The following is a 72,089-nucleotide window of genomic DNA, read 5'->3' as shown; positions in this document are numbered from 1 at the left end:
TTGACTAACTATACTAACATTTCTTAATTAACCACTATAGACTTTAAAGTTAAATCAAACTTAGAATTATGTCTCTTTTTCCTGATTCCTCCTTCTCTTCTTGGGCATCCCTCAAAGTTTAATCTCTCAAAGTGTTTTTCTCTCTTTTTCCCCCAGGATCTCTCATTTGCTTCCACAATTTTGATTACCAGTATACAGGGATAATTTCATGTCTGCATGTCTGATACTGACTATTCCTTGAGATCCAATCCTCCCTGTCTAACTGTTGGTTGAACATCCCATTGTGGGTTCTTTTACCATCCCAGCCTCACTATATCTAAAATGAAACTCATCATTTCTCCCCTTCTGATTTTTATATTTCCATTCTCTCAAGCACAGGGTTTGAAACCCAAGTCATTTGTATCCCTTTCCATTGCTTATGATATCTAATCCATCATCAAGATTTTTTCAGTTCTTTTTTCATTATTATTGCCATTATACTCATCAATGCCATCACCAAAAACATATTGACTGTCTACAATTCAATGTAAAACATAGTGCTGCCTTTGAGGAGTATTATAAGGTAGTAAGTGATATAGAACACATCATAAAGAACAATAATGATATTAGGAGATAAAGGCTGATGTGATTCAGGCTCTTAGATTCAGTCTTTCATTTTCATTCTGACAACTTCTGTGATAGTTTAGTTCCCTGATGGCATATGAGATCTTCTCCAATTCCAGCTGCTCTGGAATCCTAAATATCCCTGTCATCATTATATTTAAGACTAGAAAGACCTGGCATATCAATTGACACAGAATGCCTCCTTCGAAGAATTCTTAAATTCCAATTCTTCTTTAATCACTTCAGGTATAGGCTACTATAGTGTTCTCTCACCAGTCACTTTCTCCTCTGGCTCCTTTTGTACATCATTACTAAGGAATCTTTTAAAAAGAATTTCATTGTTTTCCCAAAACTTTCACTAGCTATCCATTACCTGCAGAATAATGCCCTTATCCCCAGTCCTCATACTTAAAAATCTTTCAAGACTACTTAAGGTGATCCAGTCCTAACCACTTTTGGTAAACTCTGATGAGTTAACATTGGTATTCTAGGTAAATCTGTTCTAAACAAGTCCATTTCTGACCCCTTGAAAATGTCTTAAATTGTATGCCCATCACTTCTTTCTGCATACTCTTCCCAATGTCTGGGCACCCCTTTGAGATCTATCTCCCCCTTCAAATCTTACTTATCCTTCATAGGTCCCTTCATTAATCTCTTCCCAACTACCCTAGTCACAAAGATTTTTATGTCCTAGACCATTCATTTGTCACTAATTTCCTTCCTGGTTCCTGATTCCAAGAAGATCTATTCTTTGTGCCATCTAACTGCTTCTGTATTTACTTCTATGTCATGTCTCTTTCTCCTTGAGAGAAGAGCCTATGTTTTATGCTTTGCATAATTCCCTGCATCCAATAGAGCACCTCATTCCAAATAAGGCTTAATAAATAAATATTTGGTTGTTTTAAATTACCCACATTTTGTTATTGTTGTTTGCTTTTTTTTTTTTTTTTAAAGAAATAAAGAGTAGTTTCTCCATGAAAACAACAAAAACAGACTGACAGAGGCTTTAATCATGGACTTGAAAGTGTTACAGGCACATACCCAAATGGTAATGGAGGTACTTTAATGAAGGAAGTTAGTGAATTTGAATTGTGTTAGCTTTTTTGGAGAGAAAAGTTGAGTAGACAGGCTTGAAGGAAGAAAAGAACATTGTGGAAGAGCTGGAGGAAAACACATTTACTGCTTTCACTATAAGAACAAAATAAAAGTCAGATATGTGGAACACCTAGGTATCATGATTTGAAAGGCCGTAGAAGTTAAATTAAATTTAGTAAACATTTATTAAGTCCCTATTATGAGTGATAGGGCCTAGGAAAATTACACAGTTTAGATAAAATGTGCTCCTTGCTTTCTTGGAGAGTATGGGCTAGTAGGAAACATAAGAGATACACAAATAACCACAAAACAGAATTAAACATGATAAAAACAGAAGAAAGATGTAAAGTAGCATGTAATCATTCACAATATTTCTGTAAGTCCTTGGCTGAAATAGCATTTTGCATAGGCTTCTTCATGGCAACTAAAATGCCGCCATTATAGCCAAAGCTCTTTGAATCAAGGCCCTATTCTCCAGTTATCTTTACTAAATTTAATTTTCATTCAATCATTCTTTAAGCATTTACTGAGTATATTTTAAAAGGATTAATATGAAAAGGAAGAAAAGAAATGAAGGGAGGAAAAAAGACAAAAGGGAGTTGTGAAAGAAAGAAAGAAAAAAGAAGAGAGAAAAGATGTGGAAAGGAGAAAAAAAAGAGGTAGAAAAGAAGGAAAGAAAGACAAGATACATAGCATTATTTCAGATGTTAGGATGTTGATATGGAAATATGAATTGCTCTCCAGGAACTTGTCTAGTTGGGCCTTGGGATAATGAAAACTCTATATATGAAATCTTAAAATGTTAAAATCAGAGAGGATTTAGAGATCACCTACTCCAACTCTGTAATTAAAAATGATTTGTTCAAGATTATATAACTCACTAATAGCAAAGCCATAGCTTCTTCCTAAGGATGGACAACATGTAGTTGTCTGAACTGGGAAAACTTGAAATTGGGAAGAGGACTCCTAACAAAGGAAGTAGAGAAACTCTTTCTATGTTACTTATCCTTAATAAAATTTCTTGAATGCTATGAATTCTCATCGATAATAACATTTATTTCATCTCAGTGTTTGCAATCTTCTAATTCAATGGTATTGTGTATTGTCTTACAGCTGGAAGGACCATAATTATGTGGCACAACTCCATGGCTCCACTATCATACAGTGTTGTTTTTTGGACTGTATATTTGAGTCTTCTCCAACAGCTTCCCCTGACTTTGCTGTTGTATAGATTAGACAAGATGGAACTGAGATAACCATGAAGCCCTTGTCTATTTTTAGTGTCAGATCACCACTGCAAAAGCTCTGAGGGTTTTAACCTCCCTAAGGATAAGACTGATTCTCTTGTGAAGACAAACTAGATCATCTTTTGCCTCAATTTTTACCTAGCTTTTAACCATTGAATGGGTGTTGCTTCAAACAAACTGAGACCTGGGAAAGACCTTAGCTTAAAAGGTCATCATCAGTCTTCCCAACCTGTGTCTTGTCATTGAACAGCATCCAATGATGCTGGAGGAGAGAATGAAGCTGATGACCTTGCACAACCCTGACTCACTTAAATCAAGTTTTCTTGCAAATTAGGAAATCACTCTCCTGATATCATTGGTCCCCTTTGAGAACAAAGGTTGAACAACAAGTAGAGGTCACCACTGATAATGTGACTGAACATAACAACTGAATCTGGCAGAGTGAGATATATCTAGAAGAGACATGTCTTGAAGAAGATGAGAAGTAATTTGACTTTCTCTTATACTTTAGCTTGACCAGTCCCTTATTAGCATACTAGGATCTATTCTGATCACCATATTTTCGAACAGATACAGAGAAATAGCAGTGTCCAGAGAAATATAAGAAAGGTGATCAGAGAGACAGAAAAGTTAAAGCAATCAATGTGAAGTGGCCTAGAGATGAAAAAAGGAAAGAAAAACTAAGAGCAGCAAAGATATTGCATTGCTTATCAAATTCTCCCAAGCCCACGCAGGATTGAATACAAAAGAGCTGGCTTAAATGAGAAGAGTTGAGATTTCAGTTAGAACTTTCAGACCACTGTGGTGACAAAATTCTCAACTGGACACCAAAGGAACAAATAGGTCATGATTCATTCTGAATGATACAGAAGTTCCCACCCTGAGTGTCACAAACCCCTATGGCAGCTTAATGAAGCCTGTGAACTCATTTTCTGAATAGTATTTTAAAATAATTGGAGGAAATGCTACATTTCAGTTAGAGGTCAGTGAAAATAAAGATGTAATTTTATTTTTCTATACAAGTTCACAGACCCTTTGAAATCTACCCATGGAGTAGATTGGGGTCAGGGGAGTCCAGGTTAAGAAGTTCTGACTTCTATATTCATCTGAATGAAAAGTGGAGTTTGAATCAGATGGTTTCTTGTGACCCTTTTGGCACTGTTTTATGTGTGTGTGTGTGTGTGTGTGTGTGTGTGTGTGTGTGTGAGAGAGAGAGAGAGAGAGAGAGAGAGAGAGAGAGAGAGAGAGAGAGAGGATGAAAGAATGCTAGATCTAGAAGGAATCCTAGAGTCATCCAACCCTATCATTTCATAGTGGAGAAACTAAGTCCCAGGGGGTGGAATGGTTTAGTTTCAGAGAATTTGAGAGTTGACTTATATCTTAAAAAACCATGGACTCCAATGCTGACTTCTCTGCAAATCTGGGTAATTATTTACTAATCCTTTATTGTGATTTAATTTCTTGCTAACCTTTTCCCTACCTCAAAGCAGGGTTATGAACAAATTTACCATAAATTCAGAAGGTTGTCCTGAAGAGATTATATCATAGATTATTAGAAGCAGCCACGTGTGCACACACATGAGTGTGAGCGCACATACACATGCACAGATAGATTTTTTAGCAATTCTGCACAGATGCCTTTTGCAATGAGCATTGGTCTGTACTATATATCTTCAAAGGAAGTGGTTTTGAGAGTAATTTTAGCGAAAATGACTCTTCTGCCCTTAATAATCACCAACATTTTCTGCCAGCAGAAAATGGAAACTAGAAATATTTATGTATTCATCTTTTGGTATCCATATCAGTTTCTTAGCAGGATGAAGCATATCAAATTTCCAGGATGGAATTTAATATCTTAGGAAACATGATTTGTCTGTGTTTAACTTAAAGGTCAATCCTCCTCCCCCTACTCCACACCTTTCAAAAGAGCCTCCATTTATGATAGCATAAAAATATTAACAGGCAAAGCTTATTTTGTAGGGATAGCTCCTAAAATATACCATCCCCATCCATTTCAATTTTAGTTAATGGTTAATCTGCATTTTTTATCCATTGCTACTAAGGAAAATGATATTTTGCTTGATAAACTATTTGCAATAGCTTATTAACTTTATCACATGGATTGGGAAAACAATAATAGAATCTGCAGCTTTAGAAAAACAATTCTTGACCACGCCCACCATGGCTAATTATTGGTTTGTGTTATTTTTGGTTAGCATCCCATTTCCTGTCCCCCCCCCCCATTAATTTTTGCCTCCTCCCCTCTTTTTTTTTTTTTTTTCCTTGCAAGAGACTATTAAACAGCAACAGAAGCTGAGATTCTGATTGCGGTTTTTTTTTTTTTTTTTCTGGCACTCACATTTTAAACATTTTTGGTTTCTATTAGGGATTTGTAGTAGGGGTTGTGGGGTAAGGCAGTGAAGGGAGGAAATCAAGACAAAAGAACTCTGATGAATACTCAGACCAGGTAGAATTTACTGGGCTGTGAGTAGGACTAGTACTGCAAATATCAATAAATTAAGTCAAAAGTTTTGATTTAAAAATAGGTGGCACAGTGAATAGAGAGCTGAAGTCAGGCTTGGATTCAGGAAAACCTGAATTCCAACACAGCCTCAGACACCTACTATGTAATCTTGGGCAAGGCATTTAACTTTTGTTTGCTTCAGTTCCCTCAACTATAAAAGAAGGATAACAACAGCACTGACCCTAACAAGATTGTTGTGAGAATCTGATGAGATAATAATTGCCTAGCATATAGTACCTAGCATATAGTAAGCTTACATAAATGGTAGCTGTTGTTGATAGATTAAAGGAGATGTATATGTGTGTGTATGTGGTGTGTATCTTTAACATGCTGTGATCATAATTTTTTTTTAAATTTTAACTTTTTTTAAAGTTTTGAGTTCCAAATTCTATCCCTCCCTCTCACCCTCATTTGGACCCTACTTTATTCCAATCAGTATTAATCAATTTTATATGATTCTTTAACAAAGAGTGATTATACATTTTGTATATTACTCCCCAGAGCTGTGAACTGCAGATTATAAATTCACTTGCTTAATCATAGGAAGGTAACTGGAGAGCCCTTCACCCTTGTTTTTCCGTGTAATGATGATCAAGCTCAATATGGAAATGACTCAACTACATGGAACGTTCTACAATTTATTTTTGTAGCCTCGGACCATTCTCTCTTGTCCAACATGAGTGGGTGACTATTTTATGACCACTTAATAGGTGCAAATATCCCATGTTTCACCCAACCTATGATCCTCGGCTGATATATCATTTTGGCCTTCAAGAGCAAGGTCTATCAACCAATGAGATTCTGTATTTTACCATGCTTCTTTTGCATATTTGGGTATCAAACTTTTACAAATAAAGACCCTGGAAGAACAAGGCATCTAAGATCATGATGGAAATCTGAGGTCCACTTCATTAGAGGGACCATGGATCCTTTAATAAAATGCCATAGGCTCAGAGCTCTGCCTCAGTTCTTTGATTCTAGGTTGGACAATTTCAATTCCCACAATTCTCTGACATATAGAAGTAAAGAAGTCTGGCTTTTTGGAGATAAACTAAAGGAAAAAATATTATTAGATAAGCTTTTCCCCCTCTTGTTCTGTGGTCAGGCCATCATTCTGCACTGTTGCTGTTTTAATGAGTGATTTGCTCTTTAGGAGCAGAAACATTTTGACCTGCTTGTAGTAAACTAAGTTCTGTGAATAGTGCCTTGGGCTGATGACTTTAATATGATTTGGAAAAGAAAGCATTAGTAATTCTAAGTTTCACTTGTCAAGGTTGACCCAGGCCAATCATATATAGTAATCCCAATTTTAGCCAAGGAGACTACATTCCAAGATCCCCAGGATGCTTGAAATCATAGCTAGAACTGAACTCTATTACAGTCAATTCTCACTTTCTATAAATTCACATTGCAATTTACATAAGGAATTCTGAAAGAAATCCACATTCCAAAAAAACAAAAAATACCCATGTGAACTTTACCATACAGTAATAGGCTTTTCCTCTCTGTTCCTGCCTCTGGACTTGATGCTTCTTGGCTGCCCTCCTAACTTCTAAAAAACAAAAATAAAAAACCAACCCACTAAAAAATTTCCCTTCAGAGACCACCATTACAGAAGAGGGGGCTTGGCTTGAGACTTTTGACTTGGAAAGAAGAGACCTTTGCTTTGTTTCAATATCCAATCTGACCTGTGTGTCCACCCTGTTTCTCAGTCTTCTATCCATCTACTCTTAATATCCTGTTTCTGTCTTCAGTCCTTGAACCAGTTACTGACCCTTTCCCTGAATCAAGCAATCCCCTTCCTTCCTCCCTCATTCCCGTGGAACTTGAAATTGACTACCAGCAACTAAATGCCCAGTAAGTGAAACCTTGGATAAGAGGGACATTACTATAAATGAACACATTTCTTATAACCCTGTTCTGTGATGTTAATATATTTTCTCTTCCTCTTCGACTCCACTTATGGAATAAAACCAACTTCCCTTAAAGATGAGTTTTGTCAAGGGTAAAATTTAACCAAATCAAGTGTAGTATTCATGAGGCAGTCTAATTATTTTGGAATTATAAAATTTTGTTACAGTATTATATGATTAATACAGTACTAGAAATCATATTAACTCTCCCCTGAATACATAAATATGGAGCTGAAAGCCAATTGTAAGCTTTAGAGAACAATCAAGGAAAAAGGACTTTTTTTGGACCTACTAGAGAAAAGAAGGAAGCTATGTCCAAACTATATCAGTTTTTTCTTTCTCTTATGTGCTGGCTATTTTTGAACACTTTTGTTTGTAAATTAGATTTTCTTGGTCATAGTGGTTGTGATTTTGAGGTAAGGAAAAATAAGGAAAGGTGTAAGATAATTATTACTTAATAATATAACTAAACATTTTTACATAAGACTTTCCTTATTGGTGGAGAATGATTACTTCATGCTTCTTTGAGGAAAACAGAGTTGGCAAGAGCTTATAAGAGGAGAGAGTCATGTTTTTTGTTGTTGTTGTTATACATACATGTTGACTTCTTTCCAGAATCTTTCCCTTCAGGGCCTTCTGTCAGAACGGGACCAGGAATCCCATTTGTCTTATCTCAAAATTGGAAGCCAGAAGAACAAGAATATCTCCTCTTCCAAGATCTCACCAACACTGCCCCTCTTTTAAGCACAGAACATTAAGTAAATATCTTCTACAGATGATAACAGTTATGCAAATAGTTTGTTACCTGGGTTACAATAACAATAGTAGCAACAATAACAACTAGCCAGCTTTAAGGCTTTCAAAGCATTTTTACAGATATCTCATTTTACCCTCATAGCAAACTGAGGAGGTAGGTGCTAGTGATATCCCCATTTTGCAGATGAGAACACCAAAAAAAGGATCAAATGACTTTCCCAGAATCACACAGCTAGTATGTGTGAATGTCTTTGCACACTTGTGTATACATACACTTACATGCATATATGTATATATGGATAGCTAGCTAGCTAGCTAAATGGATAGAATAATAGATGTTGCCTGATTTAATCTCAAGTCTTCTTGACTTCAGGTCTAATGTATCCATTTCACAACCTAGCTGCTTCTTTAAGACATAAAAATTCAGAGTTAAATTAGAGGTGAGTTAAACAAACAAAACACACACACACACACCCTTCTCTTTTCTATGGATAACATAAAAAGTAGACAAGAGGCAGGTGAGTTTAATGAAAGAAGGGATTATCTGATTACAAGTGCTGATATATATGTATGTGTATGTGTGTGTGTGTATGTGTGTATGCATGTATACACATTAGCTGTGACTTGGGCAGCTCTCTAAATAGTGCAGGTTCATAGTATGTTTTTAATAAATGTTTATTGATTGCTTGTAGAGAAGATATCTTCATTGGTAGAGGGACTTTCTTCACTGGAGGTTCCTTTCACAATTAAATCACAAGTTCAGTAAAAAAAAAAATGATCTAGTCTCCAAGCCCAGGTTTTACCAGCTGGGATGTGGGTACCAGAGACTCTGTACATCATGATGACGCATCAGTGGGAAAGGATATGGTGCCATAAAAAGTCAAAGCTTTCACATTAGCTAAGCAACCATTCATAGCTACTTCTTTGCATTCCATTACTCATGCTGTGAACTCCTCCCTGGCTTGAAGTCATGGTTCTGGTGCCATGTTTTATCTTAAACCCTTGCATTTTTACATTCCTGAAAAACCATCGATTTTGGTCTACATTTATTTGGATCCTTGGTTGGATTTTAGCCCTCTTCCCTTGGCACAGATTTTTTCTCCCTAGAGTCAACTCTAGTAACCAGCATTCTCAAGTTCCCTTTGGTAGGTATGGCAATGCCTCTTATCTGAAGTTTCCTAAATAACTTATGACAATGGTGAAATCACTTTGGGGAGTAGGACAAGAAAAGCTTGTCAAGGGGGTATGCAAAATACTTTGATTTGATTTTTAAAATTGATTTCCAATCAACAAAGTGACAATTCTTTTAAAACTGATTTATACAGCTCAGTGCTCCTCTGAGTGCTTAAAAAGGAATCCAATTAATCTATTTTATTTCCTATGTGCCTATCCATTTTAAACTTGAGGATTTATTTCTATTTCTATTGAATAGGAGGAGAGGAAGGTTTATGTGGGAGATTCAGAATGGAAGAAGATTGAGACACACTGTGGTAGAGTTATTTGTTAAATTAGAAAGCTACTTATCACCCTCCCTCAGGGAGCAAATGTCTAAGGAATAGGCTGTACACTAAGGAATAATCTGCACTTTGCAGGAAACAGAAGTCTAGGATTCTAGCAATGGTTGAATCTTGGAGAAGCACATATTTTGTCCATAGACATCTATCTATTAATTTTCCAAGGGATGGGTCAAGGTGGATTTCATTGTCTTTTTCATCTATCTACTATCAAGAAGGTTGGACAATTGTTTCACAAGATAGGAAGACAGCAGCTATTGCCCATAACCCTGACAAGGGCACGCTCATTTCTTCCCTTCTGCAGCTGACTCTAATCAACCTATAAAAGCAAAAGTAGCCTGGGCTTAAGGAATATTATTAATAGATCCAATTTCATACCACACTGACAGATGTAGTTAAGAGGAGAGAGAAAGAAAGAGACAGAGAGAGAATGAGAGAGACAAAGACAGAGACAGAAAAACACAGAGAGATAGAGAGATAAGCAAGAGACAGAGAGACCAAGACAGAGACAGAGACAGAAAGATTGAGAGAGACTTACTTATGGTTGAACAGTGCAGCTTTGGGTAGTTTATTTGAATTGCCCTGGGATCTATGGTTTTCTCTGGGGAAAGCTTGGTGCAGGGGACAAGGTGATAGATTCTTCAAGGCATAACAAATATGCAAGAGTTGAGTAGTTATACTACTGTGTCACAAGATCAATGTTCTCTTGAATTTTTAAAGTTCATATTGGAGATTGTTAGACATTGGCTACCAAATAACATGAAGCCTATCAAATGACCTAAGATACCAAACTCAGGATACCTCCTATTACACAATGTGGAGGACTTTCTTCTGAAGTTCAAGGAGATTTCTGATTACCATCTATCCCTCTTCCTCCTCTTTTTACTGATTGCTAGAAGCCTGTTGTACGAATGAGGTGGAGGGGTTAAAAAGAGAAGCAAGATGTGTATAATGGAAATCCATAACTTCATGTATACCTCATTTTTTTTTTGTTCTGTGTGGGCTTGTATAAATATAAATAAATACCCATTTATATGGAAATGTCTTTTTTGGTGCTTGTTAAGTTTTGAATAAATATAAAGTAAAAGGATCAAATAGGATTGGGAAGGAGCTGCTGGAATTTAGGAAGATCCATATCTGATCTTCCCTCACCTCCTATGTATGTACATAGAGAATCAATATATGTAGAGATACACAGAAGTAGAAAACTACCCATGATCCAACTTGTCTATTGCTGTTGTTCAGTCATTTTTTAGTCATGTTTGACAATTCATGACCTCCTTTTGCAGTTTTCTTGGCAAAAATACTACAGTATCACATTTTATAGATGAGGAAATGGCAAACAGGGTTAAGTGACTTGCCTAGAGTCACAAGATAATATGTATCTAATGTCAGATTTGGATTCAATTCTGCCTTACCTCAGGCCCAGAAATCTATCCACTGTGATACCTAATTGCCCAATCTGTTTAATCTTATAGACAAATTAAAAAAAAAAATTTCCTTGCCTCCCATTTTCACTCATTCACAGGAGAATTATTTCTCATTATCCATTTTCACCTATATATGACACCTGCAATGAAACTTCCCATATCCTAAATATCAAATATTTCAAATAATATGGACTCAGAGGGTCTTTGAGAAATTCTGAGAACTTTGACACTAGCTTATAAAATAAGAAAGGTCTGGAAATTCCTTGCTACCTTGATGGTAATATCTTAGTTTCCCCATATACTTACACTGTGCATTGCTGTTCTGTCAGTTATTGGATTGGAGGCCAACTGAAATTGATTGATTGGTTAATTGAGGAGTCAAAGAACATGATGGTTGCTGTAATATATATGAAAACAAAAAGTTCAGGAAAAGACCAGGTTGAGAAGAGCTTTAAAGGCTACACAGGAGTTTATATTTGGTCCTATGGATAATGAGGGGATTATTGAGGGGAAAGGTTAAATGAGGAGAACTTTATTAGAATCACATTGAAGATAATAGATTGAAATGGAGAGATCCTTGAATCAGGGAGATCAATTAATAGTCTATTGCTATAGTCCAAGCCAGAGAGGGTAAACTTGAAATAGGGTAGTGCTTGTCAGAATGGAAGAGAATAAATGTGAAAGACATGGATCTAGAAATGACAAGATTTAGCAATTGAGCAGTTATGGGGATGAATGAGAATAGAAAGTTGAGGATGGCACTGAGGTTGTGAATCTGGGTGACCTCAAGGATGCTGACAGTAATAGGAAAGTTCAAAAGAGAGGTGCTTTGTGGGATAATAATGAGTTTTGTTTGATCCATGTTGACTTTAAGATACCCATATGACATCTAGTTCAAAATGTATAATGGTAGTCAGTGCTGTGGCATGGTAGTTCAGAAGGATGGATTTGTAGATCTGGGTATCTTCTTCACAGAGATGATAATAAAACCCCTCCGATGTGATAAAATCACCAAGCAGAAGAGTGTAGAGAGTAAAGAGAAGAGAGATCAGGTCAAAGCCTGGGGAGGTACTCACAGTTACACTTCCAGCCATTGCCTGGAGAAGGAACTCACCATTTCCAACAATTGCCTCCCAAGGGCAGGTAAGCTAGTTTAGTGGGAACAGCAAGACATTGCAAAGGATAGACAAGAGGCAGCATATGTTATTAGGCAAGTCGAGCCAACTTGACACTATCCCCCCTAAGACTTGATAGAGGCAACCCAGAACCCTGAATGTTAGAGCCTTGCAAAGATAGTGATTCCCAGCATGTAGAGCCATCTTCTGGGAAGGAGTCCCTTTGGAGATGCATCTTGGCAACTACTAAAGGTACTACAGCCAGAGCTACAGAAAACCCAAAGAAAAGAGCCTTGTTTCCAAATTCTGTAACACCATCAAAAAGGTTCCATGTCAGCAAGTGATACTATTTTATTAGTGCAGATGACATTTTAAAAAAAGCATTACCATCTGCTTTCTTTGCTGCTGTACCCTAAGAATTGTTCCCTTTGGTTTACAACTGATATTTTAAATGTGTGTTATCTCTCCATTAAAATGTGAATTCCTTGAAAGTAGAGACTGTCTTATTTTTCTATTTGTATCCCTAATATAGCCCTTTACATATAGTAAGTGCATAATAAATGCTTCATTCATTTATCTAAGCTTTTTGATGACAAGAATCATTTTCCATATTCTTTCTATTCCCAGCATTTAGTACAATCCCCACTATATTTATTATGAAGATAGTTATATTCATTGTTTTTATATTAAGTATTTAATAAATGTTTGTTGAATTAAATGGCCTAAAACTCAAACTGCACCTTTTGAATCCTTTTCCATTACTGTTAATTGGAGGTAGTGAGGGAAAATAATTATTCAAAATTTCCTTGACTTAAATTGAGGGCAGAGCTGCCTCTAAAACCTGGTGAATGATCAGGGATATACTTATAAGAATGCAAGCATGGCACATCTTACTGAATTATTGATTTTAAGTTTAGCAGCATATTTTAGGGGGGAAAATGGCAATTGATCCAATGGCCTTACTGCTGTTGATGAATCAAGAGTGGGCATTTTTACCAGAAACATAGCTGATGTATACATTAGCACACAGCAAAAGTGAAGGCAAACTGCTGGCATAGCTTTGGGAGGTAGCTAGTGTTTGACAATGCTGATCCTTCCAGTAGTTTGCTTCTTGATCCTGGGCAGACCTTTTAGGATTGATATCTCCATTCTATTCTCTGGATTCCTTCCTCCATTTCTTAGATTTTGGTGAGAGGCCAGGAGATATAGTGATTTAGAAGATCTGGATTCAAATACTATTTCTGATATGTCCTGACTTTTTATATGGTCAAGCCATGTCACTTTTTGATGCCCCCAATAAGGCTCTAAGACAGTCTCCTGAAATCTGGTTTTCATCCAAGGTCTTCAGTTATTTCTCTCATTGCTTTTTGTTTGCTTTATTTGTCTCATTTTGATCTGGATTATAACCTTGTTTTTATTCTTTTCCCATCCAGAAAGGCTATGTGATATACAAGCTAAGGCATAAGACCTGTATTCAGGAAGACCTGAGTTGAAAAACTGACTTTGAGAGAAGGGATTGTTTCATTCTTTCTTTGTCTATCTTTAGCACTTGGTACATAGTAAATTCTTAATTAAAGCCTGTGACTTACTAGCTGTATAACTCTGGGAAAGTCATTTAACATTTCTGAGTGCCCAATTCCCTGCTTTATAAAATAAAAAGATTTGACTTGAAATTACTTCAATTCATTATTATTATTATATCCACACATGTCACATATGTGGATATATTTGGTGTGCATTTATACACACATGTATGAATGTATATATAAACACATACTCACACATACATAACTTCTTTGGTCAGAAGAAGCAAGGCAAGTCAGAGTAGATATTGAAGACTTTGTGTACAAAGCATGTTTGCTTGCATATTATCTCCCTTATTAGAATGTAGGCTCCCTGAAACAGAGAACACATATTTTCCTCTCTTTACATGTAAACACATGATAAGTATTTGATGAAAATTATGAAAGGAACCTTTAAAATAGTAATAGCCCAACTCTAGTATTTTTGAGCTTTCTGCCTCCTACACCAATAAGTGGAACTCACAATATCTTCTCTGCCTTGTCTATCCTGCCCCCACTGGACCTTAGCTATCAAATACCAACATTGGACTTGACGTCCAACTTGACAAAATATAAACTTGGTCAAGTAGAAGACCACTTTTATTCTTTACCTTGATTTCAGACTTCTCTATTAGCATTGTTATAATTAGGGATGAAGGGTAGAGGGTTGCAGCAGGTCATAGGGATATGGTAATGTAGGAACCTTGACAGTGATTAGCGTCAGCTGCAAGTAATTTCACTTTATGTAGGTGGAAACTGGAGGGTATGTAATGAGAATCTGAAAACAAAAGCTTTCTAGCTATGAAAATTATTTTATTTTCTCATATAACAATACAAGAGTGCTGATTGGAGGAAGTTGAATGTGGGAAACATAAGAAAATGTAATCTTTTACACCACATAGAACCAGTCACATACATGTCTTTGGAGTCTGGCTTCTCCTATCCTCGTGTGAGTATTTTTTGTGTCTCCCTATCTGGTAGGATCCAGCTGATTTAATTCTTCTCTCCAAGTGGTGTGCTTGTATTCTATGTGAATTGTGGCAACAAGGGGTTTGCCATTGTCATAGCTACCATGCAGTGGTTAGCTCAGTGATTAAGGGGATTCTGTCTGTAATCAAAGATTTAGAGCTGGGAGGGATCTCAGAAGTATCTGGTTCATTGATTTACAGATGAGAAAATTGAGACAAAATTAAATGATTTGTCTAAGATTAAACACAAAAAATGAGAACCAAGATTTGAACTTGTCCAAATCAAGTGTGCTTCCTATTCCTCTCTCTGTCCCTCTCCTTATTCCTTTCCCTGTCCCTTTAACTTTCCGCTGTGCTTCCCCCTTTCCCGCCTCTTTCCCCTTATTGCTTTCTAATATTACTCATGCTCATGCACTTTGATATTTGCTGCTTCTGATCGAGGTATTTCTTTCCCCTAACCCAATGGTTGGCTTTAGGCATTTTCCAGTGTCTTTGACTAGAAAGATACTGGTAACAAGAAGCAATAGTGAATGACCTAAATTCTTATTCCCTTTAACCTCTTCTACCTCACCTTTACAAGTGGTGAAAGAATTAGACTGCAGTGATATTAGTAAATGAAAAATCATATTTGGTACTCTCTCATTGTATTTAAAAGTCCTATGGGAGGAGAATGACTAAACTCATCAATTTGGCAAAGATGATAAAGGGCAAGAGGGATTTTGCAAAACAGGAACACCAATACATCATTGGTGGAATTGTGAATTGGCCCAATCGTTTTTGCAAACAATTCAGAACTATGTAAGTGTAGTTCCTAAACTGTTCTACTCAATGACCTAATGATTCATCATTAGGACACATACCCCAAGATCACTGGTATAAAAAAATAGTCCTATATGTAACAAGATAGTCTTATTAAAAAAAAAATTAAAAACCTGAAAACATTCTCATTGAAGGTTGAATTTAATAGATTTATGGCTGATAAATTGATATATATAAATGTAATAGAATATTAATAACACAAAAAAGCAAATATGAGGAAAAACATGTTAATGCATGAGTGAAGGGATATGGAATATAAAGAGAGACCCATCACTGAAGAGCAGCTGAACTCAGAGTAATTGCAATTTGCAATTTTGGTTCCAGAGAACAGATGCCATAACATACATGACTCCTCTTGGTAAACAGGTGGAATATTGTAAGTGTTGGAATATTATGCACATTTTTAGACTGTTGTTTTGTCAGTTATTCTGTTTTCTTTGTTTAGACCATTCAGTGTGGGGGGGGCGAGGTGTAAATATATTGGCAAAGACTGATTTAAAAGTGGCACCCATTTTGTAGAAAATGGGGAGAAAGATGGATTAATCCTTTAAAAGACAGATATTTCAATTTGTCATAGTTAGGGATGTTCTTAGAATGGTTACTGTACACATTGAGTCACTACAGAGCTTCCCAATGAGAATGTATTTCTGCACAATAAAAATATACGAAGGAGAAGATATCTTCAAAAGTAGACTATTATAGCCATGTTGTCTTGCCTCTCTGAGGGTAGCTAATATTTATTTATATAGAACTTTAAGGTTTTTAAAGTGCTTTAAAAATCTTAATCTCATTTATTCTTACAACAACTTTGAGAAGTAGTAGGTGCTATTAGTTTTCAAAGTTTATTGATGTGGAAATTGAGACAGAAAGTAATTAAGTGACTTGCCCAGGGTCACACAGCTACTATGTATCTGAGGCTAGATTTAAATTTGGGTCTCTCTTCTTTTATAATAACTATACTTGCTACCTTCTTTCTTTCCTTGCTGGAGTTAATGGAGAGAGAAGAAAAATAAATCTTTAGGATAATAGGAAGTGATTATATATCAAAAGTACACATTAAAATTTTATTGAAGATTCAGATCTACAGGACTTTATTTAGAAGAAATGTGGTGGACAAGTCATTAGAAAATCATCAGGAATATGACCAGGGGAATGCAAGCTATCATGGGAAGAGATCCATTCGAGGTACCCTGTGCAAAATTTTACCATTCTGCTTCTCTATATGGGAGCCTTCTAAGAGCCACAGCATCAAGATAGATGTAGACTATAGGGATAATATTGAAATAGACACAGGATGAGCATTGGCGAGCCTAATAAAATGTAATAAATTATATTATTTCATTCTCATTTTTAAAAAATAATTTTTTTTAGTATCTGTACTTGACAAGTAACAAATAGCACTAACTTTTCCATGTACAAAGAGTAGAAGCTTGTGTATAAAACTCACAAATCTCTATTTACAATGTTTTAAAAATACATATAAAAATTCAACAAGTGAATTTAAAACTGTCCTATTTATCATGAAATTTTTGTTCAATATATCTGTCTCATCTACTTCACCTCATATTCTTTTAAATATTTTTCTTTATTCACTTAATGAGCATCTATGCCATCATTGTAATCTACAAAGGAGATCAGAAAAGATCTTCCTCATCATTCCTCATTATATTTTTCAAAATCTGGACAGTATAGGGCAGTGAAAAGGATGTTGAATTAGAATCACAGAACTGGAGTTTTATTCTAGAACTTGGCAAACTACCTGAGACCAAGTAGGTATTTAGTAAATATTTATTGATCAATTCTCTGATCTCTTAACTCTTTGTGAATTCTTAAGCAAGTGACAACTTCACAGGGCCTCAGTTTACTAATATGAAAAATTAAGGACCTTGGACTACATGATCTTTCATGTTCTTTTCATTTCTAGATCAATGATCTCTGAACTAAAAAAAAAGCATGATGTTAATATTTTCCATCTCTAAACAGCCCTAGAAAATCTGTATCGTCAAATCTGCTAAAAAGTTGATTATTGGACTCCTTCCTAAATTCAAAAGATTCCCTTGAAATGAATTGAAGGGCATATAACATCTGCCCTTGGTCATGGGAATTGATAATAAAAATATACTCCTTGTAGCACATGACATGCCTCAACGCTATCCTGTTATTTGAGAAGAGAAGGAAAAAAAGAACCCTGCGAGATGAAAAGAGTGCCTAAAGGAACAGCAAGAACTGGTGTGACATCTGTAGTTCATGCTGTGATTCCAGGAGTAAATTGTTCTCAAATTAGAAAAGCTGGTCAGAAGCCTTTTCAGTCAATGCCTAATTCGACTTACAGGTTTATTGTCTGCTGCTACCTTAATTACTACCTTAATGAATAATTTTGATGATAAATTTCTTTTATTTTGGTCATAAAAAAGGTCATTAAATTAAGGTCCTATGTGTAAGGGGAGAAAGGCCACAAGATAGTTTCAAATGAATTCATTGGATGAGCTTATAGAGGTTTCAAATTGAAGGTAACCTTGTCTCTTTTCTAGAACCCAGAAATACAGCAGCTATGTGACTGCACTGTGAGAGATGCTCTAGAATGTTGGGCAAACACACCAAATGGGTTATAATTTCACCAGTGTATGAAACTCCTTTCAATGAAGATTGCAAACCATCAGTGACATACTAGGTAAATTCTATAGATTTGTCTGAGGTTTATAGAAGATCAGAAGCATCCTCCATTGAATCTGCATGACACTCATGTATATTTTTTATATGTTATGAGGATGAATTGGCCAATAGGATTCAGAGAATGAATTAGTGTAATTCAGACCCCTTTATACTTGGCTTTGAAAAGAAATAGTGGCTACTATTCTCGAGATATCATACATCATTGAGAATGATTACAAGTGTTCTTTTAAAGCACAAGTCAATTTGATCTGCATGTTTTTGCTAATAACATGTGTTTTCAAGAAAAAGTAAGTATTAAGGCCACGGATTTAGATGGGGTGAACTGACTTCCTCAATGTCATATAGTTAGCACAGTCTTGGAACCTGGGCCCTTCTGCCTCTGCCTCGCATCTGCTATGCACACTGACTCATCAGGTAACTTATTCCAACAACTATTCATTTGGGTCATCCCAAATGAGATATATCCCATTATGATGCCTCGCGTGGTTTTTGTTGGCAGTGGCAATTCCACTTGGATGGGATTGGAACATTTCTGGTTTTGAGGTTGCATCAGTCCACTGGAGTAAATGAAGATAATCATATCTCTGTTCTGTGGTAATAGAGTTTATATTCATTTTTGTGTATAATTGATGTTGTTTTGCTGCTTGTCAGAGGTCAAGGCCAGATGCCTGAACTTATTTTATTTTCAGTCTTATTTCACTGGGACTCTGTTGACACCATGTCCATTTTCCCTCTGCCTTGGAAGATTTTTGTTCAATCCATAGGGTTGCTTTTGCATCCTACTCTGTGTTCATTTGAATTTCTACTTGATTTCTTTGCTCTGATAACTTCAAAGGGAGTTGCATTTTTTATTCAACTCCTCGGAGAATGTGACAAGATTGAAAAAGGCTCTTTGGTTCTAAGTAGAAGATTTTTTTTTTAATGTTGACTATAAATGTGATTTGTCAAAGAAAAAGTTTTTAGCAAATTATTCTGAGTGGGTTTGCCTTAAACCCACTATATAAATGGATCAAGGTAGAAAGTGGAAGTTAATCAAAATATATAGCTTTTAATAAGTTTAGGGTTAGAGAAGAGTCTTAGCAGTTATTTTGTCTTATACCCTCATTTTACAGATAGGAGATGGATGCTTGAGGAAGTCAAGTGACATATGTATGCAAAGTTTCATAAATAATATGTGTCAGGGACAAGATTTGAATCCAGGTTCTCTGACTGCAAATCAAGGCCGTATTCTAAAAGAAGTTAGGAACAAAAAGGCAAAAGGATATTGCCCGAGGGACTGAAAATATTTGGTTGTGCCTTTGCTTTGATTTAAATCTAGTGAATAGGTTCAACCTAACTTTTCTTTCTGGGTCAGTAGTAACACATCCTCTTTCACCCAAAACTCCATAGAAGTAGAATCTTTTGTCTTCTCTTAGACACTTCCTATCTTTTTCTCACTATTGCCCAAGAATTTCTCTCTATTGCTCAGAGTAATGGTGGTTCTTTTCAAAACTGATTTATCCACCACTATCCAATTTTACAGACTTTTCCTTAGTAAAACTTTCTCTTGTGGGGGAAGAGGTGGAGAAATCTAGTAGGCTCCTTCACATATGCTTCTCAAAGCTTAACGAGTCTAAGAAATGAAAATGTATTAAAGGGTGTTAATGTGTTCATGGATCCTTACCTCCCAAGTAGTGTTTGTATTTTTAAAATGGCATTTTAGAGGCAATGTTTTATTTCAAATGACCTTAATTGCAAGAGAATTTCATAAATTTCTGACAACTCATGTCTTCCTTTTTTATGCTTTGTTTATTGTTAATAATTTGAGAGTCCTCAAACAAGGTCATCTCTATTATAATTTTCAGATAAATAGAAATAAGTATAGAATACACGCACACACACACACACACCCCTATTTGTTTCCATTAGTGGCCACCTCTAGGGTGGGGAAGAAAAAAATTTACATGATGGTTTTGTTGTATATTTGAAAGGAAAAGCAAATTGTGGATGGTAGACTTGCAGTTTCATATGCAATCATCTTTTTTTTCCCCTAATGTATTATGGAAAAGCTTGCTTTATTCTATAAATTAAAAATAAAATAAAATGTAATGAATAGATCACCTCATTGGAAGAGAACCCTTTAAGAAGTACTTTGATCAACTGAATCAAATGATATTTTATAGTCAGCTAGGAAGCACAGAAGGATTTTGTATTTTTTATGTTTTAGTTGTGCGATTCTAAATATAAAATCTGATGGAATATTGCTTTCAAAAGTTGTTTTTTCTCTTCAAATATCATTAATGAAAATGCCCTCAAAGCATTTGTAAATTATATTCAAAAAACTATATAAATGGAAAAGTAGATTTATAGGTTAGTGATTATGCTTTTTAATTTTTCCCCATATATGCGTAAGTTAAAAATAAGATTCAAGATTTCATCCTTGCACATAATTGCTATCTTTGACTTTTTAGAGAACTCATCCTTTATTGCTTCATCTTAGGCAAGGATCTTCTTGATATACGCTTGATTTTGTCTTTACCTTTATCTCTTTTAGCAGGTCTTTTAACCTTCTAGAGAAGCACTGTCTCTGCCCTGAGGTTACTGACTGTTTAATGGGACACAGAACCATATATATTCAAAGGTGTATGGGGTATTCAAGGAAGACTAGCTTATCTGGTGTGATGGCTTGCTGATCCTTTTTCAGGGCTGCTTATCCACTTTTGGTGTTCATCTTTATCCATCTCTCATCTGTGGCTCCAAGAAATTTTATAATATGTACAATGGCTACATCTGGGTAAAACCATCTTGGCAGAGGGCTGAACCAGGCTGAGGTTAACAGAGGGATCTTAAACCTTTCTGTGAGTTAGGGAGATGTCTATTCTAAGCATGTGAAAACTTCCAGTAGAATTTGTGGATGAAAATGATTTGTTCTAATGACCATGAAGGAAGCTTAAAAAGGTGCTGTGGCGCATTTAGAGCTTGGTCAGATGTTGAAGACCCCGAGATTATCCAGGATATCCTGAGTCATCACCAATCATCTTGTCTTTTGTTTTGTTTTGTCTTGTCTTCCAGACTTGGTAAGAGGAAGTAAGGCTGATGACTTTGTGCAACCCTGCCTTACTCAAACCCAATTCATACATGACTCAAGACATCGCCTGTGATGTCATGGATCCTCTTCAAAACAAAGAATAAACAACCATGCACACATAAGAGTAGGGCACCCCCCCATTAATTTAATAAAAAAAAAATCCAGACAATTCAATTGAATTAATCAAACTGAATGAAGACAGATGTCAGAACACAAAAAATGGTTATTCCTTGCAAGAACATCCCATAGTTCTGGATTTTTCTGTGTTTAGTTCAGCAAGCTGATTTGATGTTTTACATTTCCCAACTGACCAGGAAAGTGGTGACCAAAAGGGGTGTAGGATGTATTCAGGAAAAAAAGTTTCTCTGGGTGGACGGCTGCTAAGTCTTTTTAAAAGCTGCTTTTGGTGTTTTGCTCTGGTACCCATGTGATCCATCTAACTCTCACTTGTGACTCCAAGAAGCTATAGCACTCGCAGTTACCACACAATGGTAAACCATTCAGTTGGGCTAAACCAGATTGAGGGTAACCAAAGGGTCTCAAACCTACAGTGAATTGGGGTGTGTGTATCCCAAGCATGTAAATACTTCCCCTGGTGGGATAGGTAGATGAGAACAATTTGTTCCAACAGCCATGAAGGCAGATAAAGCAGTTTTGTGGAGGGGTTAGAGCTTAGTTAGACACCAAAGACACCAAGGTTATCCACTGCATCTTGAGTCATTCTTGGTCATCTTAACTTTGACCTGCCAGTGGACAGTGGTGGCTCTGGAGGAGTGAGGTCAATGATTGTGCAATCCTGCCTCTTATTTAAATTTACAGAGTAATCAAATCAAAAGGTTGTAAAAAAAGAATGATGAAAAACTTTTTAGCTGGAATTGCTCTAGGGAGAGAGGAAGGGAAGAGTAGAAATTCATTCTCTCTCTCTCCTTCTCTTTGTATGTTTGTATCTCTATCTTTATGTTACTCTCTGCCTTTGTCTCTCTCTGTTTCTCTTTCCCTCCTAACTCAACAAGATCATGACCATACAAACTTCACTAAGTTGGAAGACATAAACATCACAAGATTATTGCTTCAGAATCTCTGGAGCAACAATAGTTACCGGCAACAACAACATCTGGAACCAAAAACAACAATGAGCCCAAAGCAGATATGCCAAGAAAAGGGAGCATTAGGACTTTATAAGGTAAAATGACCCTTGGAGCTTAGATAAGAACTACAATGAAGAGAAACTTCATGAGGATTATACAAAGAGATGGTGAGTAACTGAGTGCTATGAGTTTACCCTTTGGTCACTCTTTGTATGACCTCGCTCCCCAAAGGACCTTGTGTATATGTGTAAGTAAAGAGTGTGTCTCTAGTTTAGGGGATGTTTCTGTAACATCTGTCTTTGCTCTACCTGCTTTTAGGAAATATTCTTTCTACAGTTTAATTAATTCTGGCTGATAATGAGAAAGCATACTGGTGATTTCTTATGAGTGACAGTCCAAAAGACTCTAGCCCCTTAGAGTTAGTTAGCCTTAGAAACCAGAGGGGTGCTACTCTTTGGGGACCACTCCTAAAGACAGTTAGCACAGTAGATAGACAGTGATGGGTCCAGAGTTAAAGAAACCCTAAGTTCAAATCAAGCCTCAAATTTATATCACTTTGTTAGGATTCTTACAAGGTGCTAATTAAGTGGAATTGAGGAGACAGTGATTAAATCTAGTTTAGCATTGATTTAATCCTACAACAAATAATGGTTTCCTAGTGATATATTGATTGTACTCAGTGTGGGATATATAAGGAAGAGCTGTCAGGGCCAGAAAGGACAAGCCCACTAGACCTGAAGCCCACTAAAAGCTCTTGGAGGAGGAGACAGATTCATTCCATCTTCCATCTTTGTGCTGGCTGGAGGCTGAAGTACAAACCTTTGGATTCAGAGACATTCAGAGTGAGGTAGAGGCAGAAGCTGGCAGAGGCAAAGGAGTAGCAGCAGGAGCTCTCAGAACCAAGGAGAGGGATAGGCCTCTATTAAAGCTAATTGGGCCCCAGGAAAAGAGACAAGACTTTGAAGGAAACAATAAAGAATTTGGATGTTAATACTCCGCTGCATTTGGGGTGATTACTCTGAAGTGAAACAAAGGCTGACTCAATAAGCCCCCCAAGAACCCTGCTCCCAGAAAACATTATATTTTAGAGAAGATCATTACATTATGGCACCCAACGTGGGACCAAGAACCTTCATTTGTGACCCAGAAATTAGGGTGAATACAATAAGGAAATTTTGTTAAAGGGCTAAAATAGTATGGGACAGATATTTAGAAAATAGCCTTCTTTTCCTCTTCAAGGAAAATGTGTTGAAAACTTGGTCAGATTGATAAAAAATCAAGGTTTAATTGTAACTTGGGAGCAGGTCATTGATCTTTTAAAAACTGTACAATACACATCACCTTGGTTCTCTAAGGAGAAAGAATTGGATCCAAATGAGTGGAAATTAGTAGGAGAGCAACTATGTCAATTCTACAATGAAAATGGACCTGACTCAATTTCCAAGGACACACTTAATACATATAATTTAATACAACTGGCTTTAAGAAATTATATGTGTTAGAATAAGAAAAAATAAGATAAAGCAGGAGGGGAAGGATCTAAATAAACTAGGTGAAAAGAATGAATAATCAGATAAGAATGGAGTTAAGTACAATTTTGAGTGTGATACTTCACAGCAGGAGAAATTAGGGTCATTCCACATCCCTTGACCTACTTCTCTGAATTAATCTTTCATGGGTGGAGGGAGGAGGAAGGGGAGAGGGAGTGACACAAACAAAACCACCTATTAAGCAGCCTATGACAAGATTACAAAAAGCATTGGTTAAGGCAAAATATGAAGGACAGGATATATCTGATTTAAAAATAAATGCATACCCTGTGATTGAAGAGCTTGACTCTTCAGGTCAAAAAAGGAGAAGATATACTCCTTTTGATTTGGAAAAAAATCAAAGATTTGAAAAAAGGTTGTACTCTTTATGGGGCTACATCATCTTATGTTAAGATGTTACTAGATAATTTGGCTTATGAAATCCTAACCCCTAGTGATTGGAAATCCATAGCAAGGACATGTTTAGAACTGGGACAAGACTTGTTGTGGCTTTCAGAGTATCATGAATTATGTAGGATTCAAGTCCAATGAAATAGGCAAACAAGAGTTAATGTACAAATCACTTTTGACCAACTAGCAGGTGAAGGTCAGTATGGAGAGAATTCAGCACAGATTAATTATCCCATAACAGTATATGAGCAAATTGCTACTGCTGCAATAAAAGCCTGGGGTTCCCTCCCAGGGAAAGATGAAGGTAAAGCCTTCATAAAAATAGAGCAAGGTCCCAACGAACCCTTTGTGGATTTTATGGAACATTTGCAAACAGCTGTCACAAGAACCATTGGAGAAAATGCAGTTGCAAGAATAACGATCAGACAACTGGCTAAAATTGCCAATGAGGTTTGCAGAAGAATTATATGGGGACTAGACAAAGATGCTCCTTTAGAGGAGATCATAAGATGCTGTGCCACAGTCGGCACAAATGTTTATTATACTTAGACTATGATGAACATGGGAAGACAGAGTCCCTTTTGGCAAGGGACTTCTAGGAAAGCTTGTCGATGCTTTCAGTGTGGAAGAGTTGGATATCTAAGAGCTCAGTGTAGGCAAAGAGATAGAGTGAGAGGATAGTTTGAGAGAATAAAACCCAAAACCCCATGTCCAAAATGCCACAAGGGCTTCCACTGGGCCTCAGAATGTAGATTGACCCAGGGAAGTGAGAGGCAGGGCCCAGCTCCAAGACAGCAAACAAAAAACAGTTGGAGCATGATGGCAGCTGAGTTTACACCCAGAGAGTCTTTAGAAGGTCAGGACTCTGATGTGATCTATCAGCCAAAAAGCAATCACATGGCAGAAAGGGATTATATGATCAGCCAAAAAGCAATCAGATGGGAGAAAGGGATTACAATTGGGGAGAATACAGGTTTTTTAACCCAACAGAAGGTTGTGTCCAGTGGGAGCAGCTCCAATGTAATGAGCAGCTTCAATGTAATTGCCAGGTGATGTGGAGAGATCTAGAAAGTGGTGAATGGAAGGGACCAGATAGGTTAACTGCTTGGGAGAAAGGGTTTGCTTGTATTTATACAGATGGAGAAAGAATCAGATGGGTGCCAATGAGCTGTATTTGCCTTGTCCATCAGAAAGAAATAGAAAAAGAGAAAAACCTTGAAATGAAGGAGAAAACCTAACAACAAAATCTGCAGAAATCATTCGATTCCCTAACACAAGATAAGACTGTTGCAGGACTTGAAAACCAGCAGGAATCATTGGATTCCCTAACACAAGATGAGACTATTGCAAGACTTCAAAACTTGCAGGAATTGTTGGGTTCCTGGCGCATGAACTAATGGACAATAGATTGGTTTTGGACTATTTCTAGGACTTATGGACATGTATAAAGCCTCATTTTGATTCATATTATTTGTTACATCACTACTAGCCTGTGTTACTATGTGCTTATGTAATTTATATAATTATGTGTAATACCTCTCATATTGATGGATTTATGTATACCTGTTTTAAGAGTGAGCCCTTTCAGAAACCCCCTAATCTGATTTGATTTCCCATTTCTTTTGGTGTTTTCATCTCCTTTCCTGAGAAGTCAGGGAGAGTGTGACTACCTCCTTTTTTATGGTGTTTTCACTCCTTTTTTGAGCAGTCAGGGAAGGTGTGATCACCTCTTTTGGGGAGTTCTCACCTCTTTGAGAAGTCAGGGAGGTCATGACCACCTATGTTCTAAATCAAAAGAAATCAAGATCACTTAATTGCTGTTTGCTTCAGTTTCCTCAACTCTAAAATAGAAATAATAATAGCACCTACTTCCAAAGTAGTTCCTACTTTGAGGATCAAATTAGATAGCTGTAAAACACTTAATGCAATGCATAACACACAATAGCCACTTAAGAATTGAAGTTCCTTTCTCTTCTTTTCCATGAAAACTTCAAAAGCTATACACATTAAAAAAAAAAAAACATATATAACAATTACCAAAAGAACAGGTAAAATTGCTTTTGATCCTAGAGACAGTAGGGAGTTGCTGAAGCTGTTTAAGTTGGGGAACAACACAGTCACATGGATACTTTTAGAATATCAAAACAGTAAGTACAATAGAAGCCCAAAAGAATAAAAGAAAGATCAGTTATTGAATGACCAAGGTTAGAAAAAGCTTCACAAAGAAGGTGTTTGTTCGTTTGTTTTGGGGGGGGGTGTAGTAAAACGTGTATTAAAATTTAAAAAACCAAACCAAATCAAAGCATTTTGCAATATATTTTTAATATTTTCACATTTTCAGCCAACTTTAAAACATAGCAGTAGATCTTATTCTTATAAAATGTATGAGGCAGTTGTTTTGTAATTTCTCTTTTGTAGAATTCATTTCAATAAGCATATGTTAAGTACCCACTTATGTTAAATCATGTGTAAGATGATAGGCATTTAAGAACTAAAATAAAACTCACTGCCCTCAAAGAATGTATATTCTTCTGGAATGAAACAATATTCACATACTTAAATATATATGTATGTATGTATATATATATATATGTGTGTGTGTGTGTATATATGATGACATGTACAGATAAGTAAAAACCACATACAAAACATTTACTGTTAATAAATGGGGAAATCAGAAAAGGCCTCTTTTAGAAATTGGTGACTGAGGAAGGACAAAGAGAGCTAGAATTCCAATAGATGGTTTCAATACAATGAACATTTATTAAGTGCCTACTATATACCAGGCACTATGCTAAGCACTGAGAATACAAAAAATAATCAAGAAAAAACAGTTCCTGCTCTCAAGGAATTTATAATCTAATGAGGAGATTCTATACAAAAAAGTAAGCAAGAAAGGGGTGGACCAGGAAGTACCTGGTATGGGGGCATTTTATTTCAGAAAGCTGAAATCAGGAAAAGCAGCTGATAAAAATTCAGGTTTTGCCCTCTATAAAGGAAGGTATTGGGGAGAAGTTTTTTACTTTACTCTCTAGCCCTCCATTCTGAGGAAGAAGAGGATGAGAGAAGTGCTATCAGACAAGGCTGTGTTAGCAGTTTAGTGATGAGATTAGAAATGATGTGCTTAATCTGGGAGGTGCATTTTTTTTTTCCATTAAGATGAAAACAGGCAGAACAGAGCATTCTAGTATGGCAGAAGCAAGTAGTCCAATTAGACTAGAAAGGAGAGGTCATGAGAGAGAATAATAAGCAATAACCAATCTGGAAAAGCCAGATTGTGAAAGAATGTAAATGTCAATATAAAATAAAGGAGTTTTCATTGGGTGCTAGAGATGGTTGGGAGTTAAGAATCTACTTAAGCTAGAAAGGACACAATTACATGTATGCTTTAGGAATGTCTGTTTTGTAGCATAGAAAAATTCACGGGAGATAGAAAATCCCTGAAAATGAGAAGTTTTATTTTAAGGAAGATGTATAGAAAGAGCTGAAATACAGATATAAGAGCTTTGCTGTTTCAAAAATCTACTTTTTCCCATGATGGATCTTCTGTAATTTGGGACTAATGTTGGTAAAATACAAGTAAATGGTGTCTCTATATCAACATTTGTGAAGCAAGTCTGTTGACACAGTTGACAAGATGACATTTAGCAATTTTATCCAAAAATTCTCATCCAACAGGTCTTAGGCCTTGCAAGGATACCTCAATGCATTTAATCTGAAAGATTTCTTTAATACATGACGTAAGTCTCTGGAGACATAGAAACAAAAATGAAGTGAACTCTTAGTTCAGGCTTATATTTATTTATAAAATAAAGCAGATGAGTAGACAAATGACCATTTCAGAAAGTATAAAGTTCTCTAGGTGATCACAATTAACAACTGAGCTTTGAAGGAAACTAAAGAGATGGAGATGAGGAATGAATGCATTTATTCTTCAGATAAAGAAGAACCTCAAAGATACCTTATGAGGCTTGAATATTTTTACAAAGGGAGACGTATTAAACATGGCATTAGAGGCAAAGGTGGAAGTGATAATTTGAGTCTGAAAAGTTACCAATGAAGGAGAGAAACTGGCCAATCAATGTTTTCTTTGTCTCTACCATTAATCCTTTTTCGCCTATTGCTAGGGGAAAAAAAGCCCTCACAGGCAAAACATCACCTCTAACCTTGTTTTCTCTGCTTCATGTTATCTTTTCCTTTCTTTTTCTGGGGCTGTTGATCTTGCTTTCAGTCCCAGTAAAATCATCAGATTTGCCACCTACTAAAAAAGGGCAGTGAACACATTTCTGTAAATAAGCCTTGTCTAGTTACTATAGTGATTAAATTAGAATGACTAGAATTTTCACTCTGTCTTTCTTTCATCAAATTGGCTTCTTAGGTTGTCAGTCCAGGAAATCCTTTTTCATGGCTAAATATGGCTTGGGGTCAATAGTCTTGAAGGAGGCAGCATATCTCTCTTAATGTCCTATATGAGTTTATATCATCAGATTTCTCCTCTCACATCTGATAGACTTCCCACATTTAGTCACAAATATTTTGTACCTTGAGGTCCTTATCACTGCTTTTATGCTTCAAGGCCCTCACTAGTGAAGATATCAGTAACAGTGGACAACTTTAGAACATATGAAGTTGAATTATTCATATTCTGGATTATCTGTGGCAAATTTTGAATCCTTAGCCACTTTCCTCAGCAATAGTTGGGGTGTATCCAGGGAATGCAAAGCATGCTGATGGGTGTCTGTGAAAAGGGGGATGCAATGGAGTGGGAAATCTGCAAATTGATTTTATTTGGCTTTGGAATGTGTTTGTAATTATGTTGTAATGAAAGTGTATCTAATATTCTGGGCATAATGAAACTTGAGGGAAAAAAAGTTGAAGCCACATTTGGAAGACCTGATTCAAGCATTATTAGAAAAAGACAGAGAGAAAGAGAGATTGATTTGTCTAGATTCCTTATTCAGCTAAATGTCATAGCAGAATTTGAACTGTCTCCCTGAGTGCAAAATCAGCATTCTATCCATGGTTTTTCCTGGTTTGTGGGAGAATAACAAGTACTTATCTATATCTATCTATCCACACACATGTATACGTATATATGCATACACATATACACATATGCACAGTGCATATATACATGTATAGGGTGCATACACAAGTGTATAGTTGTATATATGTACACACATATGTACATGTGCATATATACATGGATGTGAAATATATAAACATTTACATATATGCAAATAAGATTGAATATATGTGATTATGTGTGAAAATTCTCACTCGCTCCCCAAAGAATTCATTTAAATGAAAATATGTTGTTTGTCTCTAATAGAATGTAAAATTTCTTAAGGTCCAAAAGCAGTTTTACTTTTTCTGGTCTCCTATGTCCTATACGGTGTTTGTCTAATACAAACACTTTTTAAAAAATGATGTTCGGGACAGATCCAAAATGATAGAGAAAAGGCAGGGATATACCTGAGCTCTCCCAATTCTCTTCCAAATTTCAAAACAAATCATAGAGTGGCAGAACCCATGAAAGATAGGAGTAAAACAATTTTCCAGTCCAAGACAACTTAGAAGCTTCTCAGGAAAGGTCTATTGCACCAGGGTGAGAATGGAACATAAGCTGTATCCACACAGACCTCACCAAGTAAACTGGGAGAAGGCCTCAAAAGCTAGTGAATCATCAGCAGCAAAAGTGACAGTAGTGGCATCTGAAACTCTCAGCTCAAAGATAGTGAAAGGGGTTGGGCAACTGGTCAGTAGGTGTTGGAATACACAGGAGCCACCTGACAGTGGTTGCTGGAGATCCAACCCAGAATGGATCTCCTCTTGTCAGAGGATGCTACAAGGAGATTGAAAGGCCATTGCTATTCTCTGACCTCTCTGACTGAGAGGCCATTGCGTTGTCTGACCTCCCTCCTGTTCCCTCTGCCTCTAATTTATCTCATTCCTAGTCTGCAACACCTGTGTCAGCAAAGACTGTCTTGCAACTCCTTAAGACACTATGATCCACAGCTGTGGAGGCTCTCGGAGAACTAACCTGCCCCTTAATGAGTAGGAAATTTGTTGGCACTGAATGCAGGATTCTGTTGCATTGCCCATGCATGGAACCTGTTCTCAGTCCTGGGTCACAGTCTCAATGCAAGGAGGAACTCTGAAAACAGCTGCACAAAAACAAAACTTGATGCTTAGCTCAGTGCCCTTTCTATCCTTAGAACAGAGCCCAACTTTAACATAAATTAAAAGTCAAGACATAAGATGAGAAGATGAGCCAACAACAACAAACCTAACTATAGTTGCTATAATGATAAAGAAGATCAAAACATAAACTTAGAAGAAGACAACAAAGTCCAAACTATTGTATCATAATCCTCAAAGAAAAATGTGAATTGGTCTCAAATCCAAAAAAGAATCCTTGGAAGAGCTTAAAAGCATTTAAAAAATTAAATAAGAAAGAGAAAAAATTAAGAAAAGGAAATGAAAATTTGATAAGAAAACATGAAAAGAGTCAACAACTTGGTAAAAGAGGCACAAAAAAATTTACTGAAGAAAATAAAATAGGCCAAATGGTAAAAGAGGATTAAAAATACACTGCAGAGAAAAATACCTTTAAAAAAGCAAAACTGGCCACCAGAGAAAGATATACAAAAATTCACTGAAGAAAAGTAGATGTAGTAAGGTAAAATGTAGAATTTATCAATGAAAAAAAAAGACACAAAAGCTCACTGAAGAAAATTTCTTAAAAAAATAGAATTGGCAAGTGAAAACTAATGATTTTGTGAACCATTAAGAAACTATCAAACAAAATTAAAAACATGAAAAAATAGAAAAATATGTAATATCTTATTGGAAAAACCATCTGACTTGGAAAATAATTCCAGGAGAGATAATTTAAGGATTATTGAATTACCTGAAAGCCATGATAAAAAAAAAAAAAAAAAAAAACAAAAGAGCCTAGACATTATCTTTCAAGAAATTCTCAAGAAAAAATTCTCTCATATTTTTGAACCAAAAGGTAAAACAGAAATGGAAAGAATCCATCAATCTCCTTTTGAAAGATTCCCCAAAATGAAAAGTCCCAAGGACATTATAGCCAAATTCTACAGCTCCTAGTCAAGGAGAAAATATTGCAAGCAGTCAGAAAGAAACAATCAAATATTGTGGATTTGCAGTCAGAATAACAGAAGAATTAGCTTCTATACTAAAGGATATTCTGGAGGTCAGAGTTGCTAGGATTATAGTCATAGTCCTGGGGAAAAACACTGAGTATAATCCTTCAGAGAGAAAAATCTATGTCCAATGGGATAGAAGATTTTCAAGTATTCCCAATGAAAAGATCAGAGTCAAATAGAAAATTTGGCTTTCAAGTTCAATATTCAAGAAAGAAACCCATCTGCTCCCAGAGAGAGCACTGTTAGGACTGAATGTGGATCACAACATTGTATTTTCATTTTTTGTTGTAGTTTGCTTGCATTTCTCTCTCTCTTTTTGATCTGATTTTTCTTGTGCAGCATGATAAATATGGAAATACATATAGTAAATTGAACATATTCAACATACATTGGTTTAATTGCTGTCTAGAGGATGGGTTGGGGAGAAGGGAGGCAGAAAAATTTGGAACAAAAGGTTTTGCAAGGGTGAATTATTGAAAACTACTTTGCATATATTTTAAAAGAAAAAGCTATTTAAAAAAAGAAAAAAAGAAACTCCATATTCTCTCTTTAGATGTTACTATTTAAAGTTTAGGAGGATGAGGTATTTAATGTCAGGAATGTGGGAGCAAGAGTGCAATTTTCTTTCACCTTCTCATTTCCCCACAAATATTGGGCAAGAATTCCCAATCATTCCCCCAAATACAAGAGCAGAGATTTCAAGAAATTGCCTGAGAATAACATGTTGGGATTATCTCTTAATTCATTGGACATATACTATATTTGATTAATACATCCTGCAATTCAAAAAAGATAAGCACCTACTGTATGCTAAATGATGGGAATTCAAAGACAAAAATGAAGATTCTTTAAATTGTGGCATATGAATGTTATGGAATATTATTGTTTTATAAGAAATGACCAGCAGGATGAATACAGAGAGGCTTGGAGGGACTTACATGAACTGATGCTAAGTGAAACGAGCAGAACCAGGAGATCATTATACACGTCAACAACAATATTACATGATGATCAGTTCTGATGAACATGGCTCTCTTCAACAATGAGAGGATCAGTTCCAATTGATCTGTAATGAATAGAACCAGCTACACCCAGAGAAAGAACACTGGGAAATGAGTGTGGACCACAACACAGCATTTCCACTCTTGCTATTACTGTTTGCTTGCATTTTTCCCCCCCTCAGGTTATTTTTACCTTCTTTCTAAATCTGATCTTTCCTGTGCAACAAGATAACTATATAAATATGTATACATATATTGTATTTAACATATACTTTAACATATGTAACATGTATGGGACTACCTGCCATCTAGGGAAGGGGCTGGGAGGAAGGAGGGGAAGAATTGGAACAGAAGTTTTTGCAAGGGTCAGTGTTGAAAAATCACCCATGCATATGTTTTGTATATAAAATCTATAATAACAAATAAAATTTTTTAAAAAAGAAGATTCTTGGACTCATGTAACTTGCATCACCCTAGGGAAAAGGGTATGGGAGGCATATGTATCCTGGTACATAGAGTGATGGTTTGTAGTCAGGAAGACCTGGATTTAAATTCTGCTATAGGTGAGTCTAATTGGAAAGTCACAACCTTACTGAACCTTAGCTCCTCACTTGTAAAATGAGTTGGACTAGGTGACCTCCAATATTTCTTCTAGTATGAAATCTATGCTCCTATGCATACAGATAGGTAAGTGGCGAACCACAACTGGAGTGAATGAGAAAAAGGATGCAAGGAAGAAATGGTATCTAAACTTAGGTCTGAAGGTAGTTAAGCATGTTGAGAGATGGTGATGAGGAGGAATATAAGGTATGGCAATGGTAGTCAAAAATGCTCATCTATGGGAGAAAGGAGTCCTCTAAAACACTAGTTGTATGATTTGACATGACTTTATATGAATGAATTTCCTAATATGAAATGGAAAGGTAGATTGAAACTAGTTAGTGAGATGTAAATGTCAGGCTCAGTAATCACTGTTTTATTTTAAAAGCATAGGAAGCCATTCGTGGCTTTTGAGCAGGTGAATATCTTGATATGATCTATGCCTAAGGAAGATTATTTTGGCAACTTCATGAAGAGTAGTTTGGAGAGTGGAGAGAGCCAGGGGGCATAAGTAAAGAATTCCAGTCCATGGTGATACTAATCACCATGTTTAGGTGAGTGTAGAGAAGATATACTATAGAAATACATCCATTTTTTTCCCTGAGGCAATTGGGGTTAAGTGACTTGCCTAGGGTCATACAGCTAGAATGTTTTGTGTCTTAGGTCAGATTTGAACTGAGGTCCTCCTGACTTCAGGGCTGATGTTCTACCCACTGTACCACCTAGCTGCCCATACTATAGAAATAGAATTTTTAAAAATTGACAATAGTTTGGATTTGGAGAGTGAGGGAAAACAGGCTCTGGCTTATGAATCTGCATGACTAGAAGAATGATAACATCAACTGAAATGAAGAAGTTTGGAAGAAATCAAAATTTCATTTAAGCAAAACTGGAGTTTTACATGGTTTGTTCTAGCAGAATTTGACCTTTAATAAATTTCAAAGCAAAGTAAGTGATTTATGTAGTACCTATATCACAAAGACAGGATTTTTCTCAATGCTTCAGTTAACTGAACTAATTAACAATTAAACAGAACAATTTATATTTGCAAGCTTCTACTGCTTCTTGAATTAAAAAAAATATTTTATCTATCACCCTCATTCTCCTCTAATATTTATTAAGGGTTTCAGTGTCTTAGGTTCCATATTTGGTAATGGGACTACAAAAAAGTATAAGGCATAATTCTTCTCTTTAAAGCACATATCATATAGTCAGGAACACTTGCTACTTATCAGTTAAAAAGATTAGCTATAATGACTAGAAGGTCAACATTGGTGTTGGGAGATGCATGTTTGTATCTTGCTTCAGATTATTACTTGCTCTGTCTCTGGGCAAGTTTGGAAAGTTCAGTTTCCTCATGATTAAAATTAGAATAATAGAAATCATTTCAGAGTTATTTGAAGGGTCAGATGAGATAGTCCATGGCAAGTGCTTAGCCAAACTTTAAATATGACATAAATTTCTACTATCATCATTATTGTCATATTTTTAGTTATAGTGAAATCCTCATCACTACCAAATGAATGGGAGGAAAACTCTAGGAAGATGGTGGAGTAGGTCAGTAAATCTCAAGCTCTCCAGATTTTCCCCACAAATAGAACAAATTTGCACCTCAGGTTGAGCATAGACTGGTAAAGATCAAGAAGACTTGGGGCAGAACAGGGATCCTCCTGGGAGAAGAGAAAAAGATTGGAAGAAAGCTTCCAGGTGGGAGATTAAGCAGTGTAAAGTACAAATACCTCCAGGCTAGCTCTGCAGAAACAGCCAGAGAAAGCCCTGAGGCAAGCTGGGTTTGACTGCACCCTCAACTAGAAACACAGGACCTTTCACCTTTTAGACTGCAAATAGCATGGAGAGTTGGGGATTTGAGTCTCTGCAGGTTGAGGGAGTTGATGATTGTAATCACCAGGCCAGGTTATGGGCTGACATGACCAGGGCAAGAAGAAACCAGCATCAGGTGAGTGCAGAGGAGGGGGAGGGCAGGGATGCTGCTGGCTGTAGGAACATACAGGAGGGGGGAACTCATGTTTTGAGGTTCCAAGTCAGACAGGAAGGATGAAATGAAGCTGGAGGTACCATCCCTCCCCCCTCCCAACTCCACGATTAGAAATATTTATACTACTACTTCTCATTAAAAAGAATGAATCGGCAAAGAAGAAAGACTTCAACATAGAAATTTATTATGGGAATAGGAAACCAGGATCCATCTTTAGGGGTGGAGAGTAAAGTAAAAAAAAAAAATCTTCTACTCTAAAAAGTAAGGTTATGATCTGATTCTGAAAAGAAAACTAACTAGCAAAAGGTAAAAATGGTAATTGTTATACAAATGAGGTGCAGAGAAAGAATAGACACAAAGGCATTAGAGGAGAAGGAGGACTTATACTTCTCAAAATCTACTCACATGGGAACCAGTTCAATAGGCAACACTAGATAGCTACCATGAAGGGTATAGCAACCTCCAAAATCTATAAAGAAATAAGGGGCAAGGGAATAGGACTAAGTGAAATAAATATGGAAATGTAGATTTATGGTAGTGGGACAGGATGTGTAGATTAATGGGCAAGGGATAAAGGATAAGATGGAGTATAGAAGTGTGTGTAGAATTATGGTAGTGGGATAAGGTGTGTTGATTCATGGGAAAGGAATGAAGGGTGACATAGGATAAAATGGGATACAGAAGGGTGTTTAGATTAATAGGAGTAGGATAAAGTACGTAGGTTGATGGGATTGGGATGAAGAGGAAAGGAAAGATTTGGGATGGGGAAAATTCAGTAAATAGCAAGGCAAGGTAAGGAGCAGATTTAAAGTAGAAGAGTTGGTAAGGATAGAAAATAAGAGTTATACACAAAGATCAGGTGTAGAATTTATAAGGAAAAAATTAGGGTTAATAGTCATTGATTTTAGACAAATACAACTTAAAAGAGTCAATCAAGAGAGAAATCTATATTATGTCATCCATATTAATATTATTTTAGGTGCTTTGTTTACATATGAATAAATGCTTATGTGTATATGTATGTGTCTGAGTATATATGGTATGCATGTAGACATATGTATTTATGTGGGAGGGTATGAAAAAAATATATATATACCCATGTACATATATTTGCATATATTAATATATCTGTGCTTAACTGTAGCCTGGAGTGTAGATGAAAGGGCAAAAAAGAATAAAGTAAAAAGTACACAGCAGAGAATAAAAGAATAATCTATAAAGAAGCAAAGGAAAGATGGACAGTCATGAATATAATCTCTTCTATTATTATATATGTTTTCTTAAAATAGAAATTTATTGTTATTTATTTTGAATCCTCCTTGATATTCTGCTTAGCACATGACAATGTTTTGTTTTCCATTTCTGTTTTTTTCTAGTCTGTTTTTTCTTATTTTGTATTTTGTTCCATAAATTAAACAAAACAAAACAACAGTAACAACAAAACCAAACCAATGGTGCCAATAATAGTGTTGCAATAATTTAGGAGAAGAGCTTATCACTCAAAGACAGGCTGGTCAAAGAAGGCTCATGTTCCAGGTAGAACATAAAGGGGATGAGATAATTTGATGAACTGAAGAGAATTCTTTAACACAGTGATTTCCAAACTTTGTGAGTAGGAGACCCATTTTAAGTAGAAAAATGATTCAAAAAACTTCAATGCTAGAAATTGTACTCTCTGTCAATGGAGAAAGTACATGTAGACAAAGTATCATGAGTCTGCAAGCTTGGTCTTTATGGTTTTTTAGACTCTTTGAAACAATTTCCCAGCATCCAAGAATCTATGGCTCACAGCTTGAGGACATTTGCTTTGGTAGGATTTAAGAAAGAAAATCCATCCCATGGATACTTTGATAATTTTTTTTGCCCCAATTTCTCTTCTCTTTTTGCCTCTGTTTTTTCTAAGCTCTGGATTCTTAAGTTCCTCTCCTTCCGTTGTGACATTCTTGAACTTGTAGAAAGGCTTCTCAATGGCCAGTGCTAGTCCTCATGATAAACAGCAAAGGTCTTGGGGTCAAAACGATTGACAAATGGATGGAAAATGTTTACTAGTCTTTTTTCTTCATATCTGATTTTCAAGGGTTAAAGGAGGAGGAGGAATTTAAAAGCAGATGTAAAGATTTAAAGAATTTGAAGGTAAATCATGCCCTTAGAATCAATCATCTGGGAAATGGTAGAATCACATCAACTCCCATTTTCACTGCATATTGTCTCTTAAAATGTTATTGATTGGGAATCAGGAAACAGTTTACATTCATTTCCCAATGTTCTTTCTTTGGATGTAGCTGCTTCTGTCCCTCCTTGATCAATTGAAACTGAGTGAGATCTTCTCTTTGTCAAAGAAATCCACTTCTATCAGAATACATCCTCATACAGTTTCATTGTTGAAGTGTATAATGATCTCCTGGTTCTGCTCATTTCACTTAGCATCAGTTCATGTAAGTCTCTCCAAGCCTCTCTGTATTCATCCTGCTGGTTATTTCTTACAGAACAATAATATTCCATAACATTCATATACCACAATTTACCCAGCCATTCTCCAATTGATGGGCATCCATTCATTTTCCAGCTTCTAGCCACTACAAACAGGGCTGCTACAAACATTTTGGTACATACAGTTCCCTTTCCCTTCTTTAGTATCTCTTTGCGGTATAAGCCCAGTAGAAACACTGCTGGATCAAAGGTTATGCACAGTTTGATAACTTTTTGAGCATAGTTCCAAATTGCTCTCCAGAATGTAAGAACCACTTTTTCTTTACTCCAAGTCTAATTATGCATTTTTGTAGATCTTTTCTATAGCTTTTCAACACTCTGAGACTAAACAGATCAAGACAAGTCATTTTTTTCTCTGGGTCACATTTCTATTCTCTGTAAAATTTGGATGTTGTTCTAGAGTTGTAACCTCAGAGGTTCCATTTTAAATCTATGATTACTCTATTCTTTGTCTTTTTAGAAATCAACTTCCAAAATCACGTATTTATCATTTTTGTGTTGGATTTTAAAAAAGCCTCCTTGTGTATCTTTTTCCTGTCTTAATTCATCTGCAGGTACAATAAATGAAAGCTATGTATGCAGGGCATATAGAAACAGAAAGACTCTGGCTTATTGAAATTATAAATGGAAAGACTTTATTCAGTTTATCCTGCTGCCAGGGTAAGGTTGCTCCCTCTAGGATATTTTTGAATGATTTTTTTTTCAGTCTGGTTTTAAATATCTTAGTAATTTGGCTTGTACTTCTTCCCTTGGGAAACTATTCCTTTATCCAGCGAGCCTACAATCTAGACCTTTTTTTTGAGCAAATAGTATAAAATTTATTTCTTAATTTCATTGTCATTACTTTTAGCCATAACCCTTAGCCCTATCACAAATAATTCTTTTCCTTGTTAATTTTTCTCTGAAGGTAGGGAGAAAAGCAGGTCTGATTAAGGCATATCTTTGACAATGCATATTCTTATCATGATCCTTCCTACTATGTCAATCACTTTAGTCCTTTAACCCTCCTTTCTGGTGAGGAGATTATCCTAAGGAATATGTATATGTGTTTGCACACATGTGGACCATATATGTACATTCATGTTATATGATATATACAAACCCAGAATATTATGTTTGCAGATATGTATATGTATTATTATAGCATCATTGTATAATACACATGCGTGTGGGTGTGTATGTATTATATGTGTATGTATATATATATAGATATATATACTATAGGTATATATATAATATGTATATATAAACATCAGAGAAGCAAGTATGTATGTATGCATATATTCATATATAACTGTGTATGTATGTGATTGTTACTTGGTACTGACAGAAATAGAGCCTGAACTCTTCAAGTGATTAGAAAATGTCCTTTCTTCTCCACTTTACTCGGCTTGAAAACTTTAATTCTCTGTCACTGCTGTTGTTTCATCTGTTGCTCTTGATAAAAGCAGTAGAAAACTCTCCCATGACATCAGTAACTTATTAAATGGAAGTCCTATCTTTTTTGCATTGGTTCACCTCAACAAATTTTTATTAAATATAATTATGTCTGTATGAGGCATTATACCAGGAACTGAGGATACAAAAAAAAAAAAAACAAGAAAGAAAGCAAAAAGAAACCAACTACTCCCTTCAAGATGCCTATAGTTTTATAAAAACATACAGATGTGAATTCCAGTAATACATTTTATTATAGTGTAAGTGAATAGGAGATAGATTGGCATAAGATATTTGAGAATTATAATCATCATTCTAGCATAAGAACATCAGAAAAGCTTTCATGGAAGAATAAGCACATGATCTAGACTTGAAGGGAGAGATTTCAAGAAATCATGGTGTGAGGGGAATCCATTTGCTACATAAGAGATGGTGTGAATAAAAGCATACAAATAGGGAGACATGATATAGTAGTGATCAGAGATTATATCTAGATATCTGTTCAAACCATCTGTCTGGTAATCTTTTGTTGACTTTCATTTTTTAAAAGATAGGGAAACCATTGAGGGGAACTTCTAGACCTGAAAGGAAAGTTGGACATGGCTGGTATACTTAAAATATGATCATGATTTAAAAATATATTGAGGAAAAGATATCAGTAGTTTGAAAATATCTTAAAGAACAGGAAAGGTGATACAAGGTTGCAGCAGGACAAATACAAGATGTCCCAAAAGTCTTAGTGCAATTTAAAGCTTTAAAGAAACTTAAACTTTGGTATACCTTTTATTTTCCTGATTTTCAATCAGCAAAGACAGTGGAGTGTTAAAACTGTAGGCCAGCTGAGCTTGTGTTCAATTCCTGGCAGAATGCTGGAGCATTATTAAAGGGAGAATTATTGACTGTATAGAAAAAGCAAACAGTGATTGCAAAGAGTCAACCTGACTCTATTAAGTGTAGTTCATGCTAGACTAACCTTGTTTTATAAACACCTTCACAGATTTGAAGGCTGTCATGTGGAAGAAGCATTAAATTTCTACTTCTTCCCAGAGAGCTGAACTAATAATGGGTAAAAGTTTGAGGCAAAACCAATTTAAGGGAAAAGAAATTCCTAAAAATCAGAGCTACAGCAACACAACCTGCTTTGAGTCCTATTGGGTTTCTCTATCCTAAAGGTCTTACTTCTTGGGACATTTTCTAGAAGGAATTTTTTTAAGGTATGGGTTGTACGAATTATACTATTTGTTTTACTACATTGGAACTCAGAAATGTTCCAGTACTGTGAAAAATCTTACATCAATCTTTTTTGTTTTTATTTCTGGTACTTGGATCAATTTATTCCTCAGATAATTCTCTTCTCTGTTCTGGTTTTCAACCACTGCTTGTCACCAATGATTACTACGAACCTTCATCACCATTGTAAAGATTTCTGATTTCTTTGGTGATGACTGTCTTTATTTCTCAGAGCCCCTTGCCCTTCTCATATTGCTGGTATCCCCTAGGACATTTCTTTTTCAAATGAGAAAATTGATCCTACATGTAATAGGATTCTTATCTTATTTCCTGTACTATTCTTTCACCAATAATTTGCCAAAGTGCATAGATTAATTTGAATGATAAACAATAGAAATCTGGTCCTCGTTATTATTTTACATTTGGAAGGGGCAGAGAATTATGAAGGAATGGGGAAATAAATGTATAAATTTAGGTTTTTGGCATCCCCTATGAAATCTGTTTTATGCAAATAGGAAATAGATACCAATTAGGAAATGGAGTACAGGTAAGAGTGCTTCTTATGCTGCCACTTCACACTGCAGTCATCATTTATGTCTAGTTTGCTTTGTTCAATAACATCCATATGTTTAGGATAATCAGGGATGCTGCAAAAGTCACATTCACTTTCCACTGGGCTAACCTGGGTCCGTTGATTCATTTACAATTGATCTTTCTGACATTAGTGTACATTAGCCAGCTTCAGTTGAATTAAGGACGGATTCTAGGCTTCTATGCTTTGACACAAATACTTCTTCAAATCTCAATTCTATAAGAAAGGAATTTGTCTTGTGATGGATTTATGCCCTGCAGCAATATTTGCCATGTTGAAAGAAAGGTTTATTGGCAGATTTTTAATGTTTGGGTGTTTGATTTTTTGACCTTATAAATCACCTAGAGTGAGGTGTTACTTTTCTTTGTTTTTGTCAGAATTAATTTGTTAGCGTTTTCCTTGAACATGACAGAGCATGGAAAAGTTCATAATTTATAGCACAGAGAAAGACTTCCACTCATCAATTTGCCAATATACAAGCTATCCCATTTGAAAGCAATCCCATTTAAAGTCATAGTGTTCTAAGTAGGATCTGTTTTAAATGAGTCATTATAAATGGCTAGCTTATTCCTTTTTTTTTTTTTTTAACACTCTCACACCCCCTACTTTTCTTGTCAAAATTTAGATTTCAATCACTAGCTTAGAACTGTTCTATGTTGGAAACAGTTCACTTATATATTAGTTGTTTGGAGCTCACACCACATTCTCCCAGAGGTACATTTCACATGGTTGATAGGTTTCCAGATTAATCTACAAAAGCCTACTGAACTACAACTGAAATTAAGTACTACAAAGGCCACCATATGTACCAGTATCTCTATGGGAAACTTTGCTTTTAGCTTACAATATCAGGAACATGTTTTCCCCTTATTCTATTCATCCTTATGATAGGATAGACATCTTTTGTTTTTCCCATCTGACAAGCAATGGGAACAAAGTCTCTCCCAATTCCAAAGTTCTAGAAGTAGCAGCAATAACCTGAGAGTATAATAGTGCGGGGCTGGCAGGACATTACCGTGGCTAGTCCCACTGGCTACAGATGGGGAGTGGTGGTGGCAGACCCTTTTCCTAGACCCCAATTATAATTCCAGGCTAACTCCTTAGAAACATTTTAGACTAAAGTCAGCTGTCTATTTATGCATTTTTCCCTTGGTATGTAGGGATGAATTTACCAACTTCATAGAATGGATAGAATAGTGTATTTAGACTCCAGAGAAGTGATTACTAAATATGGTCAAAGTATGACCAAGGACAATTCAATTAGCTTAATTGAGATCTAGTTTCTTCATTATAAAATTAGGAAGATTATATTTGTAGTATGCTTCAAATGATGTGAAACAACCTTGGAGATTATCTAGATTACAAAAGTTTGTTGTGAGGAAAACACTTCATATATCTTGACTAATAATCTGATGAATTTGTGATCTTATTGATGTAGACATGCCCTTAAATGATGGCAATCACAATCCAGGAAGAGCTACCTGATTAGCCAACTCTCACACATTTCTTCCCCCAAAGAGTTTATCCAGGATATCAGATTCTTCTTTGTGCTCTCTTTATGTTTTATAAAGCTACTAGTGTAGGATGTAGGCTATCACTTAGATATTTCTTGATCCTATTGAATGTTTTGTCCATTTTTGGGGAGTCTTATATTTCTCTGATAATCTTTTCAGTGTTGTTTCTGAGCAATCAATTGTGAGATGTTGCATTCTATTCATCTCTCTACTATTCTTTAGCTAATCCTCAACTTTGTTTCTTCAGAGGCTGTTGTATTTTGTGACTCAAAATTGATGATGTTAGTTTATTCACTGTCATTGGCTAAAAGACTCCTTCTTATACTTTTTTACTCATCTCTATTTTTATCTAGATGTCATAAAGAAATGTGTTTCCCCTACATTATACTACAGATTTGAGGAGTTCAAAGATTTTATTTTCCAGGAGATGTGTGTTGTCTAAAGAATGTCTAGAGAATATTGAAGGAGCAATGAAATGAATGTCAAAGAATTTGCTTCTGCTGCATGTGACCTGTGACATTGAGCTAGTCTTCTAACTTCTCTGTGACTCAGTTAGCTTATCTATATATGTATATATATCCATTTATGTGTGTGTACATATATATATATATATACATATACATCTATACATATATAATCAACACATGTATATGCAACATTTCAGTATTGAAGTTTATAAACCATTAAAAAAAATCCTACCACATCCCAGAATGCCCTGGAAAAAGGGGAGTAAAGATGTTTTATGTGGGTGGGGGATATAGGAGAAGGAGTAGAAAAGAAATTTCCAAAGATAATGGGGATTCCAAGAAGATGAGGGAAGAGAAGGAAGGCACTAAGGAGCTCTTGTAATCATATTTAGCAGTTAATAATGAGGATAGCTAGGCCTATACAAGAGATGCAACTTGAATATACATACATACATACATATATATATACATTTACCAAACTAAAAGCTTTACTGTGTTTTTTTTTTTCCTAAATAGTATAATCTTGAACTGCTAGACATCTGGTGGATTTAATTTTAATGGTAGTTTATTTCCAAACTAAGTGAAGAAATCTTTTGAAATTCCAAAAACTTTGGAAATATAGAGTAATGTTGGCAAAAGTTACTTTGTGTATCTTCACAGTAGGCACAATATGGAAGGTGAAGGCATTGAATATTTTAAGAAGTTAGCACTGATTATGTTGCAATTCAGCTTAGGCTGACTTAAATATAAGGGGCTCTGAGATGATGTCATATGAAGAATTATTGAAAAAATCAGGCAATGTGGAAAAGAGAAAACTAAAAGTTAGGGTGATGTTAGCTATATTTAAATAACTTCCATGAAGTGTTGTTAAGTAGAAGAATAATTAAATTTATTTTGTTTGTCCCCAGAGGACAAATATAAGAGAAAAGGGCAGAATTTTAGAGAGACCAATTTAAACTCAATTTAGACGAATTATAAAAACAATAGATAATTTCATTAAAGATAATGACAATAATGAGACAAAGTAGTCCTAAGAGGAAAATATTCTAGCTCTATAAATTTTTATAAACAAAAGGGAGAAAAAGCATATTGAAGAATTGGGTTATGCAACTAACTAAGTATAAGGAAAAAATTTTGAACAATTAGTTCTATTAGAAATTAAAATTAACTGCTTTGGAAGGAACTGAGTCCCTAAAGATCATCAAATAAAACCTGATTAAGCACTTAGGAAGCACTGTGGAAGGGATTCTGAGCTCAGCAAGTATTTATTAAGCACCTACTAAGTGCTAGTCACTAGAGCTACAAAGACAAAAACAAAATAGTCCTTTGTCTTTAAGGAGCTTTTGTTCCTTCCCCCACCATAACCAGAGTATAATTTTTTTTTTAAAAAGATGGAAGAAGGACTTCTGAGAACCAAGATGATCAAGTAAACAGTAAATTGTTGTACTCCTTCCGCATTTGTCTTCAATCATAAAATAACACACCAAAGAAATCATGGGACAGTAGAAGCAACAAAAAAATGGGGTGAAACAATCTTTAGTCCAAGAAATTTGGAATTTTGGCAAAAAAGGTCTGTCTCAGTTGCCCTGGGCAAGTGGACAACTGCCAACAGATAGATCACCACATGATGCAAGGTAGCCCCAGAGAAACACAGAAACACCTCTGACCTCATCACATACTAGTCACCTGCACTAGGACCTGACTCAACACCAAGTAAAATGTCCTACTCTTACAGCCTCTAACAGTACCAGACACTCCCATGTCAGTGTCAGTGCAGCACCAGACACAAGGGTCCCTTATGGACTTCAGGGTCCGTGCAGCACCAAATAAATAGCTGGGGCCTGCAGCATCTGGCATAAGAAGCCTGAGACAGTGCTCCTTCCACCCCTGGAATAGAGCTCAAATTTAAAAGGAAAAAGGCCAAAAAATATGAACCACCACCAACAAAAAGAATCTGACCATAGACAGGGAAGATCAAGACACAAACCCACAAGAGGACTACAATGTCAAAACACTCTGGGCAAAACCCTAAAGAAAAATGAGATGTGTTTTAAGTCCAGAAAGAGCTCATAGCAGAACTTAAAAAGGAGCTTGAAAATCGTATGAGAGAGAGAAAAAATTGGGAAAAGAAATGAGAATGGCGTAAGAGAATTATGAAGATAGAGTCAATAACTTGGAAAAAAAGCATCTGGTTAAAAAGTAGAATTACTTAATGGAAAATGAGATACAAAAATCCACTGAAGGAAGCAAGTCCTTAAAAAGTATATTTGGTCAAATGGAAAAGGAGGTACAAAAACTAAATGAGGAAAACAACTCCTTAAAATTTAGATTTGGTCAAGTGGAAGCTAATAATTCTGTGAGACATTAAGAATCAATCAAACAAATTCATAAGAATGGAAAAAAATAGAAGAAAATGTAAAATACAAACTGGAAAAACAACTGACCTAGAAAATAGATCTAGGAGAGACAATGTCACAATCATAGATCTACCAGAAAGCCATAATCAAAAGGAGGGCATGGGCAGCATCTTCAACAAATTATCAGGGAAAACTGCCTTGAATCTTGGAACCATAGGGTAAAATAGGTATTGAAAGAATCTACTTAATCACCTCAGGAAAGAAATACAAAAACAAAAACTCCAAGGAATATTATAGCCAAATTATAGAACTATCAGAGTTAAGGGAAATTAAAAAACAACAACAACAACAACAACAACAACAAATAACAAACAAATATTGTAAGTGACCAGAAAGAAATCATTCAAATATCAGGGGTTCATAATCAGAATTACACAGGATTTAGCAGCTGCAACATTAAAGGATCAGAGGTCATGGAGCATGAGATTCTAGAAGGCAAAGGATTTAGAATTATAACCAAAAATCACCTAACCAGCGAAATTAAGCATAATATTTCAAGGGAAAGAAATGAAGGGAATGAAATAGAAGAATGTCAAGCTTTCATAAGGAAATAACCATAATTAAACAAGAAATTTGATCTCCAAAGTTTGGACCCATAAGAAGCCTAAAAAAAAAATCAAAAAAGGGAAAAAGGAAAACTAACTCAAATGATCTTATTTGATCCTGCAATTACTATGTATTGTTTTAATCTCTATATAATATAGTCCCCATATAATACGCATCAAATAGATGAATATAAAGAAAACAGAAGTAAAATTACTTGTCCAGAGTCATATGACTAACATGTGCCTGAGATTGGATTTGAATTTATATCTTTCTTACTCTAGATTTTGAATTTCTCTTTACTACAACAGCTCTATCTGTGGCAATTATATTCTAAAATACTTCCTCCTTTGAGGCAGAAAGATATAGGACTACTAGAACAGAATAGTAACTATGCTGTTAGACACAGTCTCTGTTTTTAACTGTTTTTTATTGTTACAAGGAAGGGTTCAGTTGAGAGAGCTTGAGAAGTAAAAAAAATTAAGACCAAAAATCATAAATTTTTAATAGAATGAAGAAGAAACTGGCATCATTATTCCTCAACAGCATAGTGGTTTAGTCTTTTAGGAGACTCTTGGACCAAAAATGCTCATCTGGATTTAATGTTTAAATTTAAATTTTATGTAAATGTTGAATTAATGTGAGATTTAAGATGATATCATAAACAATTGGCTAAGGATTTTATTGGGTTTGGGGAGCTACAAGTTCGGAAGGAAACTCCCTCTACCAATATAGATCAACACCTCCGAAATTTGTTGTTTTTTTAGAGTTGTCCCAATAGAAATCAGGACCATTAATCTGTACATAAGGATCCTTCCCTATTACATACTGATTTACTCTTAAAATGAAATGTAAGAGGGTTTTTATTGTATTTATAAATTTGTTCTGTTAAATATTTCACAGCTATATTTTCTTTTGGTTTGGCTCATAGGAACATATCAGGCTCCTTTCTGCCTAAGGATCATGACTTAGGGATCACTTTGCCCTAGAATACTGAGAGCTTGTGACTTAGGCCCATACAGCTAATATATAACAGAATGGGAATTTGAATACAGGGCTCCCTGATTTCTAGAATGGTGTCTCCATTATGGCACACTTCTCACTATTGCCTAAAAGGATAAAATTATCTCAGAGAGAGGAGAAAAGTATAGAATTTGGTACTCAAAACAAACAAACCACAATAACAAAAACCACAAATATTAAAACTTGTTTTAACATGTAATCGGGAAAAAACCAAAATATTATTTTTAAAAGGATAAAATAAAACCAAATATGATTGAATAAGCCTCCATGGCATTACAATTATATACATTTATAGTACAAATATCCAAGTCAGACATATGAGTCAGATAATGGCTTCTTAGGTACTTTCTGACTGTAAGATCTTATGATTTATATCACTAAATTTAGGAATCTAGTTGTCCTATGCCCAGAAGCTCTGTCAGTGCTATATGATGATTGAATATATCAAAGAAAACCTTAATAATATAATTCTAAGAATAACCCATATTTCATTTTTTCCACATAGAAAAATTTTATATTCTGATTTAATAGGTATAGGAATAAGATGGAAAAACTATTGTGCTCAAAATGCAATCTTTCATTAGGCCGCAAAACAAAAGGACAATTAGTGGAAAGGTTACTGAATTCAAGGAGCTTGGGTGGAAGAAGGAGAAGGGGATATTGACCTTTCAAAGCTGAAAAGGACCTTAGCAATAATTTAAACCAATCTCAACATTTCAGAGTTGAGGAACCAAAACTGAATGTCTCTCCAGGGATATCTAGATAGCTGATTAGTGAAATAACCAAGTCTAGTTGCTTTTGGATTCAAGTCTAGTGCTCTTCATCAGACGGCAAGAGAAATAGGTGGAAGTTTTTGAAAAAGCAGTATTGGATGCTGGGGATGAAGCTTGGTGGCTATAGTGGACATTTTGACCACTGAAAGTTCAAAGAAAATCTTGATGGAGCTACTTTTCTTTAAACATATTACATGTGTTATATCACTTAAGGGACTTTTTTATATCTTCATTTCATAAGAAGAAAGAATTAGGAAATACAGGGAATAAAGGGTTTTCCAAGATTAAGGTAGGAATCTGGTACAATGGAAGAATACAGCTATAAAATGGTACGGCTGTAGAATGAGGAGATGTGTGTTTGAATTCTAGCTCTGGGCCTTCTTCTTGGGTGCCTTTGTGACCTCTGCTAAGACATTAAGTAAATTTGGATTTTAATTCCCTTGTTCATAATATTAGGAGGATGGATTGGAAAGACTCTCTCTTAATTCTAAACCCTAGAATTCTTGTAAGAAATTATTTTCAAGTACTTAGAAAGTGAATTAGAGGTTATTGTCCTATATACTAAATATTGGGGAAAAATCTTGACAGTATTCCCCCCTTATTTCCACAGCTACCTAAAATCTAGAAGAGATTTATATAGATTATATCTTCACTTTGCCTGAGGACCATCTTTTTAAGTTTTATGGTAACAAAGGTTGATTTTGGATTTGATCTATGCTTAAAATCAGAAGACAGTCTGGATTAATTGAATATATTAAATATCTACTGGTCTGGAAAGATTTTGTTTGTTTGTTTGTTTCAGTTTTTCTCTGATAGGTTGATGTCACTTTTTTATTTTTATTTTTTTATTTTTTATTTTATTTTATAATAAACTTCTTATTGACAGAATCCATGCCAGGGTAATTTTTTTTACAACATTATCCCTTGCACTCGCTTCTGTTCCGATTTTTCCCCTCCCTCCCTCCACCCCCTCCCCTAGATGGCAAGCAGTCCTATATATATTAAATATGTTGCAGTATATCCTAGATACAATATATGTTTGCAGAACCGAACAGTTCTCTTGTTGCACAGGGAGAATTGGATTCAGAAGGTAAAAATAACCCGGGAAGAAAAACAAAAATGCAAATAGTTCACATTCGTTTCCCAGTGTTCTTTCTTTGGATGTAGCTGCTTCTGTCCATCATTTATCAATTGAAACTGAGTTAGGTCTCTTTGTCAATGAAATCCACTTCCAGGTTGATGTCACTTTGGATGCTCATGATTGGTATTTATTCTCTCTTATCCTTAATTCCATCCTGCTTATTAAAATAGGCAGAATCTTCTTCCTGATAGTTCTTTCCTCTCATTTTTGTTTTTATAACTTTCCATATCTAGAATCTTCTATGTCCAGAAACTTTGGAGTAGAATCATAGCCGGACGCTCCCAATTGACTTTTTAGGTGGAATAATAATCAGTTTCCATCCTTCCCTATAAAACCTGAGTCTTTTCAGATTTTCTGAACTTCCTTATTCTCTAAGGAATGATGATTGGAATAGTAATAGCATAGACCCTCATTTGCAACGTCTAATTTGGCTTCATGTAAACATATATACCTTAACTGTTTGTATACCTTTACTACTTTTCATTAAGGGTTCCAACAATGATCCAGTCATTGAGTATTTATTAAGCACCTACTATGTGTCAGATACTTTCTTCTCCCTAATTTTACATACCTTAGCTCTTAATAATACATTACCTGGTGCTGTTCTATCCCTTTTTCCCAAGATTATTTAATGTTTACTATGGTCTGATCTTCAGAGATTTTAAACCGCTTGAGGGCAAAAACTATTCTGTTTTATTTTCTAGCCTTGTGGTGCCTACTTCAAACTTCCTCCCCAAAACAAAACAAAATAAAAAAGCAAAACACACACACACACACACACACACACACACACACACACACACACACAAATAAAAAATGCTACCAATCCTTCCCTACCATCCCATAAATTCATTCACAATCACAGAGCTTCTCAACAATCATGGTTAAATTAAATTAAATAGAGCTCAAATTTTCTTTTGTCATTCATTAAGCCTCTGGAGTTAGAGTCTAGCATTCAAGGAGAAGGTAGTCAGCAAAATGCTCGCATTTTGATCAGGTTGTAAATTTTGATATACTTTCAACTGTAGATCTTAATTAGAAGGAGCAGTATGTCTTCTAGCCAATTAGGATATTAAGAAAAGTTGGTATCTTGCCATCACATTTGGCAGTTTAAACTGTGTGACAAAGCTGGAAAAAGGACTTAGGTTTTAAAAGAATATTACTAAAGCAAACATAATTTTTTTACAGATTTAATCCAATCTTCTCATACACGATGGCATTGCTATGGTTGAGGAAACATTTTCATTTAATACCTTCTCTCAGACTTTTATGAAGATTGCCCTCTGGGCTGAGAAGGTTCCTACTTTTTTTTAGGTCCAAAAGTACATTATCTGGTCGTTGTTGAGGTAATTGAGCAGGAAATAATGTTGTTTCATCAATTAAGGCATTTTTCACATGCTTGAGTTTTGTTTTGTTCTCACCTTGGCATAATTTCATATCAACATTCTTAGTGGGCAGAATGTTCAGGTTACACGTGTGGGGTAACAAGGCTACTTTGGAGACAAAACTTATCTGTTCTTCATCAAGACTAATAATTCTATTTTGTTCATGTGCACTAATGGAGTAAACCATTGTCCATCAAAATTAATGCTACCATACTGGTCTTTAATGCAGAAGTGATGGTTATTTTATCTATTTCTAAGAAAGAGTTTTATAAATCCAAGGTGCTAATAAACAAAATTCAACACCTTATATTATTAAATGTTGCAGTTTTTAATTGACATTTTAGGGATAATGAAAAAAAATCATGACTTGCTGCAAGAGGGTGACTTTGGCTCTAGGGAAAAATCTGTTCTTGAAAGGATTATTCAATAGACCTTAGTGAAAAAAATCTTTGAAGGCCTTGATAACAAACCAGAGGTAAAATAAGCCTGCAGGTAAGGATTGAGGTGATCTGTCTCTACCCTAATATATTTCTTATCAGCACAACTTGATAAAATTTCCATCTTCTAACCTTGTCTTATTGACTAGAAACATGTGTCCATAAGGCCTTTAAATCTGGAGAAGATAAGATATTGGCCCCTTTCTTATTTTTTCTTTCTTTCTTTCTTTCTTTCTTTCTTTCTTTCTTTCTTTCTTTCTTTCTTTCTTTCTTTCTTTCTTTCTTTCTTTCTTTCTTTCTTTCTTTCTTTCTTTCTTTCTTTCTTTCTTTCTTTCTTTCTTTCCTTCTTTCCTCCCTTCCTTCTTTCCTCCCTTCCTTCTTCCCTCCCTTCCTTCCTCCCTCCCTCCTCCCTCCCTCCTTTCCTCCCTCCCTTCCTTCCTCCCTCCCTCCCTCCCTCCCTCCCTCCCTCCCTCCCTCCCTCCCTCCTCCCTCCCTCCCTCCCTCCCTCCCTCCCTCCCTTCCTTCCTTCCTTCCTTCCTTCCTTCCTTCCTTCCTTCCTTCCTCCTTCCTTCCTTCCTTCTTTCTTTCTTCTTTCTTTCTTTCTTCTTTCTTTCTTTCTTTCTTTCTTTCTTTCTTCTTTCTTTCTTTTCTTTCTTTCTTTCTTTCTTTCTTTCTTTCTTTCTTTCTTTCTTTTTTCTTTCTTTCTTTCTTTCTTTCCTTCTTTCCTCCCTTCCTTCTTTCCTCCCTTCCTTCTTCCCTCCTTCCCTCCCTCCTTTCCTCCCTCCCTCCTTTCCTCCCTCCCTCCTTCCTCCCTCCCTCCCTCCCTCCCTCCCTTCCTCCCTCCCTCCCTCCCTTCCTTCCTTCCTTCCTCCCTCCTCCCTCCCTTCCTTCTTCCTTCCTTCCTTCCTTCCTTCCTTCTTCCTTCCTTCCTTCCTTCCTTCCTTCCTTCCTTCCTTCCTTCCTTTCTTTCTTTCTTTCTTTCTTCTTTCTTTTTTTTTTGCCTAAATCTATAATTTCATTGCTATAGGGAATTTCCAGGATAGAAATTCTTTCCATTGATATAGACCTAAATGTTCACTATAATTTACAATTATAACATTTCTTGGGACACTAACCGGTAAAAGAATTGCTCAAAGTATGCCAGGTATTATATATCAGAAGCAAGCAGATCTTGAACCTAGGCCTCTCTAACTCCAGGCCAATTCTCCTCAAATCAGCATGTGTTAATTTCTTTTAGATCACTTAAAATGCAAGGTGAAGAGATTTAATGATGATAGATTTTATTCAGTGTCTTAATCTTGGCAAGATATTTTTGTGCATTGTATAATATGATAATCACATCAATTTTATGAAGTACTAAAATTATTTTATTTGTTATGTATAAGTATAATTATTATAATCCATCTTTTAGAGATAAGAAAACTGAGGCTCAGAGAAATTACTCGACTAGTAAATATCAAATGTGACATTTCAGTTTAGGTCTTCTTGACTTTCAAGGCTGGCACTCTACACAATATAGGTCATTAGGGAATGGTATCAGAAAAAGTCTGGGTTATAAAATGATATTTGAGAGCAGCTAGATAGTGCAGTGATAGACTTCAGGCCCTGGAGTCAGGAGGACCTGAGTTCAAATCTTCCTCAGATATTTAATATTTACTAGCTATTTGACCCTGGGCAAGTCTCTTAACCCTAAATGCCTCACCAAAAAAAAAAACGGAAATGATTAGAGAGAAGGATAGAGATAGATATAGTAGGGTATCCTGTAATCCCAAAAGCGTAGGCTTCAATGTAGAAGAAAAATATAAGGAACTTGAAGAAAAAAACCAAACAAACAAAACTTCATTTCTTTAGTAGACCTGACTTCATTTCATTAATAGACCTGCGTCTGCCTTTATTTTGAGAAAATTTGTTTTGGGAACTTTTAACTCACTCATCAATTTCAGTTCCCCAAAGTAGGTCCTGAATTCCATGAATATACTGTAAAGGTATATTCCTTTCGTATAATTGCAGTTTTCTCTTGTTCTCTAGCTTATGAAATCAGACAGTGATAGATGAAGAAACTGAGTAACTGTGAAGGATTCTAATCTTGGAATAGACTCTTTTTCTAATGAAGAACAGCTTGGACTAGTATAATTTCAAGTTACTTCCCAGCTTCCCTCCTATCTGAAGAATATTGTGGTAGCTTATTTCTGCTTGCAATACATTAGCACAAAGAGAACTCATTAGCTACATCTTACACATTTATATTATGAGAGTACCACTCACAAAGAGACAGAGAAATGGTCCCCTTTGTATTTTTGAAAGCCAAGTACCATTCTTACTCAATTTTGCTTCTTTGAAATAAAACTTATTATAGGAAATCTTTTGAAGAATAGAGGTAATTTTAGAAGAAGAAAAATTTTTCTTTCCCTTAAATAAATGGACTTTGTTGGAATGACAAGGCATATCTACCAAGAAATCCCCATTTGAATAACCGTTGCAAGACGATGAGCTTTCGATATATGCCTTACTTGATTAAGTTTTGCTAATTCATTTATCACACCTTGTCTTTTTTTTCCAACTAGATTGGATGCTTCCTGAGATTAAAAAATGTTTCTTCCAAAGCAAGGATAAGCATAAAAAATGGGGGAGGGTTACATAGCATAACAAATGAATCAGATATAGGAGATCATGTCAAATATTATGGATAGAAGGTGGCAGAGCCAGGATTTATATTCAAACCTTCTGATTCCAGACTCAGTATTGTTTCTGCCATGGTATGCAAATGTCACTAAATCATAGTTTATGATTCTTTATTTTAGTTCAAAATATATAATTCACTGCATTATAAGTACACCAGAGTATTTTACCTGTCAGTAGGTTTAACATAATTCTGTTTTAAAAAAGAGAAAACAAGGGATGAGTCACTCTGGCATTTGTTATTCATAAAAGTTTAGATGGGTTTGCGATGTCTTCCAGTTCTCTTCTTCTCCCTTTCATCCAAAATATCCAGGGAGAGAGACAGACAGACACGGAGACAAACAGACAGAAAAAAGGGAGAGGGAAGAGGGAGGAGGAAGGACAGAGGAAGAAGGAGAAAAGGAGAGACAGATGGACAGACACAGAGACATGGAGAGTGGGAGAAGGGTGGGAAAGAAATCTCTTTAAGAAGAGAGGTGCATTGTTTTCCTCATCTCTTCTTTGGGGGGGCATCAAATTTGGTTATTATAATTTTTCTTCTTTCTCTTCCTTCCTCCCTCCTCCCTTCTCTCCCTCTCTCCCCCCTTCTCTCCCTCTTTCCCTTCCTTCCCCCCTTTCTTCTTTCCTTCCTTCCTCCCGTCTTTCTTTCCTTCCTTCCTTTCTTCCTTCCCTCCCTCTCTTCCTCCCTCCCTCCCTTCGTTCGTTCGTTCCTTTCTTCCTTTCTTCACTGGTGATAGTAGTAGTAGTTAGTAGTGTTGCTTTTTTGGTTTGTTTTTGTTTTTTTGGTGGATCTTTCCATTTGTGTGTTGTGTTTATTGTTTTTTAAATTTTGCTTATTTCACTTTGCATCAGTTCATGAACCTTTCTAGGCTTCTCTTTATTATATTATCACTTCTCATAGTACATTAATATTTTACTACATTTTATATCACAAGTTATTTAGCTGTTCCCCAATCAATAGCCTACTTTGCTTTTAGTTCTTTGAACGTACCAAAAATATGAGAGAGTCAGACAGACAGATACATAGAAACAGAGATATAAACAGAGATGTATGGAGAGACAGAGAGAACACAAAGAGAAACAGAGAGAGGGACAGGCAGAGAGAGAGAGACAGAGAGGAGAGACAGAGAGACAGAGAGACAGAGAGAGAGACAGCGAGACAGAGAGAGAGAGAGAGAGAGAGAGAGAGAGAGAGAGAGAGAGAGAGAGAGAAATCTTTTTTTTAGTATTTGACCTCCTCAGAATACACGAGATGTCTAGGATAAGGTGTATGGATATTTTGGTCACTTTCCTAGAATGCATGGACTAATTCACAATACCACCAACAGTGCACCAATATGACGCATTTCCCCAGCCCCTTCAATGTTGAAAGTATTGACTAGTCTTATTTCATTGGTTCACTCCATTAATCTATATTGTATGAAGCAAAACCTGAGTTGTTTTGCTCTGTATTTCTTTTATTGGTAGCATATTTCATATTGATATCAATAGTTTGTAATTCACTTTTGAGATGTCTTTGTTCATTTTCTTTGACTACTTAATGATTAGATGGTACTTCATTGTTTTAAATATTTGTCAGTTACCTCTCTATATAGTATTGGTTACTAAATCAAATTGATTCATCTTTTCACAAAAAGATCCTCCCCCCCACCACAGTTAACAGCTTCCTTTATTCTAGTTGTAGACATTGTTAGTGCGAATCCTTTCTAATTTCATATTAGATATTATATACTTCATGGTTACCTTGGTTCCATTTTTGCTTAAGAATCTTCCTTCTAGCTAAAAATTAAAGCATGGATTTTTAAAATATAGCTTTTTTATTTACAAGATATATGCATGGGTAATTTTTTTCAGCATTGAGAATTGCCAAACCTTTTGTTCCAATTTTTGCCCTCCTTCCTCTCACCCTCTCCCCAAAATGGCAGGTAGACCAATACATGTTAAATATGTTAAAGTATATGTTAAATACAATATATGTATACATATCCATACAGTTATTTTGCTGCACAAAAAGAATTGGACTTTGAAATAATGTACAATTAACCTGTGAAGGAAATAAAAAAATGCAAGTAGACAAAAACAGTGGGATTGGAAATGCTATATAGTGGTTCACACTCGTTTCCCAGAGTTTTTTCGTTGGGTATAGTAAAGTGTGGATTTTTCTTCATGATCACCTTGGTTCTGTCTTTGCTTAAGCATCTTCCTCCTTGCTAAAAATTAAAGCATGGATTTTTCTTCATAGCTCTTTTAACATGAAAATGGCCAAGGAACAATCTTTGCATTTCAGATTCTCTGAACAAAAATTTTTAGTTCAATTCTTGACCTATTCCAACTGACAAAAGAGAAAAAAAAACCAACAAAAAGAATTATAATCAAGTGAAACTATCTAGTGATATTTCAGAAGGAATTGTATTTCTTAGGCATAAAATTTCAGGACAAAACTTGTGCTGTCTCTTGTAATAAGATCAAATATCTTGTTTATCAGCTTCCTCTGCTGTTCTAATCACATACCCCAAAGAGTTAAACAATAATTTATAGAAATGTATACTAAGTCACTAAGCTTATTGGAACTCACATATATCAATTATTACAAAATGGGTTAAAACTATATCACTAACAAAATAAAGTCCATGAAATAAAGTTGATAAATAATTGATATTTTATAAATTGTAACTTAAGTTTTAGGGCTATCCATCTCTAAATAGGTACTCTCACCTTTTAGAAACTAGCAGCTATTCTAGTTCTTTAATCCTTGTTCATCACTGTTTTACTAAAATTCACAAGCTATAAATTTAATATCAGTCACTTATCAAGTACCCTCTAGGTGCTGTGGGAAATTAAAAAAAGCATAGGTCATCTTGGTTCCTACCTGTAACAAGTTTGGAATCTAGTTGGAAAGGGGAAAAAACACAGTTGCAACATGGAGGTATGTGAGACTTTATGTAAAAGTCCTAAATGGTATGATACAATCACTCTTTGAGCTAGAAAGTTAGGAGCCAAAAGATTTACAGGAGTGAGACAAAGGAAGCAGGAAAATCAATGTGATGGGGCCATATCAAGGACACTGATAATGGAGACAATCTCTGCTTTAGACTGGGAAAATTTGTATACTACCCAATAAGGCAATAGCTAATTCCCATGTGTAGCTGAAACTAGAAGTAAGTGGAGGCTCTTGCTTTGAGTGGTAAGAAGGCAAAGAGGAGGGTAGCTGCTGACAGGCAGCTTCTTTCCAACAGAAAAATGCAGTTTATTACTTCAAGGCCCCTTTGCACAGGGGAAAAGGAATAGCTTTCTCCTTTACTCCAGTGGCTTGTTATATCTCCTTTTATCTTGCCACATAACAGGAATAACATTTATAGCTTTGCAGTATATTTGCAATCAATGGCTCATGTTATTTTCAAATGTCTCAGCAGTGCTGTGGCCTTTAATCACCTTCATATGACATTTACTGCTTTGTGGAGTCCAAAGGCATGAACCTTATCCCTTATTTATTCTACAAAGTTAAAAAGTTTTCAGTAGGTTTGTGTGTATATGAGTTGTGTGCATGTGTGTGCACATATGCATGCATACTGCACATGCATGTATGTGAATTTATATGTATGTTTTTTCCTTTCTTCCTCATTTAAAATTTAACAGTTCCCAGAAACAGTCATTGGAGAATTGATTTCAAGTTATATCTAAAATTGTTCAGTCTCATGGCATTTCAAATGAACAAAATGCCAACATCACCATTATTTTATTATATATTTATACACAAATGATTCTTTAAGCCTTTCCTTCAACATCTCCCTCTTGCATATGTTAAAATCATACAAAATTCCTTGAAAGATGCAAAAATAGAAATAATTTAGAACCTCAGTAACTATCTGATGTTTACCTAAAACAAGACCTCAAAGAGGAAGTTGTATGTTCACCAAAGTTGTCTCTACTGTTATGAAAAAATGGCCATTTTATAAGACAGATAAAAGATATTACCTATGGGTACTTAGGTCCTCCAGATTTTCCTACTTGTCAATGGTGTGCTAATCTCGTCAAGCTTCAAAACAGTGTTTTGAACCTCAACCCCCAAAGAGAACCATAATCATTCAACACAATAAATTCTATCTATATGAGAAAAACTAAGTGGATGAAAAATGCCTATTTTTCAGACTTCAGCGGGCAGTTGAAAAGATGATTCATAGACCTGGGTTCATCAGAAAATCCTAAGATAAGAAAATCCTATATCTCGAAGGCAGTAGGTAAAAGAATGGTTAACTGGATTTAGAGATGAAAAGGACAAAAAGAGCACTTGATTGGTTTTGGTAAATTATGTAATGTTTTTTTAGTAACTCTTGAGTATCACTCCAAAATAAGAATCCATGTTTTCAATATCAATATTTTTGTGATGATGTTATATAACTACAAAGTATGGGATGTCATAGTTTCCAAAGAATTAAAATTGTAGATCATCTTGAGGACAAAGGAGATACACATGAATGTCCATGAGTATATAGATCATTACCAAAGAAGCGTTATGCAAGATAATCTGTGCAAAAGTTAATGTCACAGAGATATAGGACCCAAGAAAGAAAGTTAGTTTGTCTCAGGGTGAGATCAAGGGATAAGCAATGAAAAATCAGCACAGGGTATTAATACCCATGCCATGTTAAGGAATTTAGGGAATATATCTTCTTCATCCTTTATCACATGGGATGGAGTCCACATTGAAGACTTACTAGAGATACGTTCAAGAAAAGAAGACATAAGTGGAATTAGATTTGCTCTGACAGATTGTTCACTTCTATGTTCATGAGATCACAAATTCATCGACAGAATCAGAATGTATATAAAGAGATGCATATGTATATTTTAGGAGCAAGTCAAATGCTGTAAGAGAAGTTTGTTTTTGTAAAAAACTGCTGTCCAATGTCTTTCAATGTTGTACATGTAAAATGCAATTCCCTAATTTTTGCAATAATGGAATTATTGAAAAGAAACTGTTACTTGAGCTGAGTGTATCATCCATATCATATTCCAAGTGCCATTTGGTTATGAAATGGAAACACCAAAGCGTTAAATCATAACTACCTGGACACAACATTATTAGTATAATTACATCCTATAACATACTTAGCTCAAATACATGTAATCATGCAATTATAACTTGAACTGATGCAATTATGATATGTAATGATGTATAGTAATTATGGATAATAAGCCAATTATAATTTACATCAGGATCACAAAAAATCATTCGGAAACTTTCTGAATGAATAAACTCTGCCCCTTGTCAAGGCAAGGAAGAATTGAACATTCCTTAGAATATTTTTGCACATTAATGATGATTCACTTTAAAAATTAATGAGCTCTATTAATCTCTTCCTGCAGTAGGAGATAGGATTGTAATCAATGTTGTAGAATATCCCAGAGTAGTCAGCTACATCCTATGAAGATGCAGGGTTTGACTGGAGGTTGAGGACAAGGAAAGGTTATTTCAGCTATGACTGGAGATGTTAGCATGTCTTCTTCACAAGATGTGCTCTAAGGTTTCTGTTGAAAATTTTTTTTGGTGTCCTGAAGTCAATGAGGAAATGTCCTACTAGTCCTTCACATGGTTTATAAGGTGTAGGAAACATATCAATCCTTCAAATTATAATCAATTAATCAATAAGTATTTCATTAAATACCCACTGTGTACTAGGTTCTAGTATATAATGACAAAATAGAACAGTGTGTGTTATCAAAGTGGGAGCAGCAACACAAATACTTATTATAAGCGAAAATAATATGAGGTAATGAGATAGCAAGACAGGAGCAGCTAGGAAAATCAAGAAAGACTTCATTTAGGACAAAATACTTGAGTACCTTAAAAGAAAGAAAGGAAGGAAGGAGGGAGCAAAAGAGAGAGAGAAAGGTCAACTAGCCATCAGTCCTGCTTCTTTTTTTTTTTTTAATAACTTTTTATTGATAGAACCCATGCCAGGGTAATTTTTTACAGCATTATCCCTTGCATTCACTTCTGCTCCTATTTTTCCCCTCCCTCCCCCCACCTCCTCCCCTAGATGGCAAGCAGTCCTTTGCATGTTGAATAGGTTCATCAGTCCTGCTTCTCACTGCTCCTACTCAGATAAGTTGCTGTTTGTCCTTCATTGTCTAAGAAAACCATGACATCTAGGAGGAGATTTCTTTAATTGGCTCACAGTAAAAGGTCCCAGGCCAATTCCACTTAATTTTTGTTTTGGCCTAGATTGTTTCAAAGTGAATATTAATATTCAATTAATATTGTTTTGGCCAAGTTCTTCCCTGAGGGTCTTTCCATCCCAAATTGATTCTTTGACTTTTTCTTAACCTAATTCAAAAAAATTCTTTGTCTCATTTCTTTCCTATATAACTTTAATCACTGAATGGGGCCTGAAAAAAGCCAAGGTCTCTTCCACTGTATTGAGGGCCATCTTCAGTCTTCCTGATCTATATCTGGCCATTGGACCACTGGACCCAGATGGCTGAGGAGGGGTAAAGCGAGGAAGGTGATCTTAGCCATCCTCCCTCACTTGAATCCAATTCACTTGCATATCATGGCATCAGCTCCCCAATGTCATGGTCCTCTTGGAGAATAAAGGATAAACAATAATAGCAACAACAATAACATGAAATTATATCTTAAAATTTTGATTCTGAAAATTCACTTTGGATATTTAAAAAATGAACAATTGAGTTTTTTAAAAACTGGAAGTAGAGAGAAAGTAAAGAAGCAAGCCATTATTATACTCTTATTTGCATGTCGTGCCTTGGGTAAGCACAGGGGATAAAAGTAAAAAGAAAGCTAGTACTTGTCTATAAGGAATTTATATTCAAATTGGGTAAGACAGCAACCACAAAAAGGGGAGATAAATGTGAGAGAAGATGAAAATAACTGATCCTTGGGAAAAGCTCAAAGAGGAATCGGGCCTGCCTAGGAGAAGCCTTTGTTTTTAAAGCACTTTGCTTCTACCTTTCATGAACATAGCATATTTTATTTCACATGATGGTTGTTAAAATACTTATCTCTTCAACTAGATTATAAACTCTTTGAGGAAATGAACTATGCTTTATTTCTCCCATCCCAATGCCTTGTGCAATAATTATTTTGTTGAATAAATAAGTTCCCTCATTTAAATAATAACTTGAATACAAGTTCTTTATGATTCACCAAAATGCTTTATAAACCTTATATCCTTTTATCCTTATGACTGCCATTTTAAGACAGGTATTATTTTCCCATTTTACATGTTAAGAAAAAGGAACAGAAATTCATATGGTGATTTGCTCATGGCTGCATAATTAGAAAGTAGCGGTCCCAGCATTTGAAATCAGGTATGCTGATTTAATGATACCAGACTTTTTGTACTATATTATGTTAGAGATAAGGATACTAAGAGCTAGTGAAAATAAGTTATCTTTCCAAAGTCATTGTTTAATGACTGTGATTGTCTATGTGAAGCAAAAGTCCCCTTTCAAAAGTACAAAGAAAGACTTTGGACTTATTCTAGCAATCCATAGTGTACTGAGAGATTGAGTTCCTACAACACAGCTGTCCACATTCCTTCCTTGTGGATTTCCAACTAACCTTGAAGGATAGTAGGGATCTTTATTCTTCTAATACTATTCAAGTCCCAATTTGGATATGTTCCTACCCCTCCCCTCCAGGTATCAGTTATCAATGATTATAGCCTCATTGTTACTTAATATGTTGGTATCTCCTCAGTTATCCACTGATAACTGTTAAATTTCAATTTGTCTTTTACAAAGGAATATTTGTTTACAAGGTATACTAAAAACAAAATGTTTCCTCCACCCCAAAACAAACAACACTCTCCCCTTTCTATCTCAGTCCCTGGATAGAATCAATTCATTTTTTTTAATTTTGTATTTTTTATTAAAGCTTTTTATTTACAAAATATATGCATGAGTAATTTTTCAACACTGACCCTTGCAAAATCTTGTGTTCCAAATTTTCTCCTCCTTCCCCCCACCTATATGGCAGATAATTCAATACATGTTAAATATATATATATATATATATATATATATATATATATATATAATGTTAAATCCAGTATATGTGTACATATTTATACAGTTATCTTGCTGCACAAGAAAAGTCAGATCAAGAAGGAAAAAAAAAACTAAGAAAGAAAACAAAATACAAGCAACCAACAACAGAAAAAGTGAAAATGACAGGCCTCTCTCTGGATGTAGATGGCTCTCTTTATCACAAGATTATTGGAAATGATCTGAATTATCTTATTGCTAGAAAGAGCCATGTCCATCAGAATTGACCATCGTACAGTCTTCTTGTTGAAGTGTATGCTGATCTCCTGGTTCTGTACATTTCATTTAGAATCAGTTCATGTAAGTGTCTCCAGGCCTCTCTGAAATCATCCTACTGGTCATTTCTTACAGAACAATAATATTCCATTACATTCATATATCACAATTTATTCAGCCATCCTCCAATTGATGGGCATCCATTCAGTTTCCAGTTTCTAGCCACTATGAAAAGAGCTGCCACAAGCATTTCTGCACATGTGGGTCCTTTTCCCTTTAAGATCTCTTAAGTAGAAGCATTGCTGGATCAAAGGGGATGCACAGTTTGATAGTCCTTTGGGCATATTTCCAAACTGCTCTCCAGAATGGTTGAATCAGTTCACAACTCCACCAACAATGTGTTAGCGTTCCAGTTTTCCTACAACCCCTCCAACATTCATCATTATCTTTTCCTGTCAGTAGAATCAATTCAAATGTAAAAATGTAGTTATTAACATTCTTCCTACCACTGAGTTGCTTCCACAGATGCCATAGTCCCAGTTTAATGTTCCTTCATTTTTTGTTGCTGGATCTGTTATCTTGGCTCCCAGGTTCATCCATTGCTGGGATGGGTCAAGTGTACTGCTTCTTAGGATTAGCTCCTTTCTAGGCTTGGTCAATCTGGTAGTAGTTCTGATCTGCTGAGATCTCAAGAGACCTGCCACAAAAGGAAAGAAAACTTAAAGAGGATATAGCTCCATTTTAGTTATAGGCTTTATCCATGAAAGAAATTATATTTTCAAGACCTAAATTGGTGGGGGGAAATGGACATCTTGTCAGACTTCTGCAGGTTAGAGAGTTGTCAATATGCTTGATGGCCAGCAAAAACAAGAAAACTTATCTAGGCGATTTCCATTCAATTTTGGCTCAGTAGTCAACTGAAAAGCTCTTCTTTCTTCCTTGGAAAAGGAACAGGCCACATTCCCAAATTATATGCACATGCCCTGAAGTAGGGGCTCCTGTTTTAAAAGTCATCATTCATTTTAGAGACAGAATCAATACCTTCCCCCATCTTCCAATTTAATTCTCTGGATCTGTCCCTCTTGATAGAGTTCTAGAAAGCCAAATTTTACTGTTACAAGGATGGTAACATTCAAAATAATGACCCTTTAAAATTAATTTATTTTTCAATATTTCCCTCCAATTACATTCAAAACAATTTTTAACATTTGTTTTTAAGATTTTTGAGCTCTAGGCTCTCTTCCTTATACCCATCCACAATTAAGAAACCATGTGTGAAGTTATGCAAATATTTCCATAAAAGTCAAGTTGTAAAACAAAAATAGATTCCCCACCCTAATTAAAATAAAAACTCTAAAGAAAAATTAAGTTAAAAAGAAAGAGAAAGAGAAATAGAGGTTGCTTCAATCTGTATTCAGATATAATCAATACCTATTCTGGATCTGGATAGGATTTTAAATTTTAAGTTCTTCAGACTAGTTGTATATTATTGTTCTACTGAGAACAGCAAAGTCATTTACAGCTGGTCATTCTAGAACTTTGCTACTGCTTCGCATACAGCATATTTCACTTTGTTCATGCAGGACTTTCCAAATTTTTTTTTCCCTGAGAGCATCCTGGTCATCATTTCCCAGAGAAAAATAATACTCCATCACAAACACATACCACAGTTTATTGAGCTGTTTCCCAATTGATGGGCATCCCTTCAATTTCTAATTCTTTTTTTTTTTTTTTGAGAAAACTGCTATGAATATTTTTTTGTACATTTGGTCATTTTCCTTTTTTTTCCTGTGTTTTTTCTGAATCTCTTTTGGTATTCATGATAACCCTTTATTAAAAATTTCAATAGACAACTTTGGAAAATCAGTTTTGCTCCTGTAACATACTTCAGAATTAGGGTTATAGTCTACCTGAGTAGATAGTAGAAGAGTGCCTTGGGGTGTGAAAAACAGTGGTTCAACACTTGCCTTTACCATGTATGACTATGTGATCCTGGTCTTAGCCGTGTTACAGCTCTACATTTATGGAAAAAAAAATTTGCACAAATTTATGCCAATGAAACCAAAGGCCCAGATCTAAGAAAAATAAAAGCAACAACTTTAAAGGATTTGAAATAAAACAATGAAAAATGAGTCTTCTGTACACAATTAATTAAAAAAATCAAATTCACCAGAGAATTCCATTCTTCCAGCTTTTCAGTAAAGATGCAATGTCTTTGATATCCTCAAAAGGAAGTCCTTTGATTTTCACTGTCCCTTGAATGATGTAGTCAGGATCATATTGGAATACTTCCTTTTCCTTTTTCACTGTTTGTTTTCTTGGTTCCTATATCTTTTGTATTTCTCATCATAAGTTCAAGATTTCTTTTTTCCTCCTCATTTTCTTTCCTTTTGTCCAATTATGTCCTTGCATATAGCAGATGTTTACTAAATGTTGAATTGAACTGGATGGCTTCATTTTTGTTGTATCAACAAAGAGTAAAAAGTTCTATTGATTTTTTCTCCCTCTTTAAGCATCAATGCCATGTTAACTCTCCAATTTCAGGAGTCTGGGAAAGTCTTATTAAGATCAATAGGATGAAAAAATTTCAAAATATTCCAGCATACTTCTGATCTTGTTTGGTTCCTGATCAAATTCAGTTAGCTATCATTTATTTCTATTATCATTCATCCAACTCTAGAGCACTCTATGGGAGGATAAATTTGTCACATGATGGATTTTTACAGAGCTGACAGTTCTTCTTAAACCTAGAACAAATTCCCATCCATAAAACACTGATTCTTTAAAAATCAAATTATTGATAAAGAACATTAAATATTTTAAGTTTTTTTTAGAACATGGCCTAAAATTTAGAAAGTAAATGATACTATTTAGCAGCATTTTTCATATTGTTACTGTATATTAAATAAAAGGCAATTTTTCTTGAGTAAAATTTCTCATGAAATAACTCTATAGCTTCTTTGCCAGTCATAAATACATTTCCCATTGCAAATACCTTCATTTGCTTCTCTGGCTTTACAATGAAACCAGGTTTGTCATTGTAGTTTTTAAATCTTTTGAGTCATAAATATTTCTGTGTTCTTTATTTATGATGTAGATGATTAAATGTTTCTGTTTTGACTAAACCAGAATGGCAAGCAATATCCTGAGGCTGGTAGTACCAAAAGGACCCTCCTTAAAAAGTAACCAAACTAAGCCAAACCCTACAATGTCTATAATTGTTCTTATTTGTTCATTAAATTAAAAATAGTTTTCTGTGAAGAATGTAATAACTAATAAAGAAACAAGCAAAAGTCTTCCTGTCAATCATATATGGATTTTCCTCTTATTATTGTGGTTTATAATGATAATAGTAACTCATTTTCATTGAATCTTGAGATTTAAAAGAACTTTCTTCAAAGCTTTCTGGTAAGGTAAGTACTGCATTATTGTCGCAAATGAGAAACAGAGACTTAAAGGGGTAAGAGATATATGTAATATTAATACTGTAGGAGAGTGTTGCATAGCAGATACAGATCTTGCTTTGGAACTAGGGAACCAGGGCTACAATTTTCTTTCCTCTCCCAGTTACTTATACAATGTTTTTGTTCATTTGTAAAATGAAGGGGTTAGATGATTCTCATTTTTTCTTTCATCGCTACTCTATAATTTTTGGGGAAGCTACATGTTATAGTGGGAAGAAATTCCTTTGGAATCAGAAAAACTGGGTTCAAACGCCACCTTTGAAACTTACTTTATGACTGTTTACTTAAACTTCCTTGAGCCTCAATTTCCCCATCTGTAGAAGCGGGACTAGTTGGCCTCTGAATTATCTTCTAGCTCTCAATCTATCATTTTATGATCTAGCTTGTAATTATTACAAGTAGATCATCTGCCACTAAGCCAAGGATTTTTGCATTACACTAACTATGCTTTCTTTAACTGTATTCCATCATACCCCATAATGGTATCAGTTCATTGGTGACTGTCAGATTTAGGCTTCCACTACTTAATGACTGATACCTCCAAACAGGAGGAAAAAAAATGGCATTACTTGACTGTTCTTTATTCCCCTGTCTTCTGATGAAAACATACTAATGACAGGTATTTATTTAGGTATTAGTAAACAGATTATTAAAGTTTTATTGATGCCTTAGTTTTTGCAATGCAACCATTTCTGGATATCATTCAGTTTTCTCCCTCTTTATACCCATCTTTATACCCATCAAATGAATCCCTCCCTTTTTTTTTTGAAAACAAAACAAAACAAAAAGTTAACAAAACTCAATTTATACAGTAACCTAGTCTCATAGTGTATGTAGCATTCTGTGTCCATAGCCTCCTATCACTCTCTGTTAAAAAGGGAAGGACTGCCTAAGCTCTCTAAGATTGATTCTTTAATAAATTCAGATGTAATTTGACTTGGATTAAATGAAAGATTTCTCCTTCAATTCTCTTGTGTGTCTCATACTATTCCAAGTTCCTTGAGGCTAGAGATAATTTTTTTCACTTTTTCTCTATATTTTAGTACTTGAAACAGTAATTTACATATATATAGGTACTCAATAAATGGGGTAGTGGGAGGTGGCATAGCAGGAAAAGTACAGGGCCTGGAGTCAGAAAGACACATCTTTCTGAATTCAAAACTTGTCTCAGACACTAACTGTGTGACCCTGAGTAAGTCATTTAACATTTTTACCTTACATTCCTCATTTATAAAATGAATTGGAGAAGGAAATAGCAAACAACTCTAATATCTTTACCATGAAAACCCCAAATGGGGTCACAAAGAGTTGGACGTGACTGAAACCGATTGAATAAGAACAGTAAAATTTAATATCTTTTTAAATTGAATTATCATTTTCCCCAGAGCCAATTAAAAATAAGTTCTTCATAAAATAGACATGTCTACCAGGTACTGTAAAAAGGTTTGGTAAACAGAAGACACAACTGAGCCTTCTGACTCAAATGAGATTTAGAGATTTCCTGGCATTCCTATCACCCATTTTGGTCCCTGATCCATATTACTGTAATAAGAGACAATTGATTCCAAGGTAACAAGGACTTCTGGTCACTGGGAGAGGCAAGGGTAGAGGTTGTTTTTGGTGAGTAGTGTTATAAATTGCTATTATTCATAAGGCTTTTGATTTCATGTCTGAACATCATTTCCATAAAATAGTTGGCATGCATAATATGTGGAGATGGGGAAGTGAAACACCAGGTTGAGGGAAAAATCTGACTCAGAAAATGAGTCAAAGGTAAGAATGGGAATTGAATGTGTAGGGTGAGGGATAGTGTGAAAATATCTGGCTGGAAATCATACCGATATCACTTAAATATTGATTTTGTACCTATTTTGGCTGGCACCTGAAAACACATTCTAGATTGTAATTGAATAAATTGAATGAGTAAGATGGAATCTCATGTTACCACTACCAGAAATAACAACAATTTAATAAAATAATCAGCATCTCTTTTGTATCTGTTGTCATTTACCAATAGGAAAAGTTCTCAAATCTGAGTCAATATAAAGACCTGCATTTTAAAATCTATACTTGATTTGGCTACTGTATATACATAATGTTTTTCTTTAGAGTAATACATTTATTAGAGTTAACAATGTGTCAGAAATGATGAAAATTGTGCATTAAAAACTCAGAGAGAGTATTGCATATATCTGTGCTAATATCTGCATTGTTAATAAGGTGTTAAAGGTTCAAATAAAAGAACTTTTTATTAGAGCAAAGTGAATGACATTGGATAAAGATGGTATTTTATGTTATTTTTTGGGTATGAAAAATTAAGGATGATAGAGCATTATGTTGTAAAAATAGGGAAAACTGACAAATCTCTGCTGTTGTCCTCTGTTAGTTAGCTATCAAAATAAATGTAAAATGGGATCTAATATTGAAATTGTATTTTTCAATTAACTTCAATAAATCTGGGGTGACAGCATGTAGTAATAAGAAAAAACATTGGGTGAGGGAAGCAATACATCAATCAAAAAGCTTGTATTAAGTGCCTATTATGCGTCAGTCACTGTGCTAGGTGATAGGGATACAAGTATAAAGAATGAAGTTCTCTCTGATTCTAAATTTTAAATCTGATTCTAAAGAGACTTCTATTTCAGGCCTTGGAGATACATGTAAATTACACATAGATGTTTAATAAACATGTATTGACTCACTATATAAATGCTAATAACAATATTTTTACAGACACTTGAGTGGAGAGAGGGATATTCCCCTCATATGAAATGAGAAAACACAAGTGAAAGATATTCTATTCTCAAATAGGAATTCTCTTAGAGAAATTTTGTCATTTTTCTCAATGGATTTACTATGAAAATCATAAGAGGTCCATGGTTGCTATAGTTTTTTTTTTTAATTTATTTGGCACAATAATTTCATATTGGAATAAAGTTATTAGAAATTCTCTCAAGGCCTTCTGGATGATTCCATGTTATCATTGCAAAAAAGGGAATGGTAATGATTGTTAATTGAAAAACCCATGCTCTATTAGTTGGCTATAGTGACTTAGGAAAATGATAGCTTCTAAGTGGTACAATGTTTTGAATTTTGAGTCAGGAAAGCTCAAGTTCAAATACAACCTTAGATACTTGTTAGTTGTGTGAGCCTAAGCAAGTCATTTAACCTCTGATTGTTGCCTTACTCATCTGTAAAATGGGTTTAATAATTTAATACCTTCTTCATAATATCACTGAGGGTAATAAAATGATGTAGGTGGAATACTTTGTTAACCTCATGGCTCCATATAAATGCTAGATATAATTGTTTTTTGCTGCTCATTCTGCCTACTCCTTGGGTAAAATGGAGTGTTCCTGCCAACTTCCTGATCTGTTCCTGAACTGTTTTCCCAAAAGTGTCTTTAAAGTGCATATGGCAAATAGAAAAAAGGCAGTTCTTTTCAAAATTTTGTTTGTTATTTAAGTTCCGAATTCATTCAGTTTGAAGCACAATTAGTAGTTTACAATGATAAAATAAACATTAGAAATTGTTAGATAATTTTAAAAGGTACAATTAAATAACAAAAATATAATCAAGACATTGTCCTTTTCCTTCAGTCCAGAGATTCAGATGATAATCTTTCAGGAGAGAATATTTACTTTTAAGAGGACTTTCAATATCTGGGAGACATGGGGCAGTGGGGCAAAAATGTTTTGACTCTGTAATCTGGGTTTAGATCTACCTCTAAATATTACTAGCTTTTTTTTCTACAAGAATATTTAGTCCATGTTTTGAGTATATCTTGGCAATATTTGAAAAATATATTCCCATGAACAAATTAGATCAAAATAGTTTTAGAATTATGCACATAGTAGTCTTTCTGTCTCTCTCTCTCCTTTGTCTCTGTCTGCTCCTTCCTCTTCTCTCCTCCCCTCTCCTCCTCTTCTCTTCTCCCTCTCCTCTCTTTTCTGTCTCTCTCTATCTCTTCTCTTCCCTCCCCCTCCTCCTCTCTCTCTCTCTTTGCTCTTTTCTCTTTCTTCCTCATGCCCTCCCTTTCTCTCTTTGTGCTATGAAGATTAGGCAGTTCAGAAGTAAGACATTCTAGTATCAGCTGAAATTAATAATGAACACATCCTTTCCTCTACCCAAATTAAGTTTTGCAAGGAGGCTGGATGAAGGAAGCTACCTTAAACTTAAGGGATTTTATTTTCTGATAGTCCAGGCTTATAAGAAGATAACACAACTGTTAATCATAGTAGATAACATAATACTTTGGAGGGATTTTTATTTGATTGGGAGTCAGAGGACCTGTGTTCAAATACTGATTTCCCTCTGTTCCTATGGACAAGTTATAACACCACTGGTACTTATTTCCTCATCTATAAAATGAGGGAGTGGGATTCTCAAATCTGTTTCAACTCTAAATCTTACTCCATGATAGAAGAGTAATGGTAAAGAAGCCCACACACTCCTTAGGGAACTACTATTAAAGAATTTTGTTATTTGAGGCTTTTGAGTTGCCTCTGATCTTTGTGATCTTATTTGAGGCAAAGATACTGGAGTGTTTCACAGATGAGCAAACTGAGGTGAACTTGCCCAGGATCATACAGCTAACAAGTATCTGAAACCAGATTTGAATTTAGGAAAATGAATCTTCCTAATTCCAAGTATCATGCTCTATCCACTGTGCTCCTATAAAGAATTTATGTGCATATACTTACAAATGTATATGTACATACACATACATGTGTACATAGACACATATCCAAATACAGATATAGTAATACATTGAGATATTATATATACACCAAAACAAATGTATGTTAACAAAGATATATATATATATTACCTACATATCTGCCCCATTAATGTATTTTTAGAATATTTCTTGTACTCCTTAGGTGGCCATAGTTTTTGACTGATTCATGAGATGTGAAGTTATTTAAAGAAAACTAAAAACCCTTCACAACATGTTGAAATGAAACAATAAAAAGATAGCAATGAATCCCAATGAATTACAGTTCTATTTTTGACCTCATCTGTCTTTATAAAATCTAAACTGTTGATTGACATGTGGAATTAAATAAACATAGGGAGATTGCTTTTATAACACATTTTGGTAGCAATTTGATAGAGAAAAATATGACATTAACTAGGCCAAGTTTTGTTTCCAGATTTATATGGATAATCCTTAGGCTATTCATTGCAAACCCCTTCTGAGCTCATAGTAATCGCATGTGGCAGAGGGCAGAAGTTGCATTTGGATTGGCATATGTCTAAGAGCACTATTTATCTGTAAGAATCAATTATTAAAAATACATCTAAAGTTGCAAGATTTTGCAAAAACATCCTGACATTACATAAAAATATATTGACCTTATTCTTGTGTTCCTTATCCTTCCTCTTTTCCTTCATCCCAACAAGCAAAGTTTGACCTAAATTTTGAAATTTTCCAAAAGGACATGCATCGAACTATCTATATCAGTGGTGTCAGACTTGAAGCCATGTATTGACTTAGAAAATCACATATTAACATTATTTATGTTTCATTGTATTTTTAAAATTGTTATATATTTCCCATTTACATTTTAATATTTTTACACCCAACTGAGGGGGATGTTGGTATTTAAAACCTCTGACCTAGGTCTCTGGGGCCACAGAGTTGTAAATCATTGTTCATAAATACTATAAACCAATAAAATATCCACTCTCTTTTCCTCAATAACTAAATTACATGTCAATTATATAAGTATTGTGATGAAAATTTCAAAAGGCATAGTTTCTGGGTAATTAATTATTTTATCATTCATGCTAGCATATAATTCATAAAAGGGGTCAATGGCACTCTTGAATGCCAAAGACCCTTCATGGAACCCATTTAATGTTTGTATGTTCTTGGAAGAGTGAGGGTGGCAATTGACTCATATTGGTCAATTAACAGTGAAAGATGAATAATATAATGAGAAGTGGAACCATTTTAATGAGGGACTTGAATGACTTTGATCACTCAGTCTTGGGCAAGGAGACCTATCTTTTCCTACCTAAGGCAATCTAGACTAAAATGGTTCTATCTCTGCCCAGAATTGGCTGATTGGAATATAATGGAATACAATCCATCTTATGTTAAATTCTTTGTAAGTTTCTCTAGTTAGATGGAGTAACAATTCCCATCCAGGATCAAAAGGCACATACCCTGAGAATTTAGACAATCTCATCCATCAGCAATGTCCTTCAGATGCTGGCTTGGTCTAGTAGAGAATGAGAATCCAAGAAGCAAAAAAGGAAAACAAAACAGACACCTGGATCTCACCGATAATTATTTAACAATCATTTCTTTTAGTATTTAGTTTATCAAAATAATGCATTAAATAAATCTTTAAATAAAATATTATAATAATTAGTATAAAGAAAATAGGTTAGAAAATATTTAATTAAATTGAGGATCTAGGTTTGAATTTTATCACGATTCCTTACTCTCGTACATATACACATACACACATACACACACACACACACAAACACACACGTATTTAATTTTAAACTTAAATACAAAACAAGAAAAAAATTCCCATGTGCACTGCAGAACATGAGAGAATTCAAAATATAAAACAGTAAATTTCCATTTCAAGAAAGCTTATATAATAAATATTACATATTGTGTTCAAAGCTGTCCATTTTTTCTTTGCTTCCTTTTAGGTTTTCTTTGGTTTTCTACTGTGCACTTTTAAATTTATTCCCCCCCCCCTTCCTCCACCCTTCCCCAAGGCTATAATTAAGTACAAATATATGCACACACTCATACACACATATATGATCATACTATCCTTATTTCCTCCTGTCATCGATTTCTTTGAAGGTGGATAACATGTTCCTTCATAAGTCAAAGTCTTTCTATATTTTTCTAAATCTATCATTTCATCATTTTCTATACCCCAGCTATATTCCAACTTATACTGTCTAGTTATTTCAAATAGTCTAAAGCAATACTAATGGTGAACATATAGTGTAGTCTCCCTGTTTTTTTCTCTTTCGATTAAATCTTTTAGCTTTGTTTTTCTGATTACTATCCCTGCCTTTTTTTACATAACAAATTCCATTTCTGATTTCTATGTTTGCGTGTATCTTTTATTTTTACAGCATTTC

The sequence above is a fragment of the Antechinus flavipes genome, chromosome 5, assembly GCF_016432865.1.
Source record: "Antechinus flavipes isolate AdamAnt ecotype Samford, QLD, Australia chromosome 5, AdamAnt_v2, whole genome shotgun sequence".
In the NCBI taxonomy this organism is placed as follows: domain Eukaryota; kingdom Metazoa; phylum Chordata; class Mammalia; order Dasyuromorphia; family Dasyuridae; genus Antechinus; species Antechinus flavipes.
Note: the sequence above shows the minus strand (reverse complement) of the source record.